This window comes from Phalacrocorax aristotelis, chromosome 4 (genome assembly GCF_949628215.1).
Source record: "Phalacrocorax aristotelis chromosome 4, bGulAri2.1, whole genome shotgun sequence".
NCBI classification, from domain to species: Eukaryota; Metazoa; Chordata; class Aves; order Suliformes; family Phalacrocoracidae; genus Phalacrocorax; species Phalacrocorax aristotelis.
This window is the reverse complement of record NC_134279.1, coordinates 10,014,449-10,086,537: the sequence shown is the minus strand read 5'-3', so window position 1 is coordinate 10,086,537 and position 72,089 is coordinate 10,014,449.

Genomic DNA, 72,089 nt, shown 5'->3' with positions numbered 1-72,089 from the left:
GAAGGTGACCCCACAGCCTTCTCTTCTCCAGGCTGAACAACCCCATCTTTCCTAGCCTGTTTTCATAGGAGATGTGCTCCAGCCCTCTGATCATCTTCATGGTCCCCCCTCTGGACTTACTCCAACACATCCATGTCCTTCTTATGTTGGGGCCTCAGAGATGGATGTAATACTCTAGGTGGGGTCTCACAAGAGCAGAGTAGAGGGGTAGAATCACCTCCCTCGAGCTGCTGGCCATGCTCCTTTTGATGCAGCCTAGAATACAGTTGGCTTTCTGGGCTGCAAGCGCACATTGACAGATCATGTTGAGCTTCACATCAACCAACAGACCCACCAAGCCCTTATCCTTAGGGCTGCTCTCAATCTATTCTCTGCCCAGCCTGTATTTGTGCTTGGGATTGCCCCAATGCATATGCAGGACCTTGCCTTGCTGAACTTCACAAGGTTTGCACAGGCCCAACTCTCAAGCCTGTCAAGGCCCCTCTGGATGGCATCCCTTCCCTCCAGCATGTTGGCCACGCCACACAGCTTGGTATCATCAGCAAACTTGCTGAGCACGTACTCAATAACACTGTCTGTGTCACCAACAAAGATATTGAACATCACCAGTCCCAATACTGACCCTGAGGAATGCCACGCATCGCTGGTCTCCACTTGGATATCAAGCCATCGACCACAACTCTGAGTGCAACCCTTCAGCCAATTCCTTACCCACTGAGAGGTCCATCTGTCAAATCCATATCTCTCCAATTTAGAGATGAGGATGTTATGAGGGACAGTGTCAGATGCTTTGCACAAGTCCAGGTAGATGACGTCAGTCACTTTTACCTTATCCACCAATGCTGTAACCCCATCGTAGGAGACCACCAAATTTGTCAGACGTGATTTGCCCTTAGTGAAGCCACATTAGCTACCACCAATCACCTCCTTATTTTCCCATGTTCCTTAGCATGGTTTCCAGGAGGACCTGCTTGATGATCTTGCTGGGCAGAGGTGAGACTGACTGGGTTGCAGTTTCATGGGTCTTCCTTTTTTTCCTTTTTAAAAACAGCAGTTATATTTCCCCTTTCCAGTCAGTGAGAACTTCACTGGACTTCCATGACTTCTCAAATATGATGGATAGCAGCTTAGCTGCTCTATCCTGCCAGGTCCCTCAGGACCCATAGATGCATCTCATCAGCTCCCCTGGACTTCAGGTTCCTTAGATGGTCTCAAACCTAATCTTCCCCTACTGTGGGCAGTTCTTCATTCTCCCAGTCCCTGCTTTTGCCTTCTGTGAATTAGGCGGTTTGGCTTGAGCACTTGCTGGTGAAGATTGAGGCAAAAAAGTTGCTGAGTACCTCAGCCTTCTCCATATCCCAGGTAAGCAGGTGACCCGTTTCCTTCAGAAAAGGCCCACATTTTCCCTAGTCTTCCTTTTATCACCACCATACCTATAGAAGCTTCTTTTGTTGCCCTTGATGTCCCTGGCCAGATTTAATTCTATCAGGGTTTTAGCTTTCCCAACCCAATCCCTGGCTGCTTGGACAATTTCTCTGTGTTTCTTCCAGGCTACCAGTCCTTGATTCCACCCTCTGTAGACTTCCTTTTCATGTCTGAATTTGTCCAGGAGCCCCTTGTTCATCCATGCAGGCCTCCTGGCGTTTTTACCTGACTTCCTCTTTGCTGGGATGCATGTCTCCTGAGCTTGGAGGAGGTGATCCTTGAATATTAACCAGCTTTCGTGGGCCCCTCTTCCTTCCAGGACTTTATCCCACAGTACTCTACCAAGCAGATACCTGAAGAAGCCAAAGTCTGCTCTCCTGAAGTCCTGGGTATATGAGCTTGCTGTGTGCCCTCCCCACTGCCCTAATGACCTTAAACTCCACCATTTCATGGTCACTGCAGCCAAGGCTGCCCTTGAGCTTCACATTCCCCACCAGCCCCTCCTTGTTGGTGAAAACAAGGTCCTGCATAGCACCTCTCCTCGTTGGCTCCTCTATGACTCGGAGAAGGAAGTTATCATCAAAGCATTCCAGGAACCTCCTGGATTGCTTATGCCCTGCTGTGTTGTCCTTCCAACAGATATCAGGGTGGTTGAGGTCCCCTATAAAGACTAGGTCTTCTGAACGCCCCCTGCCCAGGGCTGCTCCTATCTGTCTATAGAGAGCCCCATCCACGCAGGCTTCCTGGTCAGGTGGCCTGTAGCAGACCCCGACTATAATGTCGCCTGTTGTCACCTGGTGATCCAATTCAGTGTAAGAATATTTAAAGAGGTATATCTTACCTTGTGAAAATTAGATCAAGTACTTTGGTTTGTAATGGTAGAAATGGAAAAGTATTTTGCCTGTTTTGTAAAACCACAAGTCGCACAAGATTTACATCATCTTCCTTCTAACACAAACTAAAAATTCACATAAAACTCAACAGTTCATATTTGCTTTGTGTTTCAAAAACCTGATTCACTAAGACAGTTTCTAAACATGGTAAATAATTTAAGAAACTGCAAGTCTGCATGTGGAAAGGTTCACATGAACCTTGAAAATTCTTTTGTTGCATTATTTAGTATAGTTATAAATGTCAGGTTACTGTTCATAGAAGTATGTCTGTTTAGAATGGCATTTGCAGAATAATGTTTGCAAAAGTTCATGTGAATATTTCTCTCAGAGCTGCTGGCAAAGACACCCTTTTTTTTTGTTAATTCTTCAACATGGCAGGTCCCTTTATAGGGGATGCTTCATCTTTGTTCTGTTTTCAGCACTGCATGTTCTGTGGCAGGTCAAAAGCATTCTAGGACTGTATAATTGTTATTGCTATTGTCTGTCTTAGTTGCACACGGAAGCTCTGATCAAGTAACAGGATTCTCTGCTGAGCTTTATGCTGTACAATTATGATTAAAAAAACCAAACACACACCACAACAAACAAACAAACCTCTACTCTAAGGGGTTTCCACTCAAAATGTAAGAAAAGAAGGTAAAGACAGATAGTGAAATATACAAAAAAAAAAAAAAAAAAAGAAACAAAAGAATTTATTTGCCAGGATATATCCAAATGCCCAGGGGAAGATTTTATTTTAATTAAACACACTGAGCATATGGAGTACAATAAGTCAGAACAATCACTCAGGACATTAGTTTCAAAGTACCTGTCTTCTATTTTCACTCTGAATTTGTTTTTTTAGAGATGGAGGACATTACTGCATGCCTGACTTATACCTACTTTTTAAGATCTTATAAGCAAACCCAATCCATTGGAAGTGCTATCTCAGCCACCTCACTTTGAAGTTTAGGTTAAAAACTGGCAGACCAACAGGACTTGAGCAGTTAAAAAAAACTACCTGCTCTTTAGAGATGCTTTACATACATTTGAGCTTTTTATGACAACATGTTTTTGTTCAAGCAGTTACTCAGAATGTAGTAGAACATATAGCAACTGCATGGAACAACTTAGGTGAAAAAAATTCACTCTCAGGCTAATATCATACCGGCCAAGCTCATACCTAGAAGGAACGCATTAAGGAACAAGGCATTAAAAATAAGCAGCTAGAATATATCATTGACCACTTTCTCATGTTCTTCAGCTCCAAAACTCAAGAGTCTACTGATATGACACAGTATGAAGTATTATTAAGAGACAGGGTACCTGCAGCATGCAATGTTTCATATAGATCTCTGCTAAGTTTGCCCTCAGTTGGCCCAAGGGACAGATTCAAATCTTTTCTAGAACATAGTTATTTGGCACACAGAACTGAGGACAGGAAATATCTCACTGGATATGCCACAGAAGTAGCAGATTTGTTCTTCAAACATCTACACACAAAAATATGGCAAATCTACTCAGAGAAGAACCAAAGCAGTACCCTAAAACTTTTCTTGTTGAAACAGGAACACCCTCGATGGTGCCCATAGACACTTCAGCAAGGCTCTTGCTGTGACTGGTGTGCTCTGCAAGACCATCGCTCCGCCTTCCACCCAAGGCCACCCTTCTCACCAGTGAAGATGCACCTCTAAACTTTGACGCTTAGCCTATTTGCTTAAAGACAAACAACATGAATGCTCGCTATGAATCTAGTGGTTCCAGACTGATTATCCAGTTACCCAACACTGGCAACATCACAAGTTTTTACAGAAGTCCTGTAATACAGCTTCCTTTCCCTCCAAGAGAAATGTTTTCCCCTCATACAAAATACAGAAGTGTTTCATGTAAGAGGACAAATTATTATACCTTTTTTTTTTTTCCAAACAAAGAAATTTTTGATCTTTGCAGACAAAATATTACTACAACTTCAGACCTAAGACCCAACTTAGTTGCTATGTTATTTTAAAATACGGCGGATTCATAGAAGAGGAGAAACGAACTGTCAGATATTGGTCACAAGAAATATTTTCCATCTAAAATCTGATTTTGTTCTAAGGCAAACAAAATAGATATTATGAAGTCTTACAGTTTTTCACTATGGATACTTATGAAAATCTAATTTTAGGCTTCAATTTCAAGTTTTATCTGCTTTGTTTTTCTTACATTTCTTCATGACATCTCAATAGAGCATGGTAATTGAATACACTCCATTTCTTTCATTTAATTTCTGGTGTTTCAGAAAGTGAGGGCTGTTACAACAAAACTGTGGAAAGTATCCTTTTTTTGTCAAAATGTTTCTATATTTTTTAATGTTTCTTATATTTTTTATATTTCTTTGCTGCAACAAAATAAACAGTTTTTTAGAAAAAAATTTTCTTCATATGATCTGCTTAAAAAATACTCAAAACAACTTTTTCTGATGTCAGCTTTTCCAAAGGAAATATTCTCAGCTATGTAACTCAGAATTTCTATAGAGAACACAAGACAGATGTCACAGGAGATGTCTTCCATAAGATAATCTAGTTCTGTTCATTCTAATATGCAAAATAAAAATTGATCTAAATTACAAAGGCAAACTAGAAATTTTTAAAAAGCTTAACCATCCTGTAGCCTGGCTTAATGCATGACTGAAAAGCCAATAAAGTCTGAAGGTGTGATTTACCCATGTGATGTAGGTTACTCTATAAAACACAAATTGTTATCTACTGAAAACCATTGGAAAAGCAGTGAAGCTCCTAGAAGCAAAATTATTACAAGTAATAAATATGAGACATGCAATATGGGAAATAAAATTAGATAAGCCAAGTTCTAAACTACCAGCATTGGATATATTCTTTAGACATTTATAAGTTTCAGCAAATGCAGTCTGACACCAGTTCAGGTCCAGAAGTCTGAGCAGGGCTTAAGCAGCTAATAAAAGCATGAAATATGAAATATGTGTGCATAACGTGAATAAAAGCCTTTTCTCCAGCCAGACCCTTAGGTAGTTCACAAACATCACAGCCAAACGCCTTGTTAGAATTTATAAGTATTTACTGTGTACTCTGATCTCTGCTTCAGCAACATAAAACACCTACATGTGTTTATCAAGTGACATATTCCAAATACGCACTGGCCAGAATTTGATCCGTAACTCTTTAAGGGCATTTTAATCTCATGTACTATGGGTGGTGTATCTCAAAGCCCATATCAAGCTTCACCAGTATTGGGAGAGTTCTCCGCAAAGCCCAAGGCATGTCGATGATGTTTCTTGAGAGTACTGCCGTGTAACTGAGAAAATTAACTTCTAAGCACTTATGAATGCTTTGCACTCTGGTTTTGATAGCATTTACAAGACTCAACATTTCATACCATTTACCATGCAGACCTACCGTAGCAATCATTTTAACACCAAGAATCAACGAAAAAATAAATGTTTCTGCTGACAGAAGTTTGCCTTCTATTCTGACTACACCTCTTTACAAAAGAAGTTAAACATTATCTCCTGCTTCGTAAAATGTACTTATTGAAAACATCATTAATTTTCTTACCACAGATGACCCTGGACAATCTAGGCAGACTAGATTAGAGTCAACTAAGCGAAGCACCTGAAGAAAGGTGAAAGGTTTAGATATTTGTATAGAACGAATTCTCTGAAGTCCAAGTGTTAAAGGATTCCTGACGCCTAAAAAAGTATGAAAAATCAATTAATGGCAAATAAATATATGAAGGAATTAGCTGTTCCTAATCTGTGCACTATTTTCTGTCTTAGCCAAGAAAAAAAAATACAGAAGTTTGAAGATAATGCTCACTTTCACCTAGTCCCAGCAAAGATCCAAGACTCAATATAGTAAAAGAAGAGCTGGTGAATAATTTTCAGCTGCTGGTGGTAACTTTTAAATGTAGGAAATAATTTATTCTGTCTTCCAAAAGATTCTATTCCAATTGAAAATGAAATATTACAATAACAAAGTATCTTCTATAGACATATTGTAAAATATTTCTTTGAATGCATCCTACTGTGCCATCAAAACAGAAAAGCTGTCTTTGTTGAATTGTTCTCAGTAACAAACACCATCTATTTCAGTGTGCCCCAAAAGCCACTGTTCAGGTTTTGATTCCTTTTCGTGAAACAATCTAACATTAAACAAGAAAAAGTCAAGTGCCCCCTAAAAGTTATGGCACTCTATGAGAGCATTCTAAAACTATGTATTTTAGATGCTTTCACTCAACTTCTAGTTTCTAAGAGGATGCACTCATTTTCATTTTCAACGTACATCTTTCTTCTTCTTAAAAGATTAAAATCTTACCCGCCCTCCTCAAGATGAAAACAGGTAAGAATCTGTTTCTACCACTATTGACTGCAACATGAAAAGCAACAGTTTCTCTGCTCACTAGCAGAGTACCTGTAATAGAAATTTGTTTACTATATTCCCCTAGCTTCATATTTCTATGTTTAAGTTACTCTTTGCTAAAACTGGACAATGAGAGACCTAGTCTCAGCAGAGCTCCAAAAGGCCTAGGAAACTGAAATTTCAGCTGAATTGAACACTTTAAAAGCAGTTTTCTATGAACTAAAAAGAAAGCAGTTTGAGTTTTTTCCCCCTTTACACCCTGGTTTCATTACCCCTAGTGCTTTAGATTCTAGAGGGGAGAGAAGAGAGAAAATTTTGCTGTCCTCATTTCTCCCACCCTCTTTAATTTTATCTGTGACTTTAATTATATTTCTTCTCATAAGCTTGTCTTGCCTTTATTTTATTTTTAAAGAGATAAGAGCTTGCAGCAAGGCTCCCTAAAAAACTCTTTCCGCTCTATTTTTAATGCACACAGTAAAGTCAGAAGCATACATTAAAAAAATACAAAGAGCAGCTGATTATTAATTCCAGTTAAACTATTACTGAGAGAGAATCACTGATCAGAATTATACTAATTAATTTTACATAATCAGTGATTTTCTACAACAGCAGCTTTGTGAGCATTTACAATCTGTCAGGCTTTGCTAAACGTTAAATCCTCACCTTTTGTGCTTGCACACTTTACAGGATTGTTGAAAACTTGTCGACAAAAGTAACATTAAAACTTTCAGTATATGCATGAGCTAAAAATGGCATTACTTCCTTTTGATAATTAATTACTGCTTTGGAATCTCCTAAGTAGAAAAAATGTTTATTAATCTACGTACAAAGTCCTCTTTAAGAGTAATTATTTTATCGTTTTGCAGCATGATTCCAAAACACAATTCAGCACTTGACAGCTTTTGTTAAGCTTGTTTTTGATAACTGGATACAGAAGTCGCTTGTGGCTATTTGGATGGAACTATTCTAGTTTCTTGGAGCTTCTGAAAGTGATCAGACTTAAACACATCACTCATTCTGCTGAGCCAGCTTGACAGTTTTGATAGCCCATTACAGTAGTTTATATTTCATTTCTGGAAGATTTCAGTAGACATCTCAGAATTAGGCTACCTTGGAATCTCAAGGTCCAGTAGGCTCTGACTTTGATCTCAGGTCATCATTACTTAATGCAAATAACCCACAGCGAGTCCTTTCATATCAACGTTAACCAGGAACTTTTGCAGTACTACTTTCTCACACCCTTCTTTATTTATAAGTGTTGGACAGCTCAAGAGGCACCTCTGCGAATCATCAAGAATATTTCTCAATAATTTGATTCATAATTAAATCAAACAATAATTAATCGGCATGATATTTGATTAAAAGCAAGTCAGCAGTAGCCTTGTGGAAAATAAAGTTTGTGTTTTATTAAAGAGAAAGAGAGAGAGAAATGCATATTGTAAATTCTCTCTGTTCTTTTCTCCTTTGAAATGGTAATAGCAAAGCAACGGGGAGAAAAGCTCGATCAGGACTGAGCAAATAGGGGGAATGTTATTTGTGAATATTCTATGATGTACAAACCAAGTTCTGACTTGGTATTATTCATGCCCTTCTGCTTAATATCTTAAAAATTCATAGGGCCAATAGCGGCAATAATCAAACAGTAACAGTAATGATCAATCAGTCTGACCATGGAAGGAAGACATGCATTAACTTTCTAAAGAACAACTCAGAAATGAAAGTGATATGACCGAAAAAGCAGCAGAAACACTTCCATTCCCCTAACCAGATGTTCAAGTGATCCAGCTTTACAAACCTGTTTTATCACCAGCAGCATTCTGACCTTGCTAAACCAAAGAGCATTTGCTATCCTTTCCCAGAGAAGAATACAAACCTGCAAGGAAACGTGAACTGCTTTCTATATGTCAAAGATAAAATATACTTTTTGGACTGTAAGTAAAACTAAAACCAATCCCATTCAAGAATCTGGTCAAACCACCCACTGCGTTTAACAGAAATGCTTCCACACTGTCCTAGGTACATATCACACTCCATTCTGAACGCTCATCTTGTCTCTTTCCATCATAAAATACACTCAAATTATTGTCCAGTATAGAGCAAAACTAATTCAAACAATGTTTACATCATTTAACAATCTTGCCTCTAGCTTTAAATTAAATCACTTAGATTTAGACTGTTTATTGGAAATACAAGATAATACATGGGGGGGGGGGGAAATGTCAAGAAGGAAGGGAACTACTCTAGTCTTTTTAGGATTTTCATTGCAAAAAGGCCTGGACTGGCGTGTCCATAAAAGGCTGGTGCCAGACACGATGTCAGAAAGTATCCAATGAAGTGTCCAACAGTCAGTGCAACTGGTTCTCAGCCAAGGTACTTAGATATTAAATGTGTTCACCAACTATTAAAATGTTTCTGAACAATCTGCAAACAAAAAGAACCGGACTCCATATGTTATCATAGGCTACTAAATAAAATTTCTATCAAATATGGTCAAGACAGGTTATTGTTAGGCACCCCAGGGAGATAGTCTTCTGCTTTTGTTGTTGCTTTTTGTTTTGTTTGGGGTTTGGTTTAGGGGGTTGGGGAAGGAGAGTTAGGGTTGGTTTGGGGTTTTTTGGTTTGGGGGAGGGGGGGGGGTGTGGGTGTGGCATGTTTGTGGTTTGTTTGGTTTTATTTGTTTGTTTTTTAAATCTTTATCTCCCCCTCACCTCCCTGCCCATGTTTAGATTAAATTTAGGCAGACACTAAATTAAGCCATGCACCCCGATGTGAAACAGATATTTGTATCATCTTTTTTCTCTCCTAAGCATAACAGTATAAACTTATTCAGAGTTTCATAAAAGGATTATAAAAAGGCACATGCCCCATTGTCATGTCCCATCTTCCCCCCATCTCACTCAGAATAAGCAAATACTACAGAAGTTTTTGATCAGAACGAAATTCTACTTTTTCCTACTGCACTTTTTCCTCTATCTGGAGAAACACAGGTTGATTAACATATCTTCAAACATCTGCAAAATCATGCCTGAAGCCATTCATTTAATACAAATAAATACACAGCCCAGAGTTGATGAGGGCAATGTGTCACCAAATTATGTCCTCCAACAAATATTAATGCAGCCATTATCAGCACAGGATTCTACATCATTCTACAGGTAATGCTACCAGTAGTAAATCCTATTTCTCTTCACCAGCAAATTAGAGAAATACCATTACGTGGTGTTTTTTTTCTCCATGGGAAACATAATGGTCCTTGGTGCTCAGTGAGCATTAGGGAATAAAGCTTTACTATAACGACCAGGTGACAGCCATTTTCACATTTATATACAGAGATAAATAAAGCTCAGAAGAGACAACTGACTTCATCTTTAGATCACAGAATCACAGGTTGGAAGGGACCTCAGAAACTTTAGATCATCTTTAGAAGCTTGTGACAGACCCAAGAGCAGAAATTTCTTAGCCTTGCATTTGAATTCTAATACCAGTCATTAATTTAGTTGTAACATTGACATATATTTAAGTTTCAGCTGTACCCGTTTAAGATATCACTAATGCAGCAAACACTTGAGGACGTGTAGATAACATGGCTGTATAATTAAGGAAGTTATGTTTTGCTATGAGACACCGAAATAATGGGGCAAAACCAGGGGGACTAACAGCAAACAGATTCAGCCTACCATGAAAAAATATCTTGGCAGTATCTACTAGAATGTTAATTAAAAGGAAGAGGAAATAAAATTACTGTCCCCAAACAGTTAAACAGTATCCATACCAAGAACCAACTAGGAGAGGGTTTGTCAGCATGCTTTGCAGGTTGCTAGTGCAGATCACAAAGTTACTTTATTTTCCCCAGAAAAAAAAAAAAAAGAGACATTTCAAACTAGAGGTGACAAGGTATTTTCAGCTGTGAGGGACTAAGGTTTGTGTGCATTTGAGAGAGTGTGAGCATGTGTCTATGCGACTTATTTTTAAATTCGGTTTTCAATTCTTAAGATTCAGTAGACAGTCTCTTGGGTGTCAGTATTTTGTCCCTGTTGTAACGTGTCTGCAGCATGTAATAAAGATGCAAGTCAGCAAAGATGTTACCAGTATTTGCAACAAAACCTAAAGGGCGTGTTGTTTTGGGGTTTGTTTGGTTTTTTGTTTTGGGTTTTTTTGTTTTGTTTTGGAGGGTTTTTCAAACAGAAAACTCAGGCTTTTTAGTAAAATGCATAGTTGTACTGGGGAGGGACATTCAGATAAGTACACTTTGATGTACCTAAAATTTCTAATGTTGCATTTTGCAGTCATTAATCACTAGCATTAAAAACAGAAACTCACAGAATCACAGACCGGCTGAAGTTGGCAGGCACCTCTTGACATCACCTAGTCCAACTCTCCTGCTCAGAGTCACCTAGACCAGGTTGCTCAGAGCCACTTCCAGCTCAGTTTTGAATATTTCCAGGGATGGAGACTCCACAACCTCTCTGGGCAGCTTGCTGCAGTGCTTGACCACAGAGTAATAACAAACAAAAAAAACCCACCACACTTGGGGTTTTGCATTTAAGTGGGTTTCCCTGTTCTTCAGTTTGTGTGCACTGCCTCTTACCACATCACCGCATACGCTGAGATGAATTTGGTTCAGTCATCTTTACTCCCACTGATCTAGCATTTATACACGTTGGTAAGATCCCTCTAAGCCTTCTCTTCCCCAGGCTAACAGACCCAGCTCTCAGCCTTTCCTCATAAACCTGACACTCCAATCCCTGCAACATCTTCACTGGGCTCGCTCCAGTATGTCCATGTTTCTTTTGCAGAGCCCAGCTCTGGTGCCAGCACTCCAGATGTGTCTCACCAGTACTTTGTAGAAAAGAAGGCTCACCTTCCTTGACCTGCTGGCAACACTTTTCCTAATCCAGCCCAGGAGGCTGTTAAGCCTTCTTTGTTGCACAGGCACACTGCTGGTTCATGTTCACCTTGGAGTCCAAAAGGAACACCAGGGTCTTTTCTGCAAAGCTGCTTTCCAGCTGGTCACCTGTGGAGGAGGTTATTCCTCCTCAGCTGCAGGACTCTGAGTCTTCCTTTGCTGAACCTCACAAGATTTCTGCCAGACCATTTCTCCAGCCTGCTTAAGTCCTTGCATTGAATTCCACGTGAACTATGCTTGACAGACCTTCTTCACATTGCCTCCAGTCATTTCACCAATGCTTATTAGCAGTAACAGCATCCATCAGGGTACACACAGTGAAGATTTCCTTATGTTGATTTTGCCAGTACTGAATTACTCTCTACTATTTAAAGTACCCAAATCACACTCTACTGTGAAAAATTTCTACACCTTAGCTACATGTCACCAAACTGTTTGCCATCTTTTCAAGATCCTTAAGAAAAACAAAAAACTGTTCAAAAAGAGTGGGGTGTCCTAATCCTCCTCCTCAAGGAATTTTTCTGTAGAACTGTGAAGTCTTTTCCATCTTTATCTTCCAAGTTTTCACTTATCAATCTCTCCTGATGATTAAGTTTGCCAGCGTGGATGACAACTTTGATATAAATAAAATGGAGTCTTTTCAGTTTCTCTCACCCTTACACAGAGAGTTATTCTTACTGAATCCCTGTTAAAAACAGACATAGATCAATACATGCAGTACATACCTAAAAAACACTGCAGTTTTAGACTCTGATTAAACATTTTAAAGCTGTTGAATAATCACAGAACAGCAGCATCAGTAAGGAATAATGCTTTTGAAAGGAAGTTTGAAAACACATATCAGACTCAAAAGTTATGCTTGCATTTACCAGAATCACAAAAGTGGATTTTCCTCCAGCACAGACTGTAGGCATGGGTAGGGTGAAACAATTTAAAGGTGGTTTCATATGACACTGAGTCCAAAAACAGACTAACGTCAGTGAAACCCATGTACTGGAAAAGTGTAGCTCTCTTAAGAACAGCAGATCAGGAATAAATGTATCAGAAATTATCATATCCTACCAACAAATTGTTTTTACCCCTATGATAAAATTCTTATGGTGAGTTTAAAAGGAATTTAAATTAAAAGGGAAAGGCATATACAAGAAAGCACTGTAGTCACTTAGTTTCTGCTTCTTGTAACATTTATCGCCACAGCAGATGAACACGGTAGAAGTGCTTTGTGCAGACACAGCATTTATCTCTCGATAAAATTCTAAGATACTAGACCTAAGTTTAGTACACAATGCATGCAAACCATTTTAAAAAGTCCTAGAAACGCTCTGCCTACTTCACCTTTTTACCTTTAGAACCCTAACTCATAAATAAAATCCACACAGAAATATGACAATAATGTTAAAAAAAACCCTCCACAGTACACCCATAACCAAACAGATCAGCTTCGTAAGAAAGACTATCCAGTGGGCAAATCTTTCCTGACTGGGCCTCCTGTCGCTACTGGACCCTTTCCTGTCACTAAGTTAGATCAAGCGGCTGGGCTTGTCCTTAACGCTGTTATAGCTTGGCTCCACACTTCTTGGGTTCAGCATGAACTCTTTCTTTCCAACAAGCTACTGGTGAAGTTCTCAGCTAATACTTCTTTGAAATTGAACGTTATAGCTCTAGCTTGTCACTACATCCAACCACACCGAGGAGGAGTAAGAAGAGGCGGCCACAGGGAGCTGGCTACAGCATGGTTATTCAGAGCTGTTAGGTACAAATCAGAGATCTAGTGTGACTGCTGTGAAAGACAGCAGCAGAGAACCAGATGTAACACAGCTCTGCTCAGCCACCTTCTCCCACTTTCTTGTTCCCTTTTCCTTACAGCACACAAAATATTTCCAGCAAAAATGCAGAAAAACCATGTCAGACTCCCGAGTCATGACATTAATAAAGCAATTAATTCTTGTATTGTAAAGGTGGATATTTCAAGTTTTTACATCACCAAACTTTTTTCATAAATCTGATATGAAAAGTCTGTTCCCCTTTATTAAAGGAAAAGATATTTTTAGGTAAGAAGAAAAAAAAAATCCCCACCCACTATCTGAAGCTTTCACAAAAAGCAGTAAGAAAATTCATAAAATCCCAAGATAGGAGAGTTGGCAAAACTGTTAGCTAGCCTCTCTTTCATGTCTGGGATATTATTTTCCCAGGAATTGTGCCAACGCAGATTTGCTGTGCACCTCATGGCTGGATGCCCAAACTGGCTGCAGGGGCAGCAGTCCTGAGGGAGAGCTTTCCACCCGTCACAGCACCTCCAGAGGCCTGAGCGCTGGCCTGAGCCCCAGGTGATGCAGGGCTCTGACCTCCTGCCATGGTCAAGTTATTTGTGGTTCTTATGAAAAGTGGCTTACAAGAGCTACTTTTTATTATTATTATTTTATTTTAACCGAAGCTTTGGCTGGGAGATTTGACTGGCAAGGAAGGTTGTTTACTTGGTCTGAAATACTTTTTTCAAAGGGCAGTTGAAATGTTTGCTGACATAAAGCTACTCTATATTTAAAAGGCCATTTATTTGCAGCTTTTCTTTATATATTTCCAAATCACTGTAGAGATGAGAAGTTCCCCTCCTACTGATTTACTATTAAATCCAAACAACTAATCGAGATTGCATCCACTCGGTGGCAGCTCCAACACCTTTTAGCTGGTGGGCATCCCCCACACCGTGTGTTCTGGTGTGTACACCCTGCTCCAAGATGCTGCGGGGCCAGGCTTGCCACTTGTAAGGGTGCCAGCCAGGCTTAGTACAAGAGGGAATTAAAACTCAAAGACTTTGCCATAATGTTCTCTACTACCCCACAGTAAAAATTGCCCTTGCATCCACATTACACATTAATACTGCCATCCAATATTTCAAGGTCACAGAATTAGAAAAAACGGCTACTGCAATGAAAGTACAAATACTTTTTACAGTATATTTTAACTACTGATTCTTGTTCAAAAAAAAAAAAATCAGTAAAAGAGCACTTTGTTAAAGGTTTTAGAATATATACAACAATTAAGAAAATATTTATAGTAGTTTTACCTGCCTATACATAATAAAAATAAATGAAAAAAAGAAACAGACATGAAATGCTGAATTTGAAAATAACCTAAATGTATTTTTAGTGCAGTATATTTTTAATTTTATGCCATTTATAACATAATAGATATTAGTTATCAAGTCTTATTATAATAATAAAGAACTATAACCAGTAGCAGTCAGGAAACTAAATTACTGCCTTTACATTTAAGTATTACATTGACAAATACATTGACCTTTACATTATGTTATGCTTAAAGGGTAAAAAAAATGCATTATTGTTGGGTTTTATTGTAATTTTGGACACAAAGTTTCCTCTGAAAGGTCTATTGAAGGATAAAAGATTGGTGTAAAATGGGGGGGGTGTGGTGATAAATTATTAATATCATGGGAGGACTTAAACAGAAAGTCTTCCACAAGGTCAAGACTAGATACTACCATGGGAACAGAGAATTTAAGTGGAAAACAACTCTCTGCCTTTCTGGGGATACTCATCTGAAAATGGCATCTTGCCTAGTGACATTGTTTGAGCTTCACCTTGCACTAAACACAGTTATAATTCATCTCTTTTTGGTCTCGGATGCACATTTGTATGTTTCATTATAAAGATTATATACAAACTTCTTACAACTGCTTTTCAGAAAGTTTCAAATGGCAACAGGAAGGCCCACCAACATTGCATGGCATCTAAGAGAGATAAAACATCACAATGGACAAAATTTTAGGGTCTCTAACACAGAATTTATTGCATAGATCCTTCTGATACTAATAGTTCAGTTGGAAGGGACCTACAATGACCATCTAATCCAACTGCCTGACCACTTCAGGTGCCAACAATATTATAACAACAATTACAATCATTATAGTTCAAATAATTACAGTTGTTATAATAGCTTATCAAGCAAGTTTGCATTGTAGAACTCCGATGATTCACCAAGTCCAACCACAGCCTTGGTAGCTCATCCTTAGGTATGGAATTTTCAAGATGAATTTGCCACTGGAGGAAACAAAACACCAGAAGTGTTTTACTCTTCATCTGGGGGGGGGGGATAAGACTTATTTGTGGTTCAGTTTAGGAATTTCTCTCATCTTTGTCTCTATATGTTCCAGAGGCCCACTCAGAAGCACAAAGCTATACAAAGAATCATACGGCTGGGGATTTTAATTTTTTTTTCATCTTTTATGCAGAAAGGAATGAGCTGGACATGATACAAAAAAACCCTCCATTTTCTATCCATATTCAGTTTAACATCCTTGTGGCAGTAACACCTATTCTCACAAGTACAGGGACAAATCTGCTGAAATTCCTTTTCATATGGGTTTTCAGCCAGCCCTTTTCTTTGGCTTACAAACAGTATGCTAACCTGGGTGTTTGCTGACTGATCTGTTAGAATGATGTTAAACTCACTGTGCATTTTTCACTGACTGTCTACAATGTGGCATATTGATTTTGCCTTTCCCTGGTTCACTTCTAAAACCTACACAGTCAAAACTGTTACTTATTTGAAGCTTTCTGCTTCTCCAGCCCGGTTCTGACAGATATCTGTGTTCTGACACCATCTGCTGTCTTCATACTCCATCACTGAACCACAGGCTAGCACTTCTGCTGTGACAGCTTTTGAGGTGTAAAATATACTTCTCTTGACATCTGCCTCAGCCCATCCATCCTCTACTAAAAAAAAAAGTCTGAAAATATTCTTGAGATACTTTACATTTTAATTTCTCTATAGGATCCTTCTTCACTAGAAGGCTGCCAACTTTCTGTGGTTTATTGTCTTTCGATTTTGAAGAGAGTTCATATTTTTAGTTTACAGGCTAACAGTGAAGTAGGCAGACAGGGAACACCTGATACACCAAATTAATGCTGCTGATTCCTGTTTGCTGTCTGCAAAAGCACAGAGGAACATGCACATGTCCCTTGTAGGCGTACGAGGGCTAGATAGTCCAACTCTTTTGACTGTAATGACACACTGCGGTTAAAGAAACCATCTGCTGTCCTAAAATGAAAAGGAAAATACAAAGCAAACTGATTAGATGAGTTATGGTCTACTGGACTAGGAAATGGAAGCTAATCCCATCTGAAACTCCACCTCTGCATGCAAACAGTCCATATAATATCTTTACCTTTAAAGCTTTGATGACATTCACCTGATTTGCTAATAAAAGTATCACAATTTACTCAGTGCTGTAAAAGCACTTTGACAATTCAGGATCTGAAATGTAGCTCATTCTCCAGCCTTTATCAACCATGATACAACAAAGCTATTCTAGAGCAAGGTGTGTCTTAAAATTGTTGCCTTACCAAAAAAAATAAACCCACCAAACAAAACACAATACCACAAGAAAAAAATAAACACAGGTACACTTATAATCACAGGAGAAGTGAGGATTGTCCTCTTTCTTTTCAAACTGTAATTGACTGTCCAAATTTCAACATAACCAAACATATGTGGAACATATTAGAATTAGGTGGCAGAAGTCATGAGTAACAACAACATGAATGAATACTTGTGAATGGCAAAAAAAAAAATATGAGTTAGTAGAAATGTCGTAAAATAGAATCCAAGAAAAGTATCAATGAAAATAATAAACAAGAAACATGGCTAGGGACTGGTGAACTTCTATCTTCAATAAACATGTAAAGAGAATCCATATTACTGAATGGAGGAGTGATGTTACTTTCCAAATTTGAGTAATGCAACACGACGTAGAGAGGAGTGCTCTTAAAACGATCCAATAGACAAAACCACAAACCTAACAGGTTACTGTCATTCAGCTCAAGAGTCACTCAAGAGTCACATGATTCATTTCTTACAGGCTTTCTGTAGGTCTTCAAACACATTTACTCCATAAACAAGACATCTGATAGTATGTGTTCACATCTTGCCAGAGACAGTCATCACCAGTAATGTAGTTTGTAAGAAGTTTTGATTTAATGTTTCAATTCCCACTCCTCTCTTCCTTGTTCCAGCTTCTCTCCCACCTCCCTTTTTGAGTCTTCCGTTGCTCATTTTCCCTAGCCATACCTTTCAGCAATAACTTTGCACATATTTTAAGGGAAAAAATCTTCTTCTCCTAATTCTGTACTTATACTTTTTATTATTTCTTGTCAAATGTATTTCTAAAACTCATGCTTGCCTAATACACTGTACGTATATTAACATTCTATCCAAATACAGACCTACTCTGCAGCAAGTTAAGTAACTGGTTTATGCCTTTTATACAGCAGGACCAGGGCTCACATAATACTATTTGCGAGTAGTCTGCCTACAGTAATTTCCAACTGCTCTAGGTGCTTGTATCTCACTAAAGTACTTTCTAATTTATCTGCAAGCACACTGCCAAAAATCCCCCTATCAGCAGTTATTCATGAAATACACCTATATTATAAGCAGTCACCCAAGTTCTCTCCTTTTTGGCTATTATAAAAATCCTTACTTCCCTCCAAGAGAGGAGGCCTCCTTCATGAACGATCATAACAAATAAAACCATCAATGCAGTAGTTCAAATTTCTTTCAGTGTCCTGTAAAACGGAGATACGAGGATACCTAGGCCTGCTACCTTATTTATCTTAAGATCCTCTCACAAGTACCCACATAGAACTTTGACGTAACTAAGAATTTTTTTCCTCATATTTCTAAATGACTCGACAGATACTTAAGATACTGTAATTATTTTAATCGTTGTTTTGGTTTTTGTATTTCTTTGCAGCACATAATTCATAATAAGACTTGGGCAAAATTATCTATTACCTCTTATGCAGTAATTATTAGCTGTCTTGCCAGAAACTTTCTATCAATAATTTTTTTCTTAAAATTTCTGGCTGGAAGTCTGTCTATACTAATATCCTACTACAACTTTATATTTTTTTATTGATTATATAAACACTACTGTATGCATTTAATACCTACATGTTTACATAAAAGCCAATGCCAATTTTTCATTTACATACAAGTTCTCAGTTACACATATAACCCCCTGAAAGGTACTTCTGTTTGCACACGCATGACTTTTCAGATACACATTGTAGTTTTTTCTGCTTCATCATTTTGCAAAGCAATAGCTTTATCCCTAACTTTATCTCTAATTTCTTCAAAAAAGAAAAAGAAGGAAAAAAAGGAAATGAAACTATTTACTTATGTTTTAATTCCAGGAATGAAAGGGCCTATGAGACAAGCTTTCTGTAGTTTTAAGAGGTTTTTTAACTTGTTCCGGTTTGGTCCTTTTATGAGGGGATGTGTCACCAATAAAATTACCTATAATTACACTCTGCCAATACTCCACAGGTTTTGTTTTTCCGAGATAAAATGACAACAGTTAAGTTGGTAGTCACAGAGCTCTGCTCAGTCCCTGGGGGTATTAGCGGGTTGCCCTAGTCCCACATCCCTTAGTCCAAAAGCCATAACAGGATGTGTTTACCCTCCTAGCCTTTTCTGCTTTCCCCAAATGGTAAATGCTCACCTCCACCCCACTCAGTGCTATCGCCTCTGCCCAATGTACCCCATACAGCTGCCCCTAAAAACCCAGGCAACTGCACTGCAGTATCCCAGGGGGGTATACTATATATATACACATATATACATAGATATACACATATATACAATATACAGCATCCCACCAATACTGCAATAGCCCAGTATTGACCAGGGTCTCAAGTGACACTCAAGGACTCTCCCCCCACAGCACTTCCTATCCCATCCCCTCCCCACACACTTTCTTCCTCTCTCACCTTCTTACCTACTGCTTTCTCTCTGCTTCAGTGTCCTTCCTGCCTTCTTCTTAATCATCATGGGAAAAGAAATATCATCTTCCTCTCATAATTCTCTATTTCAATTTTCGTCTTTGCATATTACTGTTCAGAATAGCACAAATCTTAATAACTTCAATATTGATATTTTTCTTATCTTCCCTCCCCCTCACATTTTGGAACATTTTGCTCTTAAGCTTAAGAGTTTAGCAACCTGTACTTTGGTGTGATCTCACTTTCTGTGTCGAAGAAAAACTGAATTTTTCATACTCTTCCACTAGATTCAATTTCTCAAGGATTTAATCCTGTCTTTTCAATTCTTTATGATGTACTGCTGTTCTTTATGTGTTTAAAAGGGAAAAAATAGTCTTATAATTTCTGTTTCAAGACAGGCTGTAATCTTCCTCAGGTCTTTATCCTCAGTGTAGCTTGTGACAGATCTTGAAACACCAGCAGCATATGTTCTCCCAGAGTAAGACCAGAAAGCTCTCTAGCCTGCTTTTTTTTTTCCCCCAAAGGCTCTTCTTTCCACTCAAAATGGTGCAGTATTGCCATGTTTCCTGAACTTAGAATAAGAGCAACAAAAATAAAGACCTCTATGTCCTCCTCAACCTATGAGCCCTACAACTATTTTCTATTGCAAGAAAGCATGAATCTTGCCGTAATATTTAGCACACAGTCCTCCTCCTGAAAAAAAAAAAAAAAACAACACACACTCCATTCTATATTTTTCTTTCACCATTTTCTACAGCCTCTTCAAAATCTTTTCCTCTCTTTGTAGTCACACTAATTTATTTCGTAAGTCTACTATATTTACGGATCTTTATTCATATTTACCTTAAAGATAAATATTTGATTTTTGCCTCCAATTTTTTACCTATTCATTCCTCTTAAGCTTCACCTGTTACAAACTCTAGAGATTTGACAAAAGTGGACCCCGCAAAATCCTGTCCAGCAGTAGGGGCTGTTCTGCCCGCCCTCTCAGCACATACCACTCCCTCCTGCGGTGGACATTTTTGAGCTTTGCGGAAATTTCTTGAGGAACAATCCCAGATGCAAGTGCCCACTGGTTCCATAAACAAGAGAAGACTTTTTGGAAGCTCAGCATAAAAAAAAGTGACATTACACTTCCCACCATTCCATCCCTTTTCTCTCCATTTTGGAGCACGGAGAGCAAACCACCGTGTGCTGTGACGATCCCACTGGCTAGCCTGGATCTGCATGGCTTCAGGACTAAATCAGGATTTGGTATAATAGGTGCTAAGTGACAACAGCATAAAAAAAGGTGAGACAACTGGGCTTCGGGTCAGCATAAAGACTTCTTATTCCGCCTGTTATTTTGCATGTACTATGCTTTCAGAAACTCATTTCCATTAACACTACTTCCTCCGTATTAATAAGTGTAATACATTGTACATTATATACATTAATAAGGATGATCATGCTAGCGGTAGTAATTCAATGAGTATCCAAAGCACCAAAACATATAACATATATAGCTCTGGACTTAAAGTGTCTAAGCACAAACAGAGAAGACACTTCTCACATCTCAATACAAGACTCACTCTTGAACATAAGTTTATCAGTACTTCAACATACTTCACAGATGGCAATATGGAAAAGTTCTGTGATCGTGCCTCTCCAGGAATAAAACATTTCAATCTTTACCAAGCTTATGAAAAAACTACGTTCTTAACAACAAATTAAAACCTCAAATTTTCATTTGCTCTAAGTTTTAACCTTGCATTAAATTTAGCACAGAATTTTATTTGCACTGCTAGTAGACCTGAAGCCATTTGGAGTAATACTTTTTTATTAATGGCTAGAAGAAACGCACAGACCATTCACCTTTAGAAAGACCTGTAAAAGCATACTTTCACTATCGTCTTCACAGTCAGATGTTCTTCCCTGAACACCACCTGGGATCAAAACCATGCAGCTTTTGCAGGGACTGCAGTTTGGCAACTCACAGGTGGATGTCAAACCTGTAAAGACATACCTGATGTCTAACTTCTGCAGCTACATTCAGCTCCCTTTCGACATTACCAGGCTTTGCAAAGGTTCCTTCGTGCACCTCTCACTGAAAGACCAGTGTGTATCTAAGTGAGGATAGATACGCCTATCTCTTGCAAGGAAGGATGGCACAGAAACACTGGACCTGGCAGAAACCTGTGTCAGGGCTGGGTGGTCCATGAAACCTCCACAGATCACAGGTCGCTGCTCAAGCTGCTGGCTCAGGTCCAGAAGTGCGGTTGGTAGCACGCACTGCTGCCGGGGGCAAGCTGCCCTGCAAACATGCTGCCAGCGCCACGCGGGACGGCATTTCCACAGTGGGGAAAGAGCAGGCAGAGTCATTTTGCATCCAGCACGCAGACTGGAAAGGAACTAGAAACCAATCCTGATCAGAGATACTGTGGGATGAAAAGCGCTGGCCAGGGAAGGTGATCAAGCGATAACGCTTGGAAAACTGAGGGCAAACATTCTCTCTTGCCTTCTGCTTTTGAAAAATTCGGTAACTACCTTTACCCCTTTTCCCTCAGTTCCTTATTTTCCTCCAGCAAAGTCCTCACAAATATAAAGAGTTCTGTCCATTTTGTCTCAAAGAAAAGATTACAGCCCCTTAAACATGAGAGCAGGATAATCATCCATCAGCATGGGCACCTCAATACCACTCATGAACTGCAGTCTTGGAGAACCTGGGAAAGAAAATGGGTTCCTCATTGCTGGCTCTAAGCCCAACACAAATGTCATGCTTGGCAAGATGACGCCTTCAGTTCCTTAAGATGATAAATCACTTTGGCTTTACAGTGCGTCCTTGATACTTAAGGACCCCAGATTATATATTACTTTAACACATCTGCAGGCTCTGGCAATAAAACAGTGTACTTGTAACCTTAAAACAGACAGCATTTTAGTGACATTTAGTGTCACCAAAATGAAAAATAATTGCTCACCACTGGCTATAAATTAAGTATGTTTATTTTGCCAAGGTCAACTTTTACTAGAAATTGTAAATAGCAAGCAAGTCAGAAATCATGTAAATCATGATCCTAGCTAATTAAATCCTGCATCTAATGGACTAAAATTTATTGACAGCTCACTAAAATGAGTTAAGAAATACAGTAACTGGATTTAGTGGAAGTACTAAGTGTTGTTGGCTTTTTGAGGGAAGGGCTGGTGTTTGGTTGGTTTCTGTTTTCTTTTTTTGTTTGGTTGGTTGGGTTGGATTTAGGGGTGTTGGGTTTTTTTGGCGGGGTTGTTCGCATTTTGGGGTTTTTTGGGGGGGGTTGTTTGGTTGTTATTATTATTATTTTGCAATCACTTAAGTGGTTGTTATAAATCTGCTCTAGGCCACACTGTTGACATACAACAGCCAATTACTGTTCTTTAATCAGAGAATACATTCTTTTTTATTGGAAAATAACATACTTAGGCTGTTGCTTCCAACTTTTATTCCTGCTTAAGAAATTGGACACTTACTAAATGCTGAAACCTAGAAAGGCAATGGAGAAATGTTAGTGAGATACATGTACCAATTTACTTTCTATTAACTCTCTTCAGTCATGTCAGTATTCCCATCCTATAATTTGGAATGAATTAATGTAAACATTTTTGTTACTAAACCAACTAATAGTCTTCACAGCAGGAGAATGTGTGCATTCAGACCTATGCTGAGATTTGCCATATGGTTGGCAGATCATATTTTATCTTTACTTGCAATGCACACTAACTTCCAACCAAGCCATCCATTGACTGGTTTAAGTGTTAAGCCCAGAAACAGAAATCATAGAAAACAGATATTCTGGCAACAAAAATAATATAAAGGAGAAGCCTGAAGGAATGAAATCAAAGCTCCACTGCTTTATGGTAAAGGATAACAATATGGGCAGGGATTAAACAGCAAAAGAAAAAAAATAAATAGTTAAAGGAAGAAAAATGTGCAGCTGACTGAACAGAGCAACGTTTTATTGACAATTATACTGGGACAAAAAAAATTGGTATTTTACAGCATACACAAAAGGGCATTACTAAAACAGCTAGGATGCTAAATGCAGGAACTGGAAATAACCAGATATATAACAATGGAGAGCGTATGAGGGGAAAAAAGTAGCTGGAAATTCCCAAGGAAACAAGAAGGTGTTTCTGAGGTTAACAATAGATGAAGGAAAAGGAGAGATGTCACTAGCATCTGTACTAATTAGTAAGTTTGAGGATTTGTTCAGGACTTTCAGAGATAGCCTCCACCTCAGCTGCAAAGGAACAAACAGATTAGCAGCTAATTATCTGAATAGACTTTTATATTAACAGTGATGCTTAGCACAGGAATTATGTATGTCCACCTTTAATGAAGCTATACAATTGAGTTACAACTGTGCCCTTCATTCCCACGGAATTCCTGCACAGTAGGATGGTAAATCCTTTGGGAAGATTTTCTACTCTGTGTGTCTGCAAATGCTGAGTGTGACTGATTTCTTGTCTCAACTGTATTTTTTATTTTAGCACACTCATCTCCATTTGATATGATTTTTAGATCACATCTAAATTACTTGGTACTTTTCTGTAAAAGCAATCATCAAATACTTCAATTTATTGACAATATTTGTCTTCATTAGCCCAAACTGAAGGTGTAAGTCTAACATATTGCCCTTAACATTGTACAATGCCACACTTATATTTCTGGTCTGCCTCCTAAATGTTGAGCTCCACTATAAAAACTGTTAATATTTTGTTATTCTTACATGCATTCATAGCTGCTTCTTTACTGAAATTACTTCTTTAATGAAAATGTTCCTGCAAAAACATCTTAAATTAGTATGCCTTAAGTCCTGAAATCAGAAACACTTCAAGCCACCCTAAAGCTCTTCCCCAAGAACTCTCTTCACCATACTCAACAAGGGGAAATGCCAAGGGTGGAAGCGGAAGCAGGGAGCTGTGCTTCACAAGCCCCAGCAACAGAGACTGGCCAGAGCTGTGGGACAGGCAGCAAGCATCTCACTACCAGGACACACATCTGTGGTCACCAGCCGCTATCATTTACAGACTCTGAGAGTAACAAAAAAATACATGTATAATGAAATATTTATGAACCCTAAAAGTACTAGCCTGCATTCAGTTGTAGCATGTATTTATAGTGTATAGCCACATATACTTCACTTCATGTCCCCAGGGGCATTTTTTAGTTTATATTCTGTTATCCCAGTGCACGCCAGCAGCAAATGCAATTCGGTTGACAAAAAGCTTCCCAATGACTACTTTAAGCCTATCATATGATTCTTCTGACAAAAAAAAAATAAAAAATAAAAAAACCAACACCAAATAGGAATCCTAAAGACACCCATGGGGTAAGTAACCTAACCCATTCCCTTCAGACCCAAAGTAAGTGAAAAATCAGTTAAAGCACCTCAGATGCTGCAAGTTTGGCTTTAAATAATTTTTAATCAAATCAGAGAAAATGAACTTGAACTCCTTTCTTGAACCCTCCTATGCTACAAGTAGGCTTAAGCACACAGCTCAAGCACAAAACATAACTGGTTTTAAGTCTCCTGCTTGAGACAGGCCATATGAAAGTATTGACATAAGAAAAGCAAAAAGGTTTTTTAACCACAAAGTATTAAAGCGTTAACACCATATTCTGTGACAAAAATAGTAAGGGGTGTCATCTCACTCTACACTGATTATCAGAGCCAGTGTTGCATGCCTTATCTATCCATTTTCCAGAACCAATTATATACCTAATAAATTAATTTCAGTTACTCAAGAACCGTACAAAATCTTAAGTAAATTTAGAGAAAGATATTTGGGTCATTGATGCTTCTTTTAAAAGCCATACATAACAACATGTAAAAGTTAGGGAAGCTGCTTCGCAAACTAGATATTCTAGGAAATAGTTTCCACTTTGGATGAATGTGCTGATCTGCAGTCCCCTGCTTCAGAGTGCAGAGCACGGTGCCTGGGGAATGCACAGAAGTGTTTGGATGGTGTTTTAGAGGTTTACTAAATGCCTTATTCAAGCAAGCTTTCCCTTCATGTCTTTCCTTGAGAACTAAAAACAGAGAGTGAATAAAAGATGAAGAGAATATGAAATCTTCAAAGTCCTTGTTATTCCCAATGAAACCATCATATACACAAAAGTGAAGATTAAGCAGGAGCTGTTAACATGCATTTTGATTTGTAAATATTAGAAATTTGACTAAAAGAGTGCTGTAGAAAAAAGCCAATTAAGTGTAATACAACTTCACTTTACCTCTTTGTGTAACGGTTTATCACATAATATTTCATTCTTGTGTAGAAAACTTCCACCCTGCTATAGCTCCTACATACAGAATCGGAATCACAGGCTATTCTTAAAAGGAATATTCCGCATGCAAGCCAAAAATCAGTTCAAAGCATGAACAACATTGAAAACCCAGCCATCTACTGCTTGGATGAGAGAAGTTGCAAGTTTTATTGTCAAATATCGTGCGTAAGGATCCCTTATCTTCATGTATAGGTACTGGGTAAGATGCAGCTGCCCCACACGCTCCTTCACCCTGATGCAAGCAGCATGACAAGGCATTTGGCAAGCCACGAGCGGAGGAGAGCAGTGGCTAAGCACAGGTGACGTAGGGCTATGAAGTCTCATACACGATATGTCATATAGGTAGTAATAGCAGCAGCAGCACCACCTCAATATGGTTATAAAACAGTTATAAATTCTTTACTGTTTATATGCTGGAAATATCCACATGCACCACAAAAAGATACAAGAACGAACTGGGGAATAAATACATATATACAAACGCACACTATAAACGTGATGATTTTTAAACAGAAAAGTCTTCACTTCCAAACCCCAAACCCCAGCAGAATTACAACAGCTCTGTATCATTTTCAACTTTCTCAGCATCTCAGAAAAAGAGAGTCAAATTCAAAGGGGAACAGGCAGAAATTGGAGAACATTTTTTACTTGCTGGTACCACACAGTTAGGAGCTACAAAAGCCATACATGGCCAAATGGGTCAGCTTAAAATTTTGCATCATTCAAAATCCTCAGCCCAGAGAGGACTTTTCTTGGAGAGAAATCAGAAAAAAGTAATCAGATTAACTTATCAAATTCTTAAAATACATGGATTTCCTTTGACCCATTTAACTCCAGAAAAGGCCCGGCTCTTTGTACAACCCCTTAGGCAAGATCTTGCGTTTTCTTCTTTCAAAATTTAAAATAAAACATTCTCCTCTTATTAGTTATAATAAATGTATCATGCCTTACCAAGATAGCCAGCATGAACAGAAAACACTAATAACTAAGTTAAAACTTAAACTAAGCCGATGCTAACCCATGATTCTCAAAAGCATACACAAAGGTTGGAAATTTTAAAGGCTATTAAAGTAGTAAGATGCTCAAATCTCATTGAATTAAGTGGGAGTTTGCCACCCAATTCCTCTAGATTTCTTTGAAAAAGTCTATGTTGAACAATTGCTAATAATAAGAAAATCTGTCTTAAAAACAATCAAGCTGTCCAGAAGTATTTTACAAAAAGAAAGGAATTAACTTCACATAAGTTCATCTCAAATAATTCCACAACCTCCACTCAACTCTGTGCACCCTGTAAATAAAAGACAAGATCAGACTTTTCAAATGGCTTTGCATATGGTACACCTTTCCATGAAAATCAAAGAGAGATCAATTTTTCTAAGCCTTTGTATTTCTGCTGTACAGCAGTCCCCTGGGTTACAGAAACTTCTGTCACTGCGTTTTCCATTATTTATGTACTCAGCAAGGTACAAGTTATCCTAGCCATTACAGCTGTCAAAAAATCATTATTACTATAACTGAATTTTGTGTTTGCAAATGATAAAAAAAAGTAAAGGCAATACTTAGAGAAGATAAGGGAATTTGGGTCTTTATATTTCTGAACTTTGTCTCTGCAGGGAGGTTGTTTAATATATTCAAAGAGCTTGACAGTAATTTCCAGTCCCCACAGAAATACGAATTCTTAGTGGAGCTTTCAATTCACTTTTCATGCAAAGCTATTTGATATTTCTTATCAAAATGTAAAAATTAAAGACACTAACCACATCGGATTTCAGTAATAATCTGGTATATATGATTGCTTTTCTATATTTCATTTTGGAATTATTTCATACAGCAACATGCAGAACAAATTGAAATGATGGGACACTTAAAAAGATATTAGTAAATATTTATAATACTGGAAGTTTCCTTTCTATTGTTGTTGAAGGTAAAAACTGGTTAGAACCTTTGTTTAGGGAGCTAAATATAGTAGGAAGTGTCCCTCCCTGTGAGACCCCTACACACTTATGCCGACTGCAGAATCGTGGAAAGAAACACTCCGCTCCTGCAGCCAGATCCAAAGGCACTCCAGACGTACCTGTGGACAACTCAAGCGCAAACTTCAGGGAAACTGGGGAAGGAATGCCCACCGTGGACACAGGGCAACAGCAGCAAAGGAACAAGCAGAGCTTCACAGGATTACTGGACTATGGAGGGACCTCATCCTCAGCTCTTGCCTACTGTTTAGGCTATCCTTGCACAGGTATAAAATACCATCAATAAATTTCAAAGGCATTTAAAAATCCACTTTACGCAGATGTGACTACCACCCAGCAGAAAGGCCAGGAGTTGTTAAACAATGATTTAAAACTTATGATTATTCCACAGCAGTCTTAATAATAGAATTATATAACCACTCTCATGTTATTCAAAATTAAAACCAGTTTCTGTCCATTTTCATCTGAAAAATGACACCGAAAATACTTAAGAGCTACAGGGAAACTTTTTGTCTAAGCAGGTACAACAGCCACCGTCTTTGGCACATATTTGATTGCATACCTCCATTTCATATCTCTCTACTGAGAAAAGGTTTTGACATTACGTACTTCTAGTCAGATGTTCCCTGCTGCAGGGAGTGGCCATCAGACAGCAGCAGCTAGAACAGACTCAACCGCAACAGTCTGTGCCTTCCAATCATAGAGGCTGCCCAGAAAGTTTAACGCAGCCCATCTGGCCATGACCATATGGGTCAGGTGAACAGCAGGAATGCCACTGATACTCTCTAGCAAAACCGCCACCAAGCAATATTTTTTTAATGTCAGTACTTTGAGATAGATTATTAGGCAAAATTACAAGCTTTTCAGGTAGGATGAATTTCTTTAAAGTAAAATAGACCTAATTGTATTTAATAAACACCTGTTGTCTAGAAGTAACTACCTAGCTCATAGTAGTACACAAAGGTTGGGACAATCCTTATACCTTTATTTATTTAATGGGTTATGACACATTTTGTATTGCTATCCGGCACATCAATTTACATCTCTGCTGTTCCATTTTATTCTACCTTGCCTCTCACACTTCCGGCAGTCTTGGGACAGAGACCAAGCCTTCATCACAAACACACAGTAGTCTTCTGCAGCCTAATCCTCCCACAACACCCCCTCACCCTCACCCCTCACCCACCCCGAACTCCAGTTAGTTGTCACATCAAAGTGTTGTGGCAACCACATCATAATACAGTGCAGGCAACCAGCTCCAGTATAACACGTTCCAATGGAACAGGCAGAATTTAGGAACTTGGCCAATGGATGAACGACAAAATCCCCAAGTGAAGACTTACACAACAGCCCATCATCAACAACAACAACTTATTGCAGTGATAAGCTTTGTCCCTTGCATCTCACGCAAACAAGTGTGCAAAGAATAAAAGAAGCTGAAGGTCGGTGAAACAAATAATGCTTTACATTTTACTGAAAACTCCCAAAATCAGTCTTGTCATCATTCACATTGTATGTTGTTGGACATACAATACTTTCTCCAGCTGCAACATATTTCTAACAGAGTCATCTTCAAATCCCCTTTTAGTACACTCATCCAACCAATGAGAGCGTATATTTACCTGGAACTCAAATATTCCAAGTTATATCAAATTTTTTATCATTTCCACCCATGCAAGTAGAATAGATTTCCTTAGATCCCATCAAATAAAGTTTCAGACCTCAGGTTTAGGTCCTTTTCAGATTTTAAGCTGCACAGTTCTATACTAGCTCAGTAAAAACAGCTGAAAAGAAGCAGCATTTATATGTCACACCTAAAATTATGAAAAAACCCAAGCCACTATTAAAGTTTAGTTTGCCCTCTCTAAAGCAACATTATAAATAGCTGCACAAAGCAGCAATTCTCAGTTACTCCAAAGTTAGAAGATATGGTAGAAAACGATTCACAGATTTCTGAGAAAACCCAAAACTCTTCCCACACACCATTCTGCTCAATGAGTTTGAAGAGGCATACTTCGAGATCACTGTCAGTCTGGAGGTAACACAGCATCAGGCTAGTACAAAAAACATGTTCCCCAGACCTGGCTTTCAGATTCTTGTCTTTGCATTTTTGTGTGCAAAGACTATGTTGTCAAAGCGACTAAGTACATCTTTGAGTCCTCATTTTCTAAATGCAGAACCTTCTCCGCTCAGAACGAGATCCCTGAGTGGTCAATACCAGGAAGCGGTCAGGATTGCTTTTTTTTTTTTTGATTCCTCCTCCCAGGAGAAGCAGCGTGGTTCACACTTTGAAAGGATGGGAACAGCTGTTCCCATCTGAACAACCACGGTGCGGCTATTTGTTCTCCAAGATCAGAGAACAAAAAGTACTTTTTTAAACTTCAACCAGTAGTTCTCTGGAGAGAACAGACTGCTTTCTGAAGAATAAATTAAGCATTCAATTAAACTCTACAACAGGTAAGTACTGTTCTTATCCTTTTGGGGAAATATGTTCAATGCTATTATTTCCATCCCCTGCAAACAACTCCAATAAGTCACATCAAACTGAGAAATTCTCTTCTCAGCTCAAGCAAAATGTTCAATATAAATAACACACAAATATAAGTGAGAAAAATGAAATAACTACTTCAGTTATTTTGCAAAATATTAAAAGAGGCAGAATACTGGCACTATACCAGTCCCTGTTCTGCAATTGCAGGGCTAGGTCAGTGGACACCTCAATTTCTGTAAAGATCCATATGTGCCTCAGGACTTCCCACCCTGTTTCTGATTCTCTGCTTCCCAGAATTAGAGATGCATATATATGAATATTGAGGTATTTCTGAACACAAAATAATGCTACAGAAATATGGCATTATGAAATTGATTTGCCTCCATTGATGGAGCACCTAATTCAGGTTAAATGACTACGTTTATGAAATAACTTCAGAATTTATTGTTTTTAGCATGATAACTCATCAACTACAGTTTAGCTTGCAGGAATTTAAGCAGAGAAGTTAATTAACAATAATTTTCAAACTGCCGAAAGCTGCTATAGGTTAAGTATTCTATATACATACAAGTATGACCTAAGTAAATAAATAAAAAGATACTGCTTCCAGACCACTGATCTTATTACTAAAATTAATTGGGCACTATTGACTTGGATATTTTAATCATCTAGAAGAGTTAAAGGAAACACATAGCCTCTGACGATACAAATATTCCTTTTACTTTCTATTAAAACACTGACCACAGTGATTTAATTAAGCAGCACATGCATGTCTAGCTGTGATGCATTTTTAAGTAAATATTAAGCTGGACATTAGCTACCATGTTGAAAGGAATTCTCCAACCTTGACAAGGTAAAATAAAAAGAGTAAACCGAAGCAACGAACTAATTTTTAAGGTTTTTACCTGGTTTAGTAAACTATATTTGGACAACCTATTAAGGATGGAAGAAAAACCAAAACCAGCAAAATTTGTGCCTGAGCATCATTCAGAAAAAATATTTCCTATATTAGTAGAAAACAAAATGTTATATCACAGTACCATGAAATAAACTTTCAACTCTTGAGCAACAATAGCTGTTAGTTTCACTGAACATCTACTTTTTATCACTGTGTATTTCAGACTATTTTTCTTTGCTTCTAAACCTAAGGATGCTGTGGCCTTTAACGCTATTAATTACGTTATTGGGCCCAAGCCCTCTTGAACTCTAATGTTCTTTTAATAAGATCTTACACAGCATTTTCATGCAAGCAAATCATTATTACAGGCACAACCCTTTTTCACACTAAGACCTTTTTCACTGTTAAAACAATGACTTGCAATAAAGAACAGATGCAAAGTAAGCAACAAATAATTTATAGTAAGTTACTCTGAATGAAAAGCAAACATCCTCTCAGAATACCAAGCAAACAACAAACAAGAAAGTGCAGCCACTTGGGTGGGATTATTAGAATGAGTAAACACTACTTGTGTAAACATTACAAGATTGTATCCACAAAGCACGTTTATTATCAGTCTAAATATAACGGGGCAGACACGATAGAAAGAAAAAATACATATACATGTGCGTGTGTGTATATATGTATAAACGTACACATAATGAATATACACACACACCCCTTTTACTCTGCTTTCTTGACCTACCAGTGTGGCACGACCAATGTAACAAGAGAGAGTCCATTGCTGAAACAGTATCTTAAACCGCAATGACAGCATTATTTTCCTAGTTGCTGTTACCAGCATCTCTGAAATGTGTAGAGACCTGTAAAACAGAGACATGCAATAGCAGGTGAGAATGGCTTCCAGCTTAGCACAGCTCTTGAAGTAGTGCTACCAGATTTGCCGATGGGATGTTGGTAATTGGTTGATGCTGCAGGAACCTCTCAAAGCTGTTCTCTGTTGGAAATCACTTACATCCAGCACCAGTATGGGAAATACTGCTAATTGGCTGTGTCTATTCAGAGAATCTGAGCTGGAGTTGGCAGCCAAAGTAACTGGCAACAAGAATATTGCTAGCTTCAACACTTCCTAAGCTTTCCATCCAGGGAACCTTAAAGAGGAATGTATGCGAGTATCATTTCAGGACTATCAGAGCACATATTTTACTTCTGTAGTCAATGAAAAAGATGTCATGCTGGTTTTCCACAATTCATTTAGCATTACCAGAGTTTCTTGTGATTTCTTTCAGAGGTGGTCTTTCAGCATTTTTCTGCAAATACTAAGCTGAAGGACGACCTATTACACCCTTTGGCTAAGTTCTTGCCCTTGAGCGACTAAAGATCCATTATCGGACTGATGCATACGAAGCCTGCACTTCTGCACAGACCTATGTGCCTACACAGGTGGCTGTAGCACCTACAGCCTGAGCCAGACAGACCTAGTCCAGAAGCCACATCCCTACAAATTTCAGGGCTTCTCAGCAGAGCAAGCTTGGGTACCCTGCCTTGCTAACACAGCTGCATCATTTCTGGAACAAAACTTTTTTTTTTTTTCCTTCTTCTCGAAGGAAATGCACATCTGTATGAACCTGCTCACATAACTACAACTTAGAGCAGTGAAAGAGAGGGAGTCAGAGGGTTACAAAATGAGAAAGATTAGATCAGGAAAAAAGTGTTTTCTTAAGCTACAGGTTCTTCGACAGAACTGCTGAGGCAGAATATAAGGTATGAACAATTTTAAACTATCTTTGCCTCCTAGGAGGCTGCTTTTACATGACAGAGTGTGCCTGTGGTACAATGGTGTGACTGCCACAGCCGAAGTGCTGCATTTAATATAGTTACCTCAGACACCAAAACCTCTGAATTCACATCAGCTTGGGTTTAAATGCATAATGGTGTGGGTACTAGAGCGCTGTACAGCCATGCAGGACCCTATAAGTGCTATAGTAGCCCTAAGCTAGTACAGGTATATCTAGCCAGGCCAGGAAAGGCAGCACAAACACAGTACAAGGCCAAAGCAGGATTGTGAGGTTTGCCTTAAATTATACCCGACCACAAGAGCCATCTGACCTCAGCTGCACACATCCCCAGCACCCTACCTGCTCCCCTGGTGAATTCTCTGTCTGTAGACAACTGCAGCCACTTGCAACCGCCAAAAGTCACGCAACCACCTTGATTAGCAGCAAGAACCTAGCCACAGAAGCTACATTTAAGATGTCACGTTTAAGGTGATTTCAGTGGGCGTCTACTGAAATCGTGAATTTAAACATAACCATTAAGCCAGTAAAGTTACATGTCAGTAGGTGTGATAATTGTTAGGGGGAAAGGGGGGAAAGGAAAGAGAGAGCATAGATAGAAATTACACCTTAGGCGTTCTGTTAGAACGATAAAAATACGTGGGATGGAACTGGGAAACGAGCTCCAAAGATGACCTTGGATTGGATAAACTGTCTTTGAGCAATGATATTTTTTTTTTTTAAACTCTAATTAAGAAATTATATTGTGGCAGTGGTTAGTAACTCACAAGATTATTATCCATTTACATGGGAAGTGCTCCAAATCTTAAACTTCAGCCTTTCAGTGTAAAACTCTTTAGGTAGGCATGTACTGTCAGATAAACAGGTCATGGTCATCTGTGCTGATCACACATGTAATGCTACAGCACATATTGGTTTAGAAAGTGTCCTTCAGCTGTCAATACACAATGTAAAATACGTATACACAGGCTGCAATGTTTGAAAGCAAGCTATTTGAAAGACCTTTTATGCAGTCACACAGGTTTAGAAGGGGATAAATGTTTTAAAAGTGTAAATTCACATATCAGATTCACACACTGCAGAAGAGCCTGCTTGGATCAGAAAATGCATCACTCAAAACCAGCACTGGTAATGGCATTGCAACTCCTTTTATTCTGTGCAAGCCTTCTAAGTTCCTATACACCCACATCTTCAGAAACAGTCTTAAACCTCTGAAGGTTGAAGCATAACACAAACCTATATACGGAAAAGCCTTTGTGTGAGAAATTACATAAAGATGATAAAAAGTTAGAGGAAAAGAGGATTGCCAAGGTGAAAAGCAGGCACACAAAATAAAAAGATAATCCCCTTTATTTCTGGTGTTTGCCATATTCATGAGTTTCAAGCCAGTTCAGAAAATAATGAAATGTATGATTGCCCAATCCAAGAGTTGCCTTTCTTGTTTTGTCCTGCATTAATCACTTCAGTTAATCTATTTACACATATGGCGTGTTAGAACAAATGTAGTTGCTGCAAACTGAAAATTCAGGTCTTGTGCCTGTAATGCTTAACCTGTGGAAACAAGAAAAAATTAGATGCCCAGGTGTTTTGTTGTTGGTTTGGGGTTTTTTGGGGGGGTGGGGGGTGGGGTGGGAGGGTTTGCAGGGGTTTGGGTTTTTTGTTTTGGTTTGGTTTTTTTTGAACCTGTGGCAGGTTTGGGGGGGAGTGTGTGGTGTGTTTGGGGGTTTTTTCCCCCCAAACTGTAGAGGCAAATCAATTCTGCCGTGATTCCTGCATTTCTTGCTGTATAGGGAAACACTCTGAGCTAACCCTGGATGCAGGAAACAGTTGAAACGTCATGATCAAAAACGTAAACTGTCCAAGTAATCTAACTGCTGGCTTCTTTATGAAAAGACACTAGAGGTAGAAGTAGTATTAAAGTTTCTTGGGTGTTTTGTTGTTTGCTTGTTTTTTAAGTTAATAAGTTTTCTTCTTGAGTAGGTTTTAAGCCTAATTCAAGCTCCCAGAGGGGACAGGGTTTAGGACTCCACTCTACACCTCACATTTAGGCAGCTTATAATTCAGCACAGAGCTTTTGGATAACCACGCACTTGCGCCCAATGAAGCATTCATGTTCTGCTCCTGCAAAAACTACTAAAACCAAGACACTCTCCACAAATCTAGCCCCATCACGCAAGTGTTGGCACGTTACTTTATGAAACGGGCAATGAGACCTGGAAAATTTCTACTAACAGCCTGCCAGTAAAAAAGAGATGGCATCAATCTTTTACTTCACACATATGATACCTAATCCTTTTTGCTTGTTGAGATGATGAAGAGAGAAATATTTCCACTGTTTATGCTTGAACCTCTTATTCAAGTTTCTGCCCCGGCAGGCGGCTGCAGCCTGCCCATACCCAAGGAATGGAACCACAGTTATCCCATCAGATGTCTTGCTACGGCCTGAGGTCATCGGTCCCTGCGCACTGCTGCTACAAGGACAAACAAGTTCACTAAAATAGCTCCAGCGCTTATTCTCAGCTGAAACACAAAGCTTCCAGTGGGCAACTGCTTTATCCGCTTCTGGACAGGAGGCAGAGGTCAAATCTCTTCCACTTTATTCATGAGCTTGTATCAGACGTGCCATCAAGAGGATGTGTTCAATCAACAGAAAATCCCAGTAAACTCGATTCTCCATTACCTATGGGTTAAACAGCAGCATATTTCAATTCCCTCAAAGTCTAACCAAAACAAAGTCTGACACGGTACTGTCAGGTTATTACTAGATAGAGAGGAAAAATTAAAAAAAAGTGAGGGAAGTAAATTATTTGTTCCCTTTAAACATTCCTTGCTGCTGAGTGTATTTCCCTTCAGGTTGTTTAACACATCTGAAATTCTGTGAACCTTTTAGACTTGAAAATGTTTACTGCTCTCATTAACTTGCTCTTAATCAGTTCAGAACATTCAAGTATATGTCATCTTCTGAAGACTTGAAGGAAACCCTAAAAAGAAACATTAATAGACAAAGATTTCAGGAGGAACTGGAATAATCATGTGGACACTCTAAAGCTGGGGAGGGATTACATGTTCTCAGGATGTCCCAGCTGTAATATTTTTGAATTCTGGGGAAGAAAAATTCTTAAGGACAACTAACACCCAATCCTGTAGACAGAGTAATAAATATCAATAGTTCTTTGTAAGCACTTTCCCTACGTTACCAAAAAGATGCAACTTGGTTGGAAACTACAGAACAGATGGACAAGCTTCTATCATGAAATAAGGAAGATGGGGACAAAGACTTTTGATCAGATTCTGAATGGATTTACACACTTGTTAAACTGTCTCTTTTTAACTACGCATGGGCCTGAATTCTCTGTATTTCACACTGTACTACTATTTACACACATAGGAAATAGGTATAAAACCACTTTCTAAAGCAAAGCAGCTTCAGATGCATCCTGGTGTCATTTAAATGCAAAATGGTATGGGATGAACAAGTATCAAGCATGCATTTCAGTGCCTTGATCTTAAATGGCTTCTGAAAGAAACTTAGCAGTATTCACCATAGAGTTTACAAAGAATCAGGCCCAGTCATGAAAAAAAATGTAGCAGAAGTTTTCTTAATAAAACACCACTAATAACCACCAGAAGCAACTACATAAATTGAACCCAAATGGCAAGGTACGAATTCATGTAGAATTGCAAGTTATCTGCTGTGCAATTGCTCTGTTCAGTTTTTACGTAGACTACGTTTTACAACCAATGAAAAGCAACAGAAATTCTAATTACCTGTATTTTGACTTTAACACATCCTTGACCTTCTATGCAGATTAACTACTGTCAAAAACAGCTTTTCAAAATCATTAAAACCCTACCTGTAAGAATAAATCCACATTTTCAGCTGATTTTTGTATTTGTCCTTTTTGATACATATATTTAAAATTTCTATTGTTTTTGTTGTAGTTCGTACCTTCCAACCATAATATTGCATAAAATATTAATCACTATTTCATTTATCCACAGCTGCTTTTGTACATCATGGTCAGACAAACCATCCTGTATAACAACACCTGCTTACCCTAAACAGTCTGGGAGAAAACTAGAAGAGGGTATTAGCAATGTATTTGACCCAAAGCCATTCTGCAGATACTTAGTCCCTCCCATACCTCGATTAAATGAAATAGCCTATTTCTTGGTAAAGATGCTTTATTTAAAGACACAAATGTCTCGATGTGTAGACTTATCTTAAAAATGCAGAAAGGAACTTGGGTTTTATGAAAGAAAAAAAGAGACATCATAATAGTGCTGATGAAATTTCTAATTATTATTGGAGAATGGTAGCTGTGAAAGGTGTACAGGGCTGCTGATTTGGAGAAACAGAAAATGAGAGGCTGTGGAAGTTGGGGAGAGAGAGAAAAGGCAGACAAAAGTGAGATCCAGTAGGAGAACAAAAAAAAAAGTAAGGAAAGGTAGGCAGAAGAAAGATAAGAAAATCTGCCAGCAGGATGCATTATTAGAGGAGGGAGGATGCGAAGGATATGTATTTGGTAAGAAGTCTGCAATGTACATGCTGTTATGGGGCAACTGCAATTGCATCCCAGGCTAGTGATATTCAGGTTGGGTTGGTTTTAGTAAAAGTGAATTAAAAGCATCAGCACCATGCTTGTATTATTTAAGAGCTTCTTTCAGCTCCTCCTTGCCATGTTCCCTAAAGTACAAAAATGAGATAAATTAAATCTTCTGAAGAATATTTCAGTTCTGAAGCATGCTGTCATCTCTTCCCCAGTGGGAATTAGACTTCATTAGCAGACCTGGAGGGTATGCTGCAAGGCACTTCCATTTTTACACAGAGTGGGGATTTGATCAAGGTGAGATCAGCATATGGGAAAACAGGTTAATGTTGCTGTATGGTTGAGTTCTGCCTGTCCCTGTAATTTGTTTCAGCGATAATGAAGATCTGGAAAACAGTTTTGTGTAAGTGGATCACAGACATTCATCCTGCTGAAACATCTCTCTAGATCTGAATGGAATATTTTGTGCAAGTTCCAAAAAATTACTGGGATGTACAAGCCACAGATCTGATTTTGTGTGAAAATATAGAAGAACTGTAGACAGATTAAGATATAGCGTCCATCACCTTATCATTTGTTTTATTTTTTACCAATGAGATCAGCTCCCAGGGAGCAAGGTGATAACAGCTCGACTCTTGTGAGACAAGTCTTTAGTGTGACCTATCAGGATAGCATTAGCTATTGAATAGCTGTTCAGCAGCTATTAGCATGAAAATTTTTCTATTTTTATAAACTGTTGATGTTCAGCAAACCTTTACACTCAAAAGGAACCAATCTGTGATGCTCAGAATAGCAGATGTTACTATGCTATCACATTCAAATTGGGATGTAAAAGTAGAAGAGTCATTGGTATCATATGCTATGCATTGATCACTTGCATCCACTTCACTTTCCTAAAACTAAGTGAAACTAGAAGAGTTTCCAAGGGGAACATCCAATTTATCCGACCAGCATGAAAAGAGGCAAGCATTCAATGATAAAGCACTAGCGTGAGTATGCACGTGTATTCAAGTTTGGGCTTGGAAATGGAAGGCAGCCATTTCCTCCAGAGAGGTTTTTGAGAACACATTGGCCCTCTTTGCTAGTTTTAAAAGTGTTTGTTTCATTTACACAGAACCACTATATTCCAGGCCTAAGAATCTATCAATTACATGGTTACACCTTCACAAAGATAGCAAGAGGCCCTGGACTTCAAAGAAATTTTTCCCCCACTTAACCTAGGCTTAAAACGCATTGGGAGCACTTATTTTCATTCTAACTCTAATGTTTGCTATGAACCTGCAGCTCATTCTCTTCTAGTGAGATCTTCTTTTGTTTCAAAGGAGTACTTACAGAATTAGCTGAATTATGTAGCTTATATCCAAAACTATGATCCTGAGCAGACCTCCTCAATGGCTGCTCAATTGTAAAGGTGTCTACATTTCTCAAATTGTATCTTAAATTCTCCAGGTGTCTAAAACTCCATTCATTCAGATGTCCAGAGTTGTCAAAGACTGGTCAGTACTATACAGCCTTACATCTATTTTGATGTTGCTCTTTGATGATTTAGACCTTGTAATGGGAGTTCCTGACAACCAGATTTAAAGAAGCCCCTGTTCACTGGCCAAAACATATATAATATTAAAAACAGATTTGATGGAGACCAACCAACGTCAACTTTTTGCTAACCATTGTTTTACAGAATATTTTACTCTTTTCATTTAATTTGTGCCTGCTCAAGAGACTTAATCAGCTGAAGAGATTTAACAAGGAAAAATGAAAATTTAAGATTGAGGTTTAAACTTCAGTTTTAACATGATCCCTTTAACACGATCCCCATTATTCAGTTTTAACAGATCCCTTCAGAGGGATCTGGACAAGCTGGATCGATGGGCTGAGGTCAATTGTACAAGGATTAACAAGGCCAAGTGCCAGGTCCTGCACTTGGGCCACAACAACCCCATGCAACACTACAGGCTTGGGGAGGAGTGGCTGGAGAGATGCCTGGCTGAAAAGAACCTGGGGGTGCTGGCTGACAGCCACCTGAACATGAGCCAGCAGTGTGCCCAGGTGGCCAAGACCACTAATGGCATCCTGGCTTGTACCAGGAATAGTGTAGCCAGCAGGAGCAGGGAGGTGATTGTGCCCCTGTACTCAGCACTGGTGAGGCCGCATCTCGAGTACTGTGTGCAGTTTTGGGCCCCTCACTACAAGACGGACATTGAGGTGCTGGAGCGTGTCCAGAGAAGGGCAATGAAGGTGGTGAAGGGTCTGGAGAGCAGGTCTTAGGAGGAGAGGTTGAGGGAGCTGGGGTTGTTTAGCCTGGAGAAGAAGAGGAGGGTGAGGGGAGACCTTGTCAGGCTCTACAACTACCTGAAAGGAGGTTGTAGTGAGGTGGGTGTTGGGCTCTTCTCTCAAGTTACTAGTGACAGCCACAGCCTCAAGCTGTGTCAAGGGAGGTTTAGATGGGATATTAGGAAAAATTTCTTCACTGAAGGAGTGTTCAGGCATTGGAACATGCTTCCCAGAGAAGTGGTGGAGTCACCATCCCTGGGGGTGTTCAAAAAATGTGCAGATGTGGCACTTCAAGCGTGATTTAAGAGACACGGGAGTGTTGGGTTTATGGTTGGACTTGATGATCCCAGCGGTCTTTTCCATCCTTAATTCTATGATTATAGTAGAAAAAATAAGTACGTTTTCAACAGTTTCTATCATTTAGAGATAAGACTGTGCAACCAGCCCAGATCAGAAAAAAAAGAAAGGCTATTGCAGAGAAAAAAAAAAGTTTAAATAACAGTGAACAAAGATTTAGGTAAAAGTATGATCACATTTCTAAAAACTGCACTCCTATTCTGAAAATTAAGACCAACATTGAGATATATTGTTTATTGTGTCTAACAAAGACAGCTTCAGGTTTAGGAACAGTGCAACCTGACAATCCCAACAAAATACCCCTGGATTCTGGAAGTCAACATATCTTTGATCTAGTTCATGCTTCATCACTACCAATGAGCTGGACACAGTCCACCCTTATGGCTATATTGTGCTTCCTAGGTCCTTCTGGGTTTTATGCTGTTTATTAAAAATGAATATCTTATTAATCCACCAAATAGTAAGCAATTAGCCAGAGACAATATGAAGAAAAATGGAGAAACAGACTCTTTAATATATATGTCAAAACTTTAGGTAGACATATTATGGCTCTTGGGACATTGCTTTGGAAAATTAATTCTCATTCCTAACTCTAGATTCTCCTGTTTCCTTCTAGAATCGAGATCATTCAAAGGTCACTTGTGAAATCATCATGGAGCATATATCTCATTACAGTCTGTGACACAAGTTATGCTTTCCCAGTAAACCTAGGGAAAAGAAAATATACCCCAAAGAACAGCAAGGTAATAAAATCTGACAATCTGACAATAAGAGAAAATTTATCATAAAAATATCTAATAATGGCTCCTAGCACTTTTTAATCACAGCTACTGAACTGTTGCATCCTGAGGAACATGGCTTGTTTTAATTATTTATTGGAAGTTGACGGTTTATTTGGAAGAAAATGCAATTATATCTTGACACTTTAATCATTATCAGTTTGTTTTGTTCCCCTGTTACTCCTAAGAGGAAGGTTACCTTCCTATGGAAATTCTGACATTTCTATAATTGGTTTTGCAATTCTTCCAAGAGACTGAAAGTATTCAGATTATTAAATTTGTGCAAAAATTGGAGTTAAGATATTATTAAGATTGATGGCTAATAACACCAATAAACCAAACGTCAAATAGATTAAATTACTTTTCTCCTTTCCTGGTAGATACATGCTATATATAGCCTTTGGGAAGCAAAACCTCCACTGACATCGAAGATGGAAATCAAGCACAGCCCCTTAACAGACCCATTCAAATAGCTCCAATATCCAGAAAAAAAGAGGTTTAAAATTTTTTTTAAAAAATCCAAGGACTAGCAAATCAAAGGCTCGTAGGATGGAGAAGAACCTGTTTATCCTTCAGGTTAGAGGTTTGTTCTTGCCAATTGATCAAAACCAAGAAAAATAAATGACATTCCCAAAAAGTGCTGTGGAAAGCTTTGGCTGGTTTCGGTATTCAGAGTACTTCAAATATTCAGTAAAATATTCACACGGCTGTAAGCAGCTAAATTAAATATTTAGCCTCAAGATCAAGTTCAGCAGAGTTTCTAACGTCGTTTATACATAACCACATGATAAACCTGCTAACCATCCTTCAAGAAGCACGACACAGATGGTGTAAAAGTGGAAAGGGAGAGGAAGGAAAAACACCATAAGCAGTGGGACCAGACCATAACAACGTCTAGGCTGACTGCAGCACCCATACAACTGCACTTTCATCCTTCTACTGTATTGTCCAGGGACTTCAATGCACACTAAGTTATTCAGTAAATGAGAAGCAGTCCTGGTTATCACGTCACTTTTAAGCGACCCCAACATGGTTGGGCCATCACCAAGCCTGAGCTTCACACCACAATTTTCAGCAAGACCAATGCTCTGTCTTAGTGCTGAATGAGTGGTTACACAGCTCCTGGCCAGCATGGGGCAAGCTCAGCCCTCTCCATCCTTGGAAAGGGTCCCTTCCATGCTCTCAGAAGAGCACAAAAAGCTTGCAGGGGCAAGTGAAGCAGATACCAAGTGCCAGACACTTGGACACCACACCTAAAGAACAGGGATGTGCATTTGCTTTCCTCCCCACGTCTCACCATGCTATTGTATCGTTCAAGTAAACATTAAAATACCTAACTGCTTATCACTACCAGACCGATGCTATGTAGCCTTAAAGGCTTGCCTATGTCAACCAATGAGGTAAAAAGTAATATGGGATTGCAGGAAATTAGATGGTCCAGATGTTCAAACAAAGCCTAGCTTCCTAAAAGCAGACAGTGTTTGGACAGTCAATAGTTATGTCAAATATAGCAAAATGGAGAGTGATTTTAAGTTCTCTAGGTAGGATTTGGAGATAACAGAGGAAAACACACATTGGTGGATCTGTCAACAGCGGAGCCCCCCATGCCAACCTAAACAGTATGAACCATTCAAAGAGAACCGATTTAAAACACACTTATCTAATATTAAAGTGACAATAGGTAATTTGAAGAGAAAGATATACTTGTTCAAATTATCCTTCACGGCTCATAACTACCTCCCTTTGTGCTCTCAGAGTTTATCAGTGTTGTAGAAAACATGTACTGACTTTTATTTTACCTTCTGTTGCCAAAGCACACCAAAGTTAATGAAGTTACTCAGCACCTCTGATGCAGCCAGGACGTCATTTGACTTTAAAACATAGACACTTCAACAAAGCAAGTATCAAATTGCTTAAGGAAATAGTAACAAGAATTGTTTCCAAAGTATCATAAGTTAGTAAATGATGATGACAACTCTGCTCTTTACTTCATGTAAGGGCAAAAACTAACAAGGAACTGAGCATCTGCAGAAACCCAATGAGGTCAGAGAATTAGGCAACACCCCACAAAAAAGCCATCGAGAAGTTGTTGAAGTGGAACCTCACGAAACTGATAAATACTTATCAACGGGCCTTTTTATTGGAGAAAAAAGACCCTCCTTAGGTTGCCAGGTGAATTCCTCAAACTACTTTTCTGTTTTCTCTTGGTCACATTGGAGACATGAACCACAGGAACCTTTTTATTCAGTCCCTATACTGCATGAGTCTTCTGGGAAGAATTAAAAAAAAAAAAACAGACAAAACCCACCACACCAAAAAACCCATACCAAACAAAAAAAAAAAAAAAAGAGAGAGGAATAAAACAACCCACCACGCACACAAAAGGAAGCAACTCCTTTAAAGAAACCTGGCACCTTTTTCAATAATAAGTGTACCATATGCCTAATTTAGGAAGCTAAACTCCCCTTTATAGTCAAGAGTGCACACTTTCCCTTAAGATCTAATACATTGACATATGCTTCTTTGTCCACCATCCTAGACGCAATTCACTTGCGTACAGCCTGTTCAGGTGAATTGCAGGATTCCACTCACTAACTTTCCAGGCTTCATGCAAATAAAAATCCATCAGGTTTTCTTAAAACATGAACTACAAGCACTGTAAACATGCACAAATTATAAACTTCAACAATTACAAAGTTGTTATTAAAAGCTAAGGTAGCCGAGGGGTAGATGGCTTTCCACTGAAGTTTAACAGTTCTTTCTTGTGAAAGAAAGAAAACTTTCTTTAGCACAAATCACAGCCACTCCTTGCACTTGAAAACATCATTTGAAATATACTGCAGGTCTGCATGGAAATCCCAGAGCAGTGGAAGCAGGAAATCAAATTGTGATTTTTTTTTTTTTAATTCCACTTAGTCACATAAATCTTGTGCCATCAGACTTATCTAAATCCATTATAAGACCTGCTTTATCTTTTAGCTTCAATTTCTTTCATTCTAGCTTTTCATTTTTGAAGAGGACTTTATAATCTACTTTATTATTGCTCGTATCAGACATGGCAATTGTATTCCCAGGTGGAGGTTATTTCTTACAATCTGCTTTTACTATTTCCAGGCCACCAGTTCCTGATGTGATACAGTGAGCTCAGAAGACAGACAGAGAGTAGAGTAAAACAAAATACCCTGACATTGCAAAGACAGACATTTTCTACACTAAATATTGTTACTGTACTATGCCTAGTGTAAACCACAACATCTACCTCCAGCAAGTATTGATAAATATCCATTTGCCTAATTTAGATGAAAGATTCTCGTAGAAGCTTATTTCCTCTGTTTGCTAATGCACTACAACGTGAAAAATATTTAAGCTTATTCCCAGCTGAATAGTATGAAATATCTAGGTCATTCACCTGCATGCTATTCCTTAATTACATAGCTCTTGGTACTCCCACTGAAAGAATACATTCCATTATAAAACCAAGAAGTAAACTGCTGATATAGCATTTGCTGACCAACTCCAGCAAAAAGGTTTTCCAACCTGATTCAAGCTTTAATTTAAAACTGAGATCAGCATAACAGGGGTAGACACAGGGATACACACCAAAAGAGGAGGCTCTCTGTTTACAGGTGACGATGTATGTATTTTTGGTCTAAATACTCTCACACTATGAAATGGAGTATGCCATTAAGTTATAAATTTTGCCAATGTTTTTTTTATATTCAGTACCTTCTAATACCTATTTAACATAAACTAACATAATTACAACATGAAACTATCAAATGGTTAACTGAATGCAAAGTATAAAGGTAGAAAATAAATGAAGTCCTTGTAAAAAGTGAACCGACAAAGATGTTTACTTGTGTAACTATTAATGTCTTAGATTACACAACCAACTAGCTCCTATGAACAACTGATCTATTCCAAAGACACAAAAAAGCCCTGATGAGAAAAATTCCCTGCTCAACTCTTTTTGCGTCAGTTTTTTAACATGACACCGCTCACACCTGTGAAGCTATACTATCATATCATAAGCAAAAGAATAATCAAGACACTGATCACTACCAGAAATGGAACACAGTCAGAATCTTAAATCCAGGCATTAATCTCCTAAAGTTTTCTCCTGAACTTTTTGATCCAAAGCTGTTCTTTGACTTTGAACTGCACCAAAAATGTTACAAGAAGGGTGAGACCTATTTTCTAGATGTACTTAAGTTAGCGCGAGCTGGTTGGAATCTCAAGAGATCAGTGCTTCTTTTATTTTTTACCTTTTTAATCCATATGATGATAATTTGAGTCCCTCATGTTTAATAGATTATTCACTGCAGTTATCAGCCACTTTTTTTTTTTTTTTTTTAAATATTCTGCTCATATGGAACAAGTCTTTCTTTTCCCTTCCTTGAATTCAACAGATCCAGAACATCTAAAAAGCACATGTGTTTTCACCTTGAATTTGCCTTCACATTAATGCATCTGTATTTCGCTGTAAGAAACATCTGGGACAACTTCAGGCAGCCTTTCAAAAATATGGTAGTCCATATGGCAGAACAAATGCCAAGAGACAAAAATAAATCCTGCTGTTGTTGCCATTTAGTTTCACTTTTAGTTAGATGAGAAAATAACAAAAGGTGTTTCTACAGCCAGCAGCCTGATATGCTGACATCACGTGCCTCCACGCCAGAAGACGCAACAATAGCCCTCTTGTCTTGGCCTCATTACCTTATATTGAAAAAGGGCTATGAAAATATTATTCTCTTAAAAGACAGGATGCCCAACCAAGCCCAGTAATTACTATTACAAGCCATATTCTTTAAGAAGCAGCTAAAATCTAAACTACATGATACACTGATTGAAAGACAACTGCCACAGGGCCTTTAATGCACAATGACAAGAACATGCAGGTCTAGAATACAACTTACATATTTTGCAGTGAACACACACTATTCAAAGCTCAGCTCAGAAAATCTAGTAAGCAGGGATGGGAGCCCAGGTCTTGCCACTTGCAAATAAGCATCCTCACAACGAGCCACGCTTCCTCCTAGTTTGGGGCATTCTTTACTTGTAACAGTCAATTCTGCTCCGAGAATACATTTCACCTTGCTAAAAATCTTACCCACACTACATAAGCATCATGTGTTTTAACTGATATACTAAAACAAACTTAAGACAGAAATAATCCCCACTATCACCATTTACTTCACTCAGTAAAACAGTAGGTTACACTGAAAGAATATAAATACACCAACTTGCTACTTTTTTTTATTAGTAATGATTCTAAAGCATTGCATTGAACTGAATGTGCACAAAATAGAAAAATCCGTTTTGTTCACAATTGTAAGTTACAGGTGCAGAGTATATTATATCACAGTAACAACCTACATACAGGCTAGAGAAAAACATTTTACTGAGAGTGATAATCCCGAGATGGGTAAGTAGCTCACAGACACTAGATTTCTCCATTGTGCTATGTGAAAGTTATAGCTGTAACAGACTTAGCTAAATTCTCCGGGTAAGGAGACATGGTGAGGACATATCAGACAGCCCTGAGCAAGGAGCTACACAAGACCAACCACTGTAGGAACTCTCATGCTCAGAAACATCCTCAAGGCATAATTCTGTTATTAGTCTCTTTATAAGAGGGGATTAAGAAGTAGCTGCTGGTAGACCTTGGTTAAAGATGACTATCTTTTCTGAGCTAGCTTCCCTATGGCACTCAGAGTGGGGGGAGAGGTGAAAAAAATAGGAGCGGTAGGGGGTAGGAACTGCATCAAAAGAGGGAACTTCCCCTGCCCAAAAAACATAATAGCAAGTATGTAGGAATCACCTGAGCTCTAGATAATTCCCTGTAGGTCATGAACGAAGAGGAAGGGTGAAGGCAGGTTCCCCTAATACAATCCTGCCAATCAAATTCCTGTTTCAACTTAAAGCAGCAAGAATTTAGCATCTCTATTGACTGCCAAGACCTGACTAGACAGTGGAAGTTCATCTCAATCTCAAGTTTCACTCTTGTTGCAAATATTTTCCTGCATCAGGCAAGTACTGCTAAAATAATATAATGCTACTCAGCTACTGCAGTTCTCAGAGTATGCTTCTAAGACTTATTAGAAAGTTTTAATGTTTATGGTATTTTATGCAAGACATTTCATAGCTATAGAATGCAATCAGTAGACTTCTTTCCTTAAAAGGCTTTATAAACATTGTATACGCCTCAAAAGAAATCATGCTGTATCTGGTGTCACATCTTTATGTAATATTATGGTAACAACTGTTTAACACCCCTTAAAAAAAAATAAAAAAGAAATCCCTAAATATCCTCAAGCACAATTTAAAAGTTAAAAATTCCAATAGGAAGGAAAAAATGTTCAGTACTTGAACTGTACAGAGTACAGATAACAAAGTAGCTGATTTTTTAGCAGATTCCTAAAATGCCATTTTGAAGAAGATGAAAGCGTAAATCTTGATTGGAATACTTCTGTCACTGACTTTTTAACCTTCCCAAAGTTCTTTGTGGGTTTATTAAAGGGTTTTTCTTCCCAGGCTTAACAGGTATAGCATTAATCAAAATCCTGGTGTGCAACCCCCAGCTAGCCAGTTGTACCAAGTGTTTGTCAGTCTCACCCTCCTGCTGAACCCAAGCAAGCCCACCTGTTCAGGACTATCTGTAGGGTACAGGAAATCAAAGCATCAGGTCACGAATGAATCCTCTTTCTTTGGACAAATCTCTAAGGAAAAAGGCTCCACATGCTGACTCAGTACCAGTGCTTTGCTTCAGGAAGGCAGCGGCTGATCTAAAGAACATTTCCATCAGCAGGAGCTACAGATCTGCTCCCAGCTGCATCTTGCTTTCCCCTTTTCAAATTCCTCCCTCTGTGTCCAACATCTCTCATAGGCTTATCAAGGCGTGACTGACCAAGTTCACCCCTCCTATTAACCCCATTAGAGACCTACAAAAGACAGGCCCAGGTTCACCTGCCTGAAATAGGAAGATAACTGAAAGCGAATTTGGAGCCACAAACAACTAAAAGGCCCTGCACCATGATAGCGGGCTGCTCCAGGCAGCCATCCGTGACCAGCGCAGAGTCCAGAGCATCATTCAGAAAGCAGTGGGGGCCAGCTGAAAATCAGCTCTGTTTCCTTACAATTTAAGTACAGGTCATCCCCAAGCAACCAGTCTGAAAGTCATGGTAGGCACCTAATCAAGCCAGAAATTGCTTCCCTGGTGTCAGCTCAGATGGAAAAAGGAACCTGCATGTCACCACCCCAAATAGCTAGCTGGAGTTATATTTCTGCACAATGCCAACTTTCAAGTAATACACAAACAGAACAGCATGGGTCAAAAAATTTGCCCTGTGGGATTTCTCAGAGGACTTTGACTAGACTAGGAGAAAATCCCATCCGTAAAATTACACTTACTGCGTGAAATAAAGTTAGCATGAGAGACTTCACGCATCCTCCAGATATTTAAAAAGATATTGAGAGCAACTTTGCTGAAGAAATAAAGGAAAACCAATTGTAGTGAAGGAGATGTTATAAACTATGATTTACACATGAATCATTAACACATTAAAGACACAATTGTGCTCTGGAAACATCTGAATCCCAAATGAAGCACTACTGTAATACTGTTCCATGTACTGTAACAGTAAAAAAAAGTAATACATTGCTATTTTACATAAGAAAGGGACTGGAATAAGGTGAAAGATAATATAAAGTCTTCACAGAAATCAAATTTATACTCAAGTGGCATATTGTGTTCACTTGAAGATTCCTCATTTCAAAAGGAACAGATGATAGCTGATTAATTCAGAGACAGGTGATAGATGTGATTGGAAGTGCTTGGTCTCTATACCCAAGCGATAGGGCAAGGAAGAGATTCTCAAAGAAATATAATAATCTGACAGAAAATATAATTTATTAATTTCTGTTCATCTTTTCTTGCAAAATATGACCGCTCAGATAAGCAAAAAGAAAAATTCAGAACACCTATTTATAATCCCTTCTTCCCTACATAGGGCAATTAGTCTGTGAGATTCATTGCTACAAGTTTATGACCTAAATGACAACAGCAGAATAAATAAGCAAAGTGAATTTTTTGTAATCAGTCAGGAGTAACGATGAACAGAAACCAACCAGCAACTAGCGAGGTCAGCCTTATCAGTTCCCAAGTACAGGGAAGAAAATTTCCTCTGCCTTTTCAAGGAATGTCTTTGAACCCTCTTTTCCTGTTTCATTCTTGTTTTTCTTTCTCTCTCATCTCCATTCTTAGCCAGTATTTGAAGAGAACAAATTCAAACACTCAGGTTTCAGTTAAGAAGTCCAAACATGATAAAGGATGTTCTTAAAGCTACTGTCTTCCCAAACATTTTTTTAAACACACACACGAATCGCATTTAGTTATTACAGACTTACCACCAATTTCCACTAGCATTAAGTTTATCAGGGGAGGTGGGATATCTTCTTATGGAAAGCATTTCATTTACCACACAATTATAATTTTACAGTGGGCACTGTGTGTGAAGAAGGATGAAGCATGCTTACCATAAACACACCCTTCTTGCACACATATCTTTTCCCCCAGGGATAATTATTTCTTTAAGCATCTTTATAAAGCAGAGATCCATCCCTGGATAGAAGCCATTCTGTTACAAAACGGAATCTAGAAAATAGAGCAACAAAGCTGAATTTTTTTAAACAAGGGAAACTAGATTGCACTTTTACTAAAGAAAAGATTTCATTTACACCTATTCAGCTGTTTAATCTTGAACACATCTTGCTCTCTCTTCAGAGGAGCATGCTCCACTTCAACATCTCACTACAATGTAATATCAAATTATCTGTCTTCTTTCAGTTCAACTGTTCTTCAATTGAAAGTGATTATCTACATTTCCCTTCATTTTGATTTTCTTTTTTTTTTTTTCTGGATGGCTCATTATTCCCTAGTTTGCATATGAAATCAGTCTTCCTTTTAAGCTGGCAATTATCTCTGCTTCCCGGAGAGGACAGAGTGCTCAGCCTGTAATGAACTTTATATGAACTACATAGAATAAGACCATACAATATGGAGAAAAAATGATTTAAAACATATATATACCTATAGCATTATTAGAGGTCAAAAGTAACAAAGTTGTTTTAAGTGTTACTATCTGCGAGATTAAACTGAATAATCTTCTAAGGAAACAGCCAATTTGACAGCACAAACAGGCTTGGATTATGCTGATAACAGTGAAGTATCATTCTGGAATTTAGGACGGTGGGTGGGCTATTAAGAGATGTTCCTGCCTGCCTGTTTTTCCACTAGGCTACTCTGCTGCCCAGCCATCAGCAGAACAAAGCAAAGACATAAAGCAAGCCTCAGAGCAGTGTTTTCATGCACATCTTAAAGTGTTACAACTTATAGAAGTTGGCCCTTCTAGCCTAAGTTGACCTGCCTAGCCTAAAAGCAGAACCAGTAGAGATGAAGCATGTAATGCTAGAACTGTATGCCATCCACTGGCTGCATAAAATCAAGAAGGTACCTGGACACCTTGTTTCCCTATTTGACTTTTAAATACCCTGGCTACCTAACGTTAAATCTTTGGGCACATTCAAAACCAGCAAGATATAACCAGCTTGTGTGGAAGACTGATTAAAATCTAAGGACAAGGCAGAGGGAGTTCAGTATCTGCCCCGAGTTGTATTTTCCCAGCTTTCCCGCCTGCTAGGCTACAGATTTGGGCTCCTTCTTGAAGATAGCCCAGTGATACTATAGTAGATAGGTACAGACACAGCTCACATGTACCATCAAGACACAACTTTGTAGAGTCACTACCAAGCCCAACCAAGGACACGTGGCACACTCTCATTATTTCCAAATACGTAACTTTGCATACGATCAACATGATAAACCAGCTCTGTTTTCCCTCCCTCTCCCAAAGATTTACCATTACCTCAGTCCTTTGTGTTTACAGACTTTTTCCAATAATTAATTCACATTTTCTTCCACTTCATTGGTATGATTTCTGATTCAAGTACATTAAGCCCTATCAATTACTATTTTCCATCCATTTAATATGCACGGGCTGACTTTACATTTGCTCATTTTCTTAGCTAAAACACCAGATGGTAGCAAGTCAAATGCTCTAAATACTTCCATTGCGTTAATAACACTACAGTTAGAAACCAAACGTGTTATCTCATCAGAAGAGATAAAGTGAGTTTAAGAAAATCTATTGTCTATAAATGCATGCCAATTGGCATTAATTATCTTATAACTTCTTTTAATTTTGTATTAATTGACTCTTGTATCGGGCTCTTCATTATCTTGCCTGGATTAATATTGGTCTGACAAGCCTATAATTATCCTGCCCATTGAATTTACCCATATTAAATACAGCACAGCGTTATCTTATTTGCAATCCTCTGGAACCTACCTAATATTCTAAGACTTTTTGAAAATCAAAATTCTATTAATTTCTTCCTACTGTATATTTAATTTTCTGGTAAGTAGTCACAATTCAACTTGTAAGTAATTTTATTTTTATAGATATAGATATGTATAAAACCCCATATACACCTTATTTCTTTTAGTGAGACACTGCCCCCATTTTAATAGTTGATAGTTTCATTTTCTCTTTATTCTTTGCATTATTCTCACATAACTTCTTTGGTCACTTCTTTTCAATAAACACCACAAGCTACTGTCTTTATCTGTTTTTACCCTAATTTAGCAAAACACTTGAGCTTATGCACCGTGTTAATCACACGATTCAAGAAATTAAGCTCATTAATTTTCTTTTTAAGAACTGTAAGCATATTTAAAGGTGAGGGGGGAAAAAGGCAGTTCTTCAGTTACAAACTTGCTTCCTCGGAAATAAGCACACGTAATGGGGCTTTGATACAGTAAGAAGTCACAACCTTAAGTTACTTAAGCTTCCTCTGCCATCTGTACATAACTATAACGTGAAAAAAAAGAAAAGAAACATTTCCTTTGAATTCTCACAGAAACTTCTGCATTCCTTTTCAACAAGAGATAAAAGTCTTATTAGTCAGAGTAGATCAAGAACTATTTTAAATTTGTGTTGAAATTTTGATAAAGAACTGTGAACATGTATCCTAATTGCTTTGAATATAAGTGTTAACAAATAATCATATTCCATTCTTAAGCAGAGAAAGAAAAAAATGCTTAAAACACTCAGGCATTATCCTACTGGTTTTTAAACTAACCAGTTATAAACTATGATTTTGGTCTGGTTTAATTTAGACTGATTCCTAACTGATCTTATCAGGATAGTAACCTAAATCCCTCAGCAAGCATTTACTAGAAGAGGTCTTTCTGCCTTTGCAATCAAAGTTACAAATAACAAAGAATTTTTTTTTTTTTTTTTTTTTTAAAGAGAAGCAAGCAGCAAAAAACTTCTGGAATTTTTCCAAATTAAAGAATTAACTTTACTGTCAAATGCAGCAAATTCGTGAACTTGAAACCAAGGGCTAGTACATATTGGAATGCAGTTTCCCATCTACCTAGTATAGACAATTCCACATATGACAGCATAAACCCTAGATCTGTTTCATGCCATTTTGTCTCACTTTCACTACTTTCTGTTTAATATGGCCGAGTTCACTTGTTTAGGAGGCAGTTCACATCTCTCCCATTTTTGCTATATCCTGTTTATATGTTCGCTTAGAGACGGACTATTGTCTAACAATAGCTCTTCTCAATATCCCAGAAGCCCAGGCTCTCCACTGCAAAACATTGTTTACAAAATATTTTTGGCACTCTGAAAGAATTAGAGGTTCTCATTTAAATTTTATGACACAGAAGCCAGAAGCAGCATTAAAATTTTTAGGTCTAGAAGGGACATCCAAATGCCATCACAAATTCTAATCATATGCTGCTGGGACACCTAGTCTTGTAAGCATAAGTGTCTTTTGGCAAGGAGAAAATCCTTTGAGTAAACATCAAAAACTCATTTTCACATCTGGCATTTCCAATTGGAGGGTCACATTTCAGCTCCTCTCACTTTCTTCCTTACCTTTACCTAAGTCCTGTGAAAAATGCTGATAACACCTTTGCCTCCTGACCGCACAAGAGAACACAGAGAACAAAAACACTGCCATACACCAAGATAGGTCAATCGGAGACTACACCCAAATTTTTAGCCAGCTACGAAAACTTTAATATGTACACAGCAGCTGGAATTTATAGGTTTCTCTATGCCTTGGTTCAGGGAAGCACTTAAGCAAGTGCTTAACACCAGCCTCATCTCAGAACAGTTGCATTTCAGCATCTTTGTAACGCAGTACAGACTTTGAAGCAGCACGCCCTGCCATACGCGCGCACACACATCATTGCCCAGTCCCCTAGCAAAACGCATTTTAACTTCAACACGTGCGCTAATATTTTGGTAAGAGTAGACACATGCACATACCCAAGCAATCGACAGGTATCTGCATCCTCAGGAGCTGCCGGCTCAGGTGCAGGTTTTGCCTGGTGCATTTCCCTTGCGTGTCAGGATTGGAGGACCAGGACTGAGAGCTGAGAGGAGCCCCTCTTGTCATCAACCAGGTCAAGGACCAGCTCTTCGGTGCTACTGTGGCTAAGTCAAGGGGATTTCCTCCCCTTGCAAAGTGCTTTTCACTGCCATTCAGCTAGCGTTGTCACATACAGCAAACGAGCATTCACTTCCTACTTCTCTGCTACTCTTAACTGAAATGAGATCAGCCTTCATCCTCAAATTTTTGTTTGTTTTTACCCTCAACTCATTTGGACAACCTGGAAAGGTTTTGTCCTGCAACATGAATCAAAGCTAATATTAACCATTATGTTTTCCTTCAGTATCTGAACTCGCTTCTTCCTGGATGTCCTGGATTTTAACTTAACATTTGCATTAAAAACTTCTGTCAGTTTTCTACTAATCAATATTAAAATGCCCAAAGTATTTTTCTCAAGTATGGCAAGAATTAAGCATGCAATTTTCTTATTTCTGTGAAGCTCCTACAATAGTAACTATTCCAAGTACCCCCTGCAGCACACAAAAAAACCAACACAAATGCAGTGTTGTTAACACATTTTTTTTTTTCAGTCCCACACATCAGTCTGCTGTGTTTTTCTCAAATCCTCAGGTCCTACCCTCATGTGATTACATAAATTCAGGATGATTTACTTTTGTTTGCCTTTTTTTCTAATATATTTACAGTTCTGTGATTGCTGAAAAAAAATTTCAAAACTCAATTCAGATGTTCCCAAACACCCATCTATAACACATACAGCCTTTCAAACGATCTGTTAAATCACCTGAAAAATGTCAGAGTGAATTTCATAACTGGAGAACCTTAAAAGAAAGAACAGAGGTTTATCTACCTTTAAGTCCTTAAGCACAGCATTCAGCCCCAAAGTTTGATTTCATCTAGCCAAGGAAAGCAGATATACACACAGTGACTCAATGTTTAAGAGGAACGGAGAGCTGAGCACCTTGTAAACCCTGAACTTAAATATTTGGTTTTGCATGCTGGAAACAGGATGTTCTCCAATCACACATGCTGCAGACTAGAAGCTATTTACATAGCCACACATATGTGACATGGATATCTTTCTCGGCACTGCCTTGTGAAACTTAGAAAGGATTTCACCTTTCCCCATCATGTTTATGATCTTCTCAGAATAAAGAAAAAAAAAGTATTTTGTCCTTCTTTCAGGAATAATACTATAATAAAATAACCAGATGTAAGCACAACTTGTACATTCAAATGCTACGAATCTTGATTAATATGTACTATGACTCCATTTTACAACGTATAATTTACAGAGTTCTTCCTATGCAAAAATTGCTTTTTTTCTTGTGGTTATCTCAGATTCATTGCAGCTAATTTTGTTGCATATTCCAGCAATTAAAGCTGCAGTCACAAGGTGCTCCGTCAATTTCATTAATGCCAAAGTGCCTCAGAGTATTGTTCGGCACCAGTAGTACTAGATTTGCCAGGATCTTGATGGTCAAAAACATTTTCCAGGGTAGTCCAGGGACTTCATATCAAGAGCACTCCATGAGGTGAACTCTTCCTGATCCTCACTTAGGTCTAGTAACAACTGTAAAGCCATAGAAGTAGAATGTCTTTTTTTTTTTTTTTGGCCTAATATTCATAATATTTAAGACACTGGAAAAAAAGAGGGGAGCATAAAGCCATGAAGGAAAAGAAAATCCTTGTTTGATTTTCTTTCGTTACCTGTTTAGATATGCAGGCAAGTCCCTTACAGCATGTATCTCTGCAAAAATTAACTACAGCTTCAAAAAAAATACAGTTCTCCTCAATAGAATTAGGGAAGAGGAAGGAAGTTAAGTGTCTTAACGTCCACTCATCTTAGGTTTAGCTCTCAGCACAGCAAGCATTCACCTTAAAAAGAAGTGTGCAAGGAGAGAAGTAAAACAGCTTGACCAAAAGTGTATATTTTGTTGCTTGAATAATGGTGGGGAGTCTCATTTATTTTAATATATATATATATACATATATATGCAAGTAAGAAGAAAGATACTAATATTGCTTCTAGGTTAAGTAAGATTGCTACAAAGCCTTGTGAAATAGATTTTAAAGCTTTCACTAGGGTGAAGGTAGCTCATGTTTGCTGAAGTATGATTCTACACAAAGAAAAGGAAATTGAAGATACCCATTGAAAATGCACTTAGAAAAAACTGAGAGTCACAGTGATACAAAGCCATTTTTAATCAAGTGCTACATTTACTTGAGCCCATTTTGAAACCCCACATAAAGGTATTGTGCGGAATGCCTTGGTTTTTGTAGTAAGCACAGGGACGATGTGCAAACACAACAGAAACCATTTGATAATCTGACCGCCCTGACAGGATGACAGTGCTTCCATCATTGCACCTATGAAAAAATTCTCCCATAAGCACTTATCATCTTGACACTGTTACACTAAAGCCAATGCATTTTCTCACATGCACAAAGATAAGCAGTGACTTAAAAACAGCTGTGCATGATCAGTGGCATGGTGAGTGACCTACATATACAGATAATGAAGGGCATGACTACCCCTCAAAGCCTGTTACCCTACAGATTTATGAGAGTAACTCTACACTCAACAGAGCGCTGCCAACTGACAAAAGCTGGGTACCCATCCCAAATCTGCAGTCTTCCTTGCCAGCTCACAGCAACCTGCAGCCTTTATATCCATGAGCAGCAATGACAGCTAGAGGCAGTCAACCCCACTTATTTTTTAAGTCCATTTATTCCAAGTCTACTAGCCTGCTGCATTCACCAAATAAAAACTGAAATGAGTTTTAAAAAATTGTCTGGAGTTTAATTCAAAGATACAAAAACCATGTGAAAGAAAACTCAACTGTACTGGGTAAAATATATATGTATACACACAACAATATTTTAAAAGTACCAAGAGGAACAGAAGTAAGGTTAGAGCTATGACATAAGGATTTCCAGCAGCTAAAGTGTTTGTTGCAGAAGTGTTCCTCATGAAGCAATAGTCTGAGTAGGAAAATATTATATCACTGGCCTTGACTATTAGCTTCAGTAGCACATTTCAGTAACAGTTGGGGGTTTTTTTTGCAGTACACAGAAAATACGGTCAGTCTATGTATATGCAAGAGTGAAGTGACAGCCTTCAGCATCATTACATACTAAGTTACTGTCAAGTTTTGCAGCACAGAAGGATTATACATTCAGTTTCAATCTTTTGATGACATTTGATCATCCTTTACTGATTATTGTCTTGGTCCTAAAATAATCACAAGGATAAATAAAAGACGGATGGATGGGGAAATCAAGTTTGAGAGTTGTATGTCTTTTCCACATTCCCTATTATCCCCCGCTCATTTTCCCTCCTTTTTGAAACAAAACAAAAATAAAACAAAAAACTGCAAAACCAAACGAAAAAAGGACTCCTCTTACACTGAATTAGAATGAAACTGGCATTGAAAATCCCTGTCTAGCTCATCAGCTCCTGGTACCGCAAACCTTTTTTATGTTATTACAGTGGGTCGATTAAGAGTTTTCAGTCAACATCCGTACAAATAGGACCAGGGAAATGCAAATCACAAAATTGCCCAGAGCCATACATTTTTCTTATTAAAAAGCAAAAGCTGTCAATAGACACATATTTTCAACATTTTGGTCTTTGAATCAGTCAACAAGAGATTTGCAGGAATATACTTTGTCCAATGAGTGTTCTCCACAGAAACCGCTTTGGACATGTGCTGTTTAATCTGGCCAACAAATACATAGTGGGTGACTTAAAACCTCAGCTTGCAAGAAGGGTGCATTGGTGCTAGTGTGAATTTTCACTGAATCAAATACTTACTGGCTGGTTTTGAATCTCAAAAAAACTGCAAGTATTTTTTATGTACAAAAATTCTATTAGATACAGTTGTTTAAGAATGAGTCTCTGACATGACAGGAGGATAAATTTTCTGTTATGGCCTACAATGGGAGGTCAGACCAAGAAAGGAAATCATAGTACTTTCATACACTGTCTCCCTCCACCTTCAAAGCAGGTTGGGTTATCAAAGTTGTTGATTTTACTCCAAGTAGAAAAGCTGTTCCAGAACTAGGCTGATTTCAAGGTTAGCAGTCTTTTCTCTGCAGATAGCGCCTGGGGAGCTGGCACAGATCAAGTGATTTGCCAATGTCTCGAAAGGAAAAAAGGATCCCAATCCAAGCCAGGCAACCATGCAAGAACTCTCCAGACCTACCTCAGTGCCCAGCTTGCTAGGCCAGCTTTTTCTACATAACCAATAAAGCCAGTCACATAATCCACAGAGGGGAAATGTTTACTGAAAAGAGAGCACTGAAGTAAGACAGACATGCAGTCCCTTCATTTAAGTCTGTAAAGATCAGAGCCCCCAGCACAGACGACATACAGGAGCAATCTGTAGGACTCTGACAGACTGGCTCAGGTACGGCTCTGACAGGTGTTTTGCACCCCTGCAGACTGCACTTGCTATAATGTCGCAACCCAAAGCCAGACCTTTCCTCAACTGAATGCTGCTGGAAAGCCTTGCCTTCCCTTTAGCGTCCTCAGCTTTGAAAAAGTTGCACAAACTCAGATGGCTAAAAACATTTAAATTAGACTAAAGAGTCAGATGTGAAGACCAGCCAGACCTCCTGGTCAGTCCTACTGAAGAATTAACCACTTTTGATATTTGCCACTAAGTCATTTAGACACAGAATTAATAAAAAACCCACACACCTAATATTGATCTGCATGGTTCATAAGTGACCTGTCATTTATGCCCACTATGAATCAATAACTTTTATCCTTTTGCTTTCTATCCTTAATGCAGTTGAGCTGTTCCAACATTTTTTGCTCACATCAAATGCCAAAACGAAGTGATTTAGTTCAAATACTTCTGCAGTCTTTGTATGCTCTCCATTCTCCTTCTTTGTGACCCTTCAGCCCTTTTTGTTCCCTATACATGTAAAAACAATGTCACTATTTTCTCTACAGTACAGATAAACCATATCCTGTCTTCTCACTCAGCATGCCAATTGCGCCCTCCTTTTATGTAAAGTCTGCAATTTTATTTTTACATACATAACATACATATGTATATATGGATAGACTTTAAAACATGGGTTTGAAATTATATATAATAGTTAATATTAATGTATACTGTTATGTATATAAAAATGCCTTTTTTATACTTATATTATAGTCCCTACATACATTTAGAACCTACTTTATACTTCAAGGTATTAAAACTGCTGTTCAGCAGCTGGTGCTCCGAAATGTCACCATCCCCCAATACATACTTGTATTTCCCTCAGTACCTCACTCTATTTCAGGAATATCTGCAACTTAAAACATGTAGATTTTTCTGAGCTATCAAACAGTATATATGTATTAAAGCATTAAAGAAAACAAAAAAAAAACCCACCACAAACCACACGCACCAAAAAAACCCAAAACACCATAGCACAACCACAACATTATTTGCCTGTATCAGCTGGTTTTGTCCCCAAAATGATAAATTATAATCTTCAAATTCCGTGCTGAGTCAGAGAATATGTTTTGGTCCACTGCAGTATTCTTTTTCTGTCCTTGTACACTGAACTTTGTCCGCATTACTGCCTCATGCACATGGTTATGTTTACATTTAAAATGTAGGGGGAGTTGCAGATTAATAACATCCTAGTTCATTATGATTCAAGAGACTCAACTGGGGTGCAATATGCTGCTGGGGAGTAGTGGCTCCCAGAAAGCACACTCTCAATTTACACAAAGGCACAGGCTCACCTGTGGATGTAGGAGTTACGTTTCACAACAAACTGCAACAAAGAATTGGAAGTGCGAAAAGCAAACCAGAATGCGAGCAGAAAGCAGAGTTACACTTGCCTGCACTTCCAAAGCAGTTGAAAAGAGCTGAAGAGCCTCCGCCATGTGAACGCCCCCAGATGGGCACTAGAAACACAAAGCTGTGAGGAAGCCATGAGGCATTCCTGCCATGGGACTGGTAAGTTTTTAAGCAAGAGTTGATAGCTTTCAGGTCAATTAAATCATGTACGTTTACATTCTTTGGATAAGGAGTGCCAAAAGCACCAGCCTTCGTCACCAAATTCACAGAAACAGAAACAACCTGGAACGAACACAAGTATCGCTAATTTCTTAGACTGATTAATGTTATGGTACATAAGACAGCTGAAAAACACATTTCCTTTCAAATTCATCCTTCATCCACATTTCCACCCACAAATGGTGAAACAAAACTAATGTTTCTACGACTGAGTTTAACAGACACAGTACATTACTTTGATTACAGCATACATTAGGCTTAGACAACTAACTCTTACAAGCAGTCTGAGAGCTGATCGCAAACTGAAAGCGTAAAAACAAAATTGGGTCCTTCACCTAAAGTACCAAGAAAAAAAAAAAAAAGAAGAATCAATACTCACAAACTACCTACAGGAGTGTAGGTACAAATGTTTCACACCACACGAAAACCTCGATAAATGATACTGAAAATGTACGGTATGAAGATGATTTAAAAATACTTCCAGAGAAGCTAATCAACTGTACTATTTGCTCTTTCCTTATTAAAGATACCAATCTGTTTTGTAAGCCCGAGTGATTATTTTTGAAGGAAATGGCACAAATATACTTTAACAGCCTTTAGAATAAGAAGGAAGCTCTCCTCTTTTCTCCTTCAAGAAAAGAAAAAACCCCTCTGAGCTGTCTGTAAGGCTTTCAAGGATTTTGCATGCTTAAACCTTTAGCAGGAGTATCCATAAGAAACATGTCACCACGCTTCAAAAAAAGAATGCTTCAGTGGCATTTTTGTAGCAAAGGTATTCTATCAAGGCAGTTACCAAAAAATACAATACGGACAGAAACTTGTCCTGAAGCAAAACATCCTTTTCTCGATCTAAAACCACACCAACAGGGTTAATCAAGTCCCTTGCCCATGAAGGACTCTGGTAACACACAGCTGGCATCGCCTGGGCTTACAGCAGGTGTTGCTGTTATATGCCACAGCCCAGGAACCTTTACCTTGTGGATCCACCATTGCTTGCAACTGTTCTCAATTATGCTGATGGCTGGTGGGCTGCAGGCTTTTGGTTTCCTGCTCAGCCTCAAGTAGGGACAGCTTTTGCACACTCACTAGTGTAAAATAATTGATCGTTAATCCATTGCTTACAAAGAAAAATGTGCGATTTCCTTTAGTTAAAAGAAGTTTTAAGCACCCAGATCTTGCCACAAAGTATTTTGAGACACTTGTGCAAGTTCCGAGCTGAGAGGAAACAGAATTATTGGACGTTATATTAACAGAGGTAGGACTTCCAGGAAGATTCTGTGTTGTTTCTGAACAAAAATACTATTTTTAAATAAAGATTACTCAAAATTATAACGATTCTTAAAAGTAAATGGATTACTTAAGAAATGGCATAAGGGAAGGCTTGAAACTTAACAGCATTTTCGATAAATTCGGATGCAATTTCCTGATCAAATATTTTCTAACCAAACAACTGCAATTTCATAAAATCCTACATCTATTTAGCATATAATTGTGAAGTATAACTGACTACTTTGCTAATGACAAATCAAAGCATCAAAGCATAGCAGATCCTGAAAGTTTCCTGTTCACCATTATTTTCAAATCATTAAGTTTTCCTCTATTCAGGTTAAGACCCTTTGGGCCCTATACTCACAGCACGAAGTTCTCACATGAGAAACTCTCATTTAAATTAAGCAGCTATTGGGATTTACCCATTAAAAAGAGAGGGTTTTAAGGTATGTTGGCAAAGCTCACCGATTTTGGCTACAAAATCAATACCTACCAGATATTACCATAATATATACTATTACTTAGGATCATACTATCAAAGTAGTTAATAAAAAAACAAGTCATTCTGAAGTGTTTCTTCCTGGCAGAAAACCAAGCAATCCATTGAAGTCCAAGAATTCATTCAAATCAAAATAATTCACATAAAGAATTGACCTGAGGCAAAGTGCAATTAATTCATGCATTGCTGGATTAGTGCTTATTGAAAATGAATAATTAATTATCACCAAAGTAATTAACAATATCTCACTTATAAAGTTAGAATTCTGAAAAATAACCAACACTTGTAGATCATGAAAAGGTAGCCCTCATCTTTTTGGGGTTCTTCTGAGTTTGCTGGAGGTTTTTTCAGGCTTTTGGTTTTGTTTGGTTTTTTTTATTTAATCTCCACCGATGGTGCCCATTCTTCCTTCAGATTCTGTTCTGAGACCCTGCAAGTGAGAGGCAGTGCAGTTTGCTTTCTTCAAACTGTAGGAGCAAGCAAACTTTGCAAGTGGTGAGCAAACTACATGACCCCTTAATTTGCTTTCCAACGCTATGTAATTCTCCGATTATTCAAATATACCCAGTCGGTAAGGAGCAAAAGTTTTCTTTTATACAGGAAGTGACATTAACACCAGAGTCTGCAAACAGAATAAGTGGGAGGTCTGGCGCTACTACAAATACATCAGTAACAACAGTAACCAGTATTTCTATAGTCCCAAGGACAAAGAAAAGAGAGAAAGAGAGACCGAGCTTTTCAAAATGATTTACATTAAACTTAGGCAATCAACCCTCCAGGCAGCTCTGCAAAGCGAAGCCTAAAAATTCTTTTTATCTTAATCTTCCTTTAAAATTCTAGCCAGAGGATGAAATTCAAGGGTACCTTTTCTGTGGAATAATGCCATCATTTATCATCCAGGCTGATATGCAAAGTGACATAGGATATGGAAAATCTCTTTACAAGATATGGGATAAAATCCTGGCCTCCTTGAAGTTTCTAACAAAATTTGCATGACCATTCATTGGACAAATTTGCATCAGTGGTCTTTATTTCCAAACACTATGATTACAACCTTTCAGTGTGCAAGGAAGTCTCCTAAAATATGGATGTGTAATTCTTGCAGCTATTTTTACATTCATTCTTTCTAAGACTCATTTTCTAGAGCACAGATTTTTTGTTATTATTATTCTAATTTTTCCCTCAAAATGAATTATTCAAGATTTATGTTTTTCAGTGCACACATCATCTAATGTTAAAGACTGACATACTTGGTAATTATAGTTTGATCAGGTGAAAACCAAATCAATGATATATAGTACTGTAAAAATTATAACAGCAATTAACTTATGTATTGCTCCAACCTACCTGCTTATACCTATTACGCAAATATCAAATGCTATTGAAATTACAGTTTTAAAGGAGTAGGACACGACCTGAATCTTGTTAGACATTAGAACTAGCTTAGCTGTTTGTCTTCTATCTTGACTACCCGTATACCTGAGGAACCCATTGAATATAATATGGTAATTAAATATAGAGTATTCTACAGTTCAGAAGACTTATGTATGAAGCTGAAAAGAAGCAGGAGAAATTTAGCACCGTAAAAGGGCGCACAAGCTTACTTAAGTACAGGCCTTACACTGAACAGAATAATGAAGGAAAAGGACAGGTGAGTGGCAAGAGCAGAAGATGCCATGACAAACTACAAGAGATATGATGAACTGAGCAGATCTTCAATCAAATTCCAAAAGCAAATGAGGAGTGCACTCCTAGTGCAGGCAGGACACAAGACAGATATGCATAGGGAAGAACCTGTGAGAAGGACAACGAATTTTTACAAAAATTCTCAAAAAAAAAACACAGAAGATAAGTGGCTTGTCAAAAGAGGATTAAAAAGAGAAACTGAGAGCTTAATTATCGCCTCATAGGAATAGACTACTCATGCAAGATAAGTAGAGGTAAGATGGATGATAAGAAAGATTTAAGTCTGGAATATTAGATGCATAGCTAAGCCTCAGAGACTATTAGTTATAAGTGGATGTACCAAGCTGGCCAGAGATGAGTATGAAGTACAGCATGATAAAGTTGGCAGAGCTGTGCACTGCTTGCTTTGTAAAGAATGATCTACAGGCAGTACTACCATCTGCCAGACAAAGTTGGAGAACATAAGAGGAAAATTTCATAATATTTTTACACTCTTGTTATTCTTCATGAATCATACACTATAAAACTGGTTAGAGTATGACAAAATATTTCACTGGAAGTACAAGAAAGGATTCTGTTAAATGGGAATTGGGAAAATCTTGGTCATAGAAAAACATGTACATAATACTGATATTTTTTTTTTCATGGTTTAGGAACTCACAACGATGATCTCATTACAAAACTACATAAAATCATAGTTGGCCAATGTTGAGAATATAGATCTTTCCCCCAAAACTCCAATAGGCATCTCTCGAGTACTAATTCAGGTGACAGCATTCTGAATTCACCCAGGCATTGGCCCACACAGCTGCAATGCAACAAAGCAAATCCCAGATCATCAGATCCCACGTGAAGGAAACAGGAGTCAGTCAACTATGAAACCACTTATCAAAACAGTCCATTAATTTATTTTACAAAACAGTATTTGCAAACACTAGAGTTAGAGCTTTCTAACAGCTCAATGTCCAAACGGAAATCAGTAACAAGTGACGTCCCTCAGGGGTCCACATTGGGATCGGTACTATTCAGTATCTTCATTAATGACATAGGAGATCAAGTGCACCCTCAGCAGGTTTGCAGGGGTCACCAAGCTGAGGGGTGCAGTTGAGAGCTAGAGGGAATGGATGCCATCCAGAGGGACCTTGACAGGCTTAAGGAGTGGGTCTACACAGATCTCAGGAAGTTCAATGATGCCAAGTGCAAGGTCCTGCACCAGGCTCAGAGCACTTCCCTGTATCAATACAGACTGGAGGATGAACGGATCAAGAGCAACCTTGCAGAGAAGGGCTTGGGAGTACTGCTGGACGAAAGGTTGGTCATGAGCCGGCAATGTGCACTCGCAATCCAGAAAGCAAATAGTATCCTAGACTTCATAAAAAGAAGTGTAGCCAGCAGGTCGAGGGAGGCAAATCTGGGCGAGTTATAAGTCTTCAGAAAAACATTACTTTGTAGTTAGTAGATCGTGATCCAAGTTGATCTCATGATTTAAGTTAAATTCCCTGAAGAATACAGCCATTCTAGGCATGATCTCACAGCTGCAGGATCTGAGCAGGATTTCCCTGCATTTTGCATCCTCTAGGCTGCTATGGGCCACAAGCTCTCTTTGAGATGGCTCTTCTCAAAGAGCTGATTAAGAGATCAGCAAGCAGAACAGAGACATCAGCCAGATTTTAAGAGACAGATGAGACAAGACCTAAACATTAACCACAGGAGTACATGAGTAGAACAGAATAAAAGAATAAAATGCAGCAAATGGAAGTCAATAAATTAAATAAAACAAGGACCAACCTAACAAATACTAAAACTCAAAGCAGTTGTCAGTAGCCACAGGAAACAGGGACCAGACTGTCCAGAAGACTAAGTCAGTAGTCAGAAAGGGAAATGGGATAGGACACTAGTGTCTAAATGATGAAAAACTAACATACTTCAATTTGGAGGGCATGGATACTTCATATGAGGCACACGATAATTTTTTTATTAATAGAAATGTATATAGCGATGAGTATGGTCAAAAGAAAAAACAATGAGTATGTGACTGAGCGCTTCGACCGAGCACTTAGATATTCCTGTGAAATATGTATTGCTGAAATCAATAGCTCTATTGTGAATAAAGACTTTCATTTTACTAAGAGAAAGAAAACAATCCAAACAGATAAATGTACATGACCATTTACAACACGCTTTCAGCCCAACTCAGCATTTAGACAGCAATCAAAACATCTTAAGTTTGCACTCAAATCATTGCAGAGAATGCTGGAAGCTGCTAGCTGAAAATAATAATACAAATTCTTTTCCCCTTTCACTCTTCTCTTTAGCAGTGTGGCACTCATGAAGCTGCCATTTGCTCCATTAGGATTCATTATTATGTACACAGAGCCTCCCACACAACAATATTGCTATTTGCCACCTCAAAGTAAACTAATAGCATTTTCAGAATGCAATTAGAATCTTTCAGGAGAAAGCTCAAGCTGTGTTTGGATAGTATGAAGTTAACTCTCTGCTACATTTCACAGACAGGCACACCAAAGCTAATAAATTCTTCTCATGTCTTCAGATTATTAACACACCTACTAGCAATGTCAAGATGTTAGTTTAAAGAATTTCAAATATGAAACAGTTCAATAATCTGGTTTACGACAGCTGACTGACAAAGCTAATTAACTGCCTGGAGAAGATTCTTTATAAACGAAGCAAATTCTGTCTGAACATATTTCCAGGAAGAACAAAATGTTCGTTTTGTCTTTCTCTCTTCTCCCTCACAGCCCTCTCCATCCCATCTAGTCTTTGATTAAATGTTTCTTGACAGTGTTTATACATTGCTCTTCCTGTGATTTGGTGGTTTCTTATTTTCTGTGCCCTTTGTAGCTTCCTGCTGGACGTTTCTACTTGTTTCCTCTAGACGTTTTCGTTAAAAGGTATCTTTTCAGGCACTCTACGCAGAGCACTTTCACATCTCCCCTTGCATCCTGAGGGAGTTTCATGTTTGAGTATCTACAAGCTTTCCCCAGCTGTGCGGTTGCCATTTCACAACATCCACCTACTTTCAGGTATTGTTCTCATTTACAGCCCTTCCACCGTGCATCGTTTCCAAAAAATAGACATCCTGTTTGTATCCAATTCTAGTTACACAGAAGGAAAACAGTACTTTGGGTTTTTTTCCCCCCACTTGACTCATAGAATGCTCCTGTTTGGGGGGAATTTTTATGCAGACGAAGCCAACACTGACAGCTCTAGTTATTATTAGTCTTTATTGTAAGGAGGCACTATGCAAGCACAGTATGTTGCTCTGCCAACACATCTCAGGTCTTGGCCTGAAAGACATCATTATGCCCATCAGATGGTGTCTCCTTAGTGAGAACAACGTATTTATTACACCAGATAATGTACCAGCTTTATGAAATGAACATACAGTAGAGCCAATAAAATTACCTATTGCTTAATATTGATTACAAATTAAGGGCACTGAGATTAGAAAATACCTGCAAAATCCAGATAGAAACACCTGTGACGAGAAGAGTTGTTTTATGAAGATGAACAACATCAGACTTTTGTTCCCATCAGAATCCAACTCTAAATGTAACTATTGCTGCATTTAAACGTTACAGGCAGAAAAACAGCAGCAGAACTGGAAATGCTTATTTTTAGGCTGATGCTAAATGGTGCTAGTGACGCAGACCAGCAGCAGCAGATTAATTTTATCTGAATTTTTTCTTTTTCTTTTGTCATCCTAAGTTCATAAAGAACTATAGATATTCTTCATACAATGCTATTTATTGCTCAGATCTTTTTCTAACAGCAACGGAACAGACTGAAAATATTAGCACACCTCATTGTAAATAACAAAATAATGAGAGATCAGCAGATTACCAGCAAGACTTGCAGAAATTCTAGTTTCAGGTGCCTGATCCTGCTCAATCCTCTCAGAATGAGCGAAACCCACCCAGAGTCAATAAAGAGGAGATATCTGTCCTGTGACTTCCTGCCTCATTTGCACCCTGCCCTTTCCCTTGATGGTAGCATATTCAGAAAAGGCTCAGGTTTTCATACTGAATCATCACTTCAAGCAAATGAGCGGCATTATGCCCATTTTGCAGAACATCCTTGAGGAAGAGGGCGAGGTAAAAATAGTGGAGCAACCATCCCTTGCTGCATCGCCTCTCATCTTGGTAATTTCTCTTAAAGAGGAATAACTTTGCTGATCCTGCTACGTCTACCCTCCTAGCTTTGTTGTGGAAGACATTCACTGTCTTAAAACACCTACAACTCCCACCACTCCAATAAAGGAAGGACAAATATTAGTAATTTACAGAAGGCTAAATGAGACATGGAAACTGACTGGTACTGCTACAAAACTGAAATCTGAGTTATTACCATTCTCCTTCCCCATTCTGCCCTCTCCAAAAGTTAGCGATATTCATATATGAACCTCTACTTAGACTCAAATTCGTGGAGTGCGTCTATTTAGAATCAAGTACTTTGCACAGTTTCAATCAAAAACTGGACTGGAATTATCATTTTCCTTTTTGTTGTCCCATGAATTGGATCTGAATACAATTCTCGACAGACTAGCTGGGCATTAGATTTTGGGGAAATAAAACCACATGAATATGTGTTTAAGTATGCATATATTATTAAAGAATAATTGGTAAATAATCCTTATTAATGAGTATGTCAGGCTTGAGTCAACGAGTCCAGCCACAGATGAGTCATTTTTCCCCATCTCTCTTTAAAACTCACTGATTGTGCTTTGCTTTTAAGGTCTATGCTAGCTAATTAGGGAATTTCAGTAATCTATTTTTAATATGTACCATCTTCTGTTCTTTTTAGTGCAGCCTTAAGATAGACTTTTATCTTTATTGCTGTGCACAGATCATCTGAAAATATAAGTTCCCTACTACATGACAACTCATAATGAGCCTTAATGAAGCTTGGGAACAGCTGTTAAAAACTCCAGTTGAATAGGTTTGCCCAAGCAGCAGTAGCTTAGGATGCTTTTTCTCTTATAGCACTGTTGAGTCATCTGCTCACCATACATATAATGAGAAAAATCAAAAATGAAACACCAAAGCAGCTTAATCCTTTTTCCTTAGACATTTTATTTTAATCAGAGTTTTAATAAGTACATTATGAACCATCATCTCTTAAGCCTTTCACCTTTTTAATTATATTCCTGCTCTGAACATTGACAAAAGCAAATGTTATTATGCAAATTTTGCTCCGAATTCGTGTCCTTACCAAGTGCATAAGAAACAGAGTTCAAACTCCATTTTTAATTATACTATAGATAAGCCAGCTGCAAATTATTAGAAATTACAATGAGCTCTCATGATTTTACATGTTACCTAAGCTAAAAAAGATTATATATTTTGGGTAGGATAAAGGACTTAAGAACTATGAAGGTTAAACATGGCTGAAACAAACAAATTCCATTACTTCATGTTTTTTGTCGTCTCGTGTTGACCTTTCAGTGCTTAGACACTAAGCTGTACAGCATGAGAGACACTCAAGGTTTTTGTACTGCTTTTCTCCTTGCAAGGATGTGTGGGTTCCCTCCAGCCCTCCAATTTTTTTAAATGTAATTTACCAATCATGGGAGCAGTTCGCTTTCATGTAATAACTGCAAAGCACTACTTCATGAAACATCAGATTTTTTTCCTCCGGTATGCTCGTTATCTGGTTTTGTTGCAGTAACACCTATAGGCCTAATTCCCACTCTACTAGGCACAGTACAGCTGCAGCAAAGAGATAGTAGAGTTCAAAAGCACATAGCTTAAGTCTAGAGCCAATGGATGAAAATAAGAACTCAGATGACAGGAGATAGGAGGAGATAGACGATTGCATTGATGCTGATAAACAGAATCCACAGAACATCTGATAAACTTTTTCTCTTCTTCCTTCAATCAATGTTTCCCAATAAATGTTTCAAAAAGCCAACACTGCTTGCCATTGCCAACATTTTGAATTATTTACATCAACCTAATAGAGCCAAAAACTAGCCATAGGCATCGGGCTCCAGATCTTTAGTTAATGTTTCTGAGCTTTGAGTGTTTCATTATGAAATTTTTCAGTTGCTCTGTAGGAAAATGCCAAGAAATAGAAGGTTCTTAGTAGATCTGTACATGCTGAGCAACAGGAAGTCTGTCGATGCCCTGATCCAGTGAAGTTTTACTATTAACTATAATGGCAGCAGAATTCATCCTTTTATTCCCTGGTTTTGAACTCCAGTACGATTTGACTGTCTTGCACAAAGACTTGGAACTGTTTGTTTGTGGAAAGGTGTTATTTGCTGAGTTTTTCAAAGTTCCAGTCTCATGGGTCATAATGCTAGTGACACCGACAGTTTATTTTCCATGATGGTTTGCTTTGGAGGATACTACACAATTACCACAACACCACTTACAAATAAAAAGAACCACAGAGCCACCACAGAGCCACCACAGAGCCACCACAGAGCCACCACAGAGCCACCACAGAGCCACCACAGAGCCACCACAGAGCCACCACAGAGCCACCACAGAGCCACCACAGAGCCACCGGTTGGAAGGGACCTCAGGGATCATGTAACATGAAAAAAAAAATGTATCTGCACAACTTAGACCTGAAGTTGGCAGCTTATACACTGGCTTCCTTTCCAAACTGTGACCGTTCTAGCAACACTGCTATTCTAAGCTCACTGCAAACAAATAATGCGCTATATCTAATAACTCTTGAACACAAAAATAAAGACTAAGGCCATGATTCTTGGTTATAAGTACCTTATCTGAAGTAGTTGCATTGAAAAGAGCATAAAGCATCCTAGTAAGTATCTGATGCAAGACAGTTTGGGATTTGCAAGTTTCTGTAATGCACAGCGTTACACACCAGAGTCTTCTGCATAAAGCTGAAATTTAAAGCTGCTTGAACTCCTTTATTTTCAGACGGGAAAAGTAAAAACAGAATAAGGATGGGGATTCTGAGGCAGCCACTTTCTCTGATGTGGCTCTCATAGGTCCCATTATCTGCATTTGGTTAGCAAATTCACTCCCGAGAGTCACAAAATAAAGGGAGGATGGTGGCAATGCTGTATAATTCAAAAGTTCTCGTAAGTAAAATTAGCAAACATTGTAAGTAGTAATGGAACTATGCATGTGAAAAATAGAACAGTGACAGTGAGACTTCACAACAGCAAATAGAAGGAACATATTACAGTTCCAGAGTCATTCACAAACAGGCCTTTCCATGCATGAGAAACGGTTGTGAAAAATGCTACGCGCCATTTGGATTAAAATCTTTACACACTATAAAAGGACAAGAGTACTAAGCAGCCCCAAAAAGTTGAATTCAAAGTCCATGTCCTGATTTAGTCCCAGTCAGCAACTGAGCCTCACCCAACCACTCGCTCATCCCCCCACCCCAGTGGGGTGGAGGAGAGAATTGCAAGAGCAAAGGCAAGAAAATGGGTGGGTTGAGATAAGAACAGTTTAATAATTAAAATAAAACAGTAATAGTAGTAGTAATAATAAAAACAACAACAACAATAATAATAATAATATAATGAAAAGGAAAATAACGAGAGAGAGGTGAAACCAAGGCGGGGGTTCATTAAACAACCAAACCAAACACCAAGGGATGCAACTTCTCACCACCCGCAGACTGATGCCGCCAGTCCCCCAGCCGCGATCGCTGCTCCCCCGGCCAACTCTCCCAGTTAATATACTGGGCGTGACGTCATATGGTATGGAACATCCCTTTGGTCGGTTTGGATCAGCTGCCTTGGCTGTGCCCCCTCCCTTCTTATGTCCCTGGCAGAGCATGGGAAGCTCTGTCCTTGACTAGCACAGGCACTACTTAGGGACACTTAGCTGCTACTTAACAACAACTAAATCATCTATGGGCCATCAGCTTTGTTCTCATACCACCTCCAAAACACAGCACTACACCAGCTACAGTGAAGAAAATTAACTCTACCCCAGCCAAATCCAGGACAGTCCAGAAGCTGTTTCAGGAGAAAGGAAAAATAATCAAAACAGAACAAAGAAAACCCCCAACCAACTTCCCAATCTCATCCACTAATCTACCTAGTCTGAAAGCAAGGTGGCTTTATCAGGTTTATCCAGGCCATTCATCTATCATACTTGGTGCCTTTAAGCATTATTCCCAAAGAAGCTGTTTAGTCACTCTAAAGAAAATTCACCCCTTTGCATCATAAGGAAAAAAAAACAGCAGAAACCTACTGGCTCACAGACTGTTTTGCACAACTGCTCTCTTTTTCCTTGATATATGTAGGAAAGAGTTTGGATATCCTGATAAACACATCAGTTATTGAGAGAGAGGAAAGTGGGGAAAGAAGGAATTTTTCTGTCAGATAGATATAGGTTTAGCTGGAGGGCAAGAGAGGACCATCTTCCAATACTTCAGGGACAACTCCATACAGAAGACTGCATAAATTGTATTCTGGCAGATTCCCAGGCAAACTGATCATTCCTAGAGAGTCAGGTTCCTGGCTCAACAGGAAACGTCTTCTTAAGAAATATGTTAAATAGCCCTCCCCCCTTTCTCTGTCAGCTTACGTATTTTAGAAAAGAATTGGCAAAGGGATCTCAGCACACCACACATCAGATGACGTAAATAGCTTCCCAAAGTCTTCACGTATATGGATTACCACCATGACAACATAGAGTAGATGAGCTAATAAAATTGCATTCGAGTTGCACCCTGTTCCTGGAATCTTGCCTCTGAGAGTGCCTTGTCAAGGCGCTATGTATGCTAAGAAACTGAAGAAATAACCAACTGCAGATACATAACATTTTTTCCCCACAAACACATAGCTCTTCAACTTCTTTCTCAAGGGGTTTAAATTATCAGCTGTTGTAAACATAAAATGCCATGAAACGCGAAGTCAAACAGGGAGAATGGAAGTCTAGTTCTAGTAATTGAGTCTCCCTAATGAAGTTACTGTGTAAAACTCTCAGGGACACACACTCCATTTTTATTCTTCTAAACATGAACAGTCAAGTTCAGCCTTCAGAGTAAACAAAACATGATTTACTTTAGCAAAGGACTTTTGGGGAAAAAATCATTATATATCAGTGGCAGGCAAACATTTGCTGAAAGAGATCCTTTTCTCTTGCCAATAGTTTTATTAAAACAGATTTTTAGCCTAGCCTTTTAAGGGGAGCACAGGTAGCATGCTACCCCAATTGTCAACAAGTTCAGAACCCATTAGTAAAATCCGGCTGAAATATGAAAACAGGGTAATAGTCTCAGACACAGAATACTCTATGATATGTGAAAATCAGCTGCTGAGCAGAGACTAGATATCTCAGTTATTACCTCTG